Source organism: Schistocerca gregaria, chromosome 9 (assembly GCF_023897955.1).
Source record: "Schistocerca gregaria isolate iqSchGreg1 chromosome 9, iqSchGreg1.2, whole genome shotgun sequence".
Taxonomy (NCBI): domain Eukaryota; kingdom Metazoa; phylum Arthropoda; class Insecta; order Orthoptera; family Acrididae; genus Schistocerca; species Schistocerca gregaria.
Genome location: NC_064928.1, coordinates 145,758,545 through 145,830,633, shown reverse-complemented (window position 1 = coordinate 145,830,633; position 72,089 = coordinate 145,758,545). Strand labels below are relative to the sequence as shown.

Genomic DNA, 72,089 nt, shown 5'->3' with positions numbered 1-72,089 from the left:
CTTCTGAATCTGCTAAGTGTATTCATCTCTTGGCCTCCCTCTACGATTTTTACCCTCCACACTGCCCTACAATGCTAAATTGGTGATCCCTTGATGCCTCAGAACATGTCCTACCAACCGATCCCTTCTTCTACTCAAGTTGTGCCACAAACCCCTCTTCTCCCTAATTCTATTTAATACCTCCTCATTAGTTATGTGATCTACCCATCTAATCTTCAGCATTCTTCTGTAGCACCACATTTCGAAAGCTTCTATTCTCTTCTTGTCTAAACTATTTATCGTCCATGTTTCATTTCCATACATGGCTACACTCGAGACAAATACTTTCAGAAACGACTTCCTGACACTTACATCTATACTCGATGTTAACAAATTTCTGTTCTTCAGAAACGCTTTCCATGCTATTGCCAGTCTACATTTTATATCCTCTCTACTTCGACCATCACCACTTATTTTTCTCCCCAAATAGCAAAACTCTTTTACTACTTTAAGTGTCTCATTTCCTAATCTAACTCTCTCAGCATCACCCGACTTAATTCGACTAGATTCCAATATCCTCGTTTTGCTTTTGTTGGTGTTTATCTTATATCCTCCCTTCAAGACGCTGTCCATTCCGTTCAACTGCTCCTTTGGTTTCTCTGACAGAATAACAATGTCATCGGTGAACCTTAAAGTTTTTATTTCTTCTCCATGGATTTTAATACCTACTCCAAATTTTTCTTTTGTTTCCTTTACTGCTTGCTCAGTATAAAGATTGAATAACATCGGGGAGGGGCTGCAACCCTGTCTCACGCCCTTCCCAACCACTGCTTCCCTTTCATGTCCCTCGACTCTTATAACTGCCATCCAATTTCTGTACAAATTGTAAATAGCCTTTCGCTCCCTGTAATTTATCCCTGTCATCTTCATAATTTGAAAGAGAGTGTTCCAGGCAACGTTGTCAAAAGCTTTCTCCAAGTCTACAAAAGCTAGAAATGTAGGTTCGCCTTTTCTTAATCTAGCTTGTAAGATAAGTCGTAGGGTCAGTTCCCATATTTCTACAGAATCCAAACTGATCTTCCCCGAGGTCGGCTTCTACCATTTTTTCCATTCGTCTGTAAGGAATTCGCGCTAGTATTTTGCAGCTGTGACTTATTAAACGGATATTACCGGTAATTTTCACATCTGTCAATTCCAGCTTTCTTTGGGATTGGAATTATTATATTCTTCTTGAAGTCTGAGGGAATTTCGCCTGTCTCGTACATCTTGCTCACCAGATGGTAGTTTTCTCAGGACTAGCTCTTCCAAGGCTGTCAGTAGTTCCAATGGAATGTTGTCTACTCCCAGGGCCTTGTTTCGAGTTAGGTCTTTTAGTGCTCTGTCAAACTCTTCATGCAGTCATATCTCGCATTTCATCTTCATCTACCTCCTCTTCCACTTCCATAATACTGTCCTCAAGAACATTGCCCTTGTATAGACCCTCTATATACTCCGTCCACCTTTCTGCTTTCTGCAATATTCGATGTTATTTATATTTCATCTGATTTGGGAACGAAGGCTGACATAATTATTTGGAGATTCCGAGTGTATGGTTAGGCAGGATCCTAAGAGGACAGCTTAAATTACTGTCAGTTAAACGAGCAGCAATAACATTCATATTCCTCCATGTCACAAATATCTCGCTGTTTATTTACGAATATGTAGCAATTTCCGAATGTGTGATTAGGCAGGAACCTAAGAGTACAGTTTTAAATGCTTTGACTAAATCGAAGTGCAATAAAATTCGTAGTCTGCCTTTATGTAAATATTTGGCTCTTTATTTCTCAATATGACCGGCTGCCAACATTTTGACACGAAAAAATATGAATATTATTCCTCCTCGATTCACTCGCAGCAATTTAAGCTGTACTCCAGACCACTTACTCGGAAATCGCTAAATATTTATTTCATTATTCGTTCGCAGATCAGACTGAATGCAAGGAAGTAACAGAACGTGTTAACAACACTAACATAAAAAAAAGTTGCACATAAGTAGATGCGAACCAACGACTTCTGACTCCAGAAACATGACATTATTCATTATGCTAACACACAGACAAAATGGTGATCATATGCATCGTATTTGGTTCTAATTTCTCGTACAGCAGATGGGAGATACAAGGACAGGAACATATCACAATGCAAGAATAATTAGGTGCATCTTAGGCATTTTTGCTGTATGTAGTCCTAAATAATTACATTACAGTTTGTCTTATCTGAAATACTGACAATGATTAAATAGTTTATGTACATTTTAGGGGATTACATCAATCTAGCATTAATAGACGTGGCTTAACAATATGCTTTTAAGCAGTTCTGATCAACTTTGGTTTTCTTCGAATAGTATGCTCCTCATGAAAGTGCTCATATAAGTAGAATGTGGCATTTGTCCTTCAGAACAAGTGTCTTTATTCATTTAAGTGTTCTCATGAAAACTACCGTCTGCTTCAAATGCATGTATATGCAACTTGATGTCCTTCTCATAACACGATTCTGCAATGTATGATTCACCTAGTACACAAATATTTAGTCAACTTAAGAACTTTATTAGACCACCTTGTAAAGGCTACAATGTCATTTGGTATCGGGAAATCTTGGTAGTACAATGTACAAACTTGCTGCCGCCACCATCTTATCTCACCAAACGTCTGGCTTCAGTAAAAGATGCACTTTGCCAGTCTAGTAATGTACGTCTGTGATGCTTAACTCTTGTCTTGGTTATAATATTCTGTCTTGTATCATTGACACGTTATAAAGCGACATTTAGTGATAGTGGTGTGTGTTTGTGATGAATTTTCAGTGTTCCGTTTAATTGAAACGACATACTGCAAATTATAAAACAAGTGTATTTCATCCTTAATTTGTTAATTGTTGACGATAACAACTCACTCCTAAGAGGGCACTCTTATGCGAAGTCATTAACCATCGACAAAGCATTATGTGACATTTTATTATAGCAATAATTATAATAATATATTCCAAGAATGATGTGTTTTGTAAATATTCTGTATACGCACATGAAAACTTTTGATAGGCCCGTATCGAATGCTACCAAAAGTCGATCATCAAGTCGTCAATATTGTATGTGACGTCAAAATGACGTCACGTTTGCGGGAATTTTAGGAAACGATCATAAGCCTGAAAGAAATTCAGTGATATTCCAGAAAATTCGGAAGAATGCATGGTGTCATGTTTACAAAAGGTTTAAACTTATAGTGAACACAGTAAAGCATTTACGTTACCGGAGGTCAACAGTAACGCTAGGCACCCTGTGAACCGCAGATCTTTTGGATAGCTGTCCCAGAAGAGAAGTTTCACTTTGAAGAATTAACTGCTAACTCGGTCCACCGCTTAGTCACAGTAGAAGATAGTCACAAAAAGGCATATCTTAAGAGGTGTAGCAAGCTTGATACTTGCCCCTAAGAACCACAATGGCAGTGTGTTTACACCGGTTAAGATTGGGGTGGTTGGTTGGTTGGCTTTGGGGAGGGAGACCAGACAGCGAGGTCATCGGTCTCATAGGATTAGGGAAGGACGGGGAAGGACGTCGGCCGTGCCCTTTGAATGGAACCATTCCGGCATTTGCCTGGAGCGATTTAGGGAAATCACGGAAAACATAAATCAGGATGGCTGGACTCGGGATTGAACCGTCGTCCTCCCGAATGCGAGTCCAATGTCTAACCACTGCGCCACCTCGCTCGGTCACTGGAAAGATGCTACAACAGTGGTCCCCAATTACGCAAAGCCTCTGGGCAGGGCCAAGTGACAGAAAGCATTGTTGTTACTGATCATAAGATGAAGGGCAGTGACGTTTGCCTTTCAGCTGAACGCTGTTGCTACCAAAATTGGAGTTTGTTAATGTGAAGTCCAGATACATACCTACCTACCAAGTCGGAGAGGGGAAGGAATCAGAATGTGATTGTCAGAGGTGCAGAGCCATTAGTCAGATTGTCTGAAGCACGTCATGTGCTGCACCATGTTTTTGTTTTCACACAGAGTTCACAGTAAGATGATTGGGATGCCAACTGTCTCATTCATTGCCAGCCTCAGCAAGCTCTAAGAAAATCTGTTTTTCTCACTTGGAGTGCTGCTCTCAAAGTCTGTACTTAAAATGCTGCCAGTGTTCACTGCTTCTATCAGCATTCACTGCACAGGCTCAGACAGCGACTTCCGTTGTGCAACCAAAAGGACAGAACAAAGAAACAGAGGTCCATAGATTGATACCAGACAAGGAAAGATGTGGCCAGGGCAGCCTGTTTACACGATTTCACAAGAAAGGGTCACGGGAATGGTTGGGCGACAACGTAATTGAGCGGTGGCAGCAGTCTAGCAGTAGAGGGCGTGCAGAGTCTTCGCAAGCTCCAGCAGCAGCAGCAGGAAGCGAGGAGCTGGAAGTGGGTAACAGGCTGGCACAGCACAGCTGAAGGCAATGTGACACCATGTGGTCACGTCCTCCTCATCTCACCTTAGTGTAGAGCATTGTATAGCTTTCAGTGGTGGGGCTGTCTTGACTCAAGTCACCTCACCTCGTCTCTATATAGCTCATCAGTAACCAGGATAAGTGATACTGTCACGTAACAAAGGAGTTGCCATAAGGGGAGCAGCCACAACTACCAATACGTACTCTTAGTGATGCCCATACACTCATTCTTTTGATGGATCGAACTCTGTATTAAATGAGTCCATAAACAACGTGGACATAGCTTTTAAACCAGGAAGTGCAGCAGCCCATCCCATATTGTTAAAGTTCGTAAAAACCTGTATTCAAGGTCGTGCATGAAGTAAAATGCTCATGCGTGAATTATCTTCCACATGGGAAACAGTACGAAATACTTTGTTGGAAAATTACGCACGTAAGCCTACTTTGGACTTCAACACCTGTAAAATGTTTTAATAGGCAATCAAAGGGAAAAATCGATTAAAGACTGAGCCAGTAAAGTAGCGTCACTTCAACACCAGTTTAGTGAGGTTATCCTTAGTGCAATGCCAGAATCATAACTGGTGGGGTCATTGTCATTAGTAAGAAAATGAAGGAGAGCAGTTTCTATTCAAAGCATCTATGAGAAGCAAACACAGACAATTGTGCGTACAAGGGGCGAAAACGACACTCTCACTGGGGCTGTTGAAGTAGCTTTGACATAAGGGTTGGTAGTTATGTCCACCATAGAAAAAGGATTTACTGATAAAAGTCATCATAAACGTCATCAGGGCAAAACGGGAAAGGTTACTCTTAAATGTTGCTCAAGTGGATGAGGAGGGCATATGTCTAATGATTGCAGAAGTAAGTTAATTTGAGACTGTAAACTTGAGAAAAGAATTTGTGAAGCAGAATCAGTGTAAGTGTGTCCAGAGTCAGAGGCTCAAAAATCCGCCAAATACAAAAGTTGCATTTTACTTGGACATAGAGGTCCTTGTAGGAAAGCAAGGCGAGTTGTACATTTCATGTGTGATAGGCCAGGGCGTATGACTAGAGTGTACTGAGATATATTTTGTTGCACACTGAACACAGGCAGATTTAAAGAGGCACATCAACGTACTCATTTATATTAATATACTGCAAAGCAACAATATTTATTTACACGAAAGTGTCTATTCTTAATTTATGTATGTACGTGATTTCTTGAATATGCATTTTATTAATTTCTATGTCTTTTTTCATTTTAGTAGTTTTAACTGCGATGTGGCAGAGCTTTGTGTGCAATCTGATGGAAAGACCTAGAATAAAAGAATTGTAAGTCAATCTCCACGGTAATTTTACTGCAAGAAGTCCAATATTTTGTTTTGGGAACTTGTAACTCACACGATAATGCAAAAATACTTATCAAACGCACGACCTCAAACACCAATGCCATTGTTCACACACCAGACAGTGTGTGAGGAAATAATATTTTTTAAATCTTAATGCTTTGAAATAGTGTTAATTATCTGATCAGTATTCTCATATTCACACATAGAAGCATATTACTTATTGAATGCAGTATATTCAGTGAAAATTCTAAGCAGAGAAACTAAAGAAAAGCATGATTACAGTCGCCTAATGTTGAGTTGGAAAAGATATCTAAAGTCGACCGTGAAAGTAAAAATGAGTTTGTAAAATTGAATTTAATTGCCTACAGAGTACATAAAGCCCGTTAAAATTGCTTCTAGACAATGCAGCACAGATTTAGCTTGTTCAGTATGATGTACCTGTGAAGCCAGGTCAGGTACAGACCTTAAGGAAGTATAAAGATTAAAGGTATCACAAGCCCAGTCATACATATGTATGGGACAAGTTTCAGAAATTGGGATAGAATTTGATTATGCCAAGGGAACCCTGTTGATCGAAGTAGGCCCATTAAATTGTGTATGGAGATAGAAGCACAACATGCAAGAACACAGGGGCAGGGACTTAAAAAACCACAAACAGATTTTGAAACTGCAAGAAGTGAATACAGTAGAGTTCACAGTTCTGGGTAACTCAGAGAAGCCAGTTAACCAAAATACACCGAAGAAATAGCGAAGTAAAAAAAAATGGAAACGGACGTTATGGAAGCTAAGGCAGGCCACAGGGTTAGAATAAAGTTAGGTTCTCATCAGGAGAGGATAAAAGATTGCAGATACTAGCCTGAGAGAAGGCACTGTTGAGAAACAGGAGTTGCAGATAAACTGCTGAGAGTGCGAAAAAGCTCTTGTGTCATTAGTGTGTTACATACATATGAGGAAATGGTTTCTATTGAGATGCCTCATGTTAAGTTCGAAGAAGTTTCGCCATTTAATCCAATTCGAAAGCAGATTGAGCACAAGATAGACAAGGTGTCGATTGAATAAAAAATCGAGTCAGATCGTTTAAAATGGCATAGAAAAAATTGTCCATAATAGAGATGTGTTCTGGGTATAGTGATATCTCTTATTTGCCAGGGAATAAAGTGGATTCCCAAAGCAGAGGGAAGAGTAAATTGCTCTCGCAATTAAGGAAGCATTACAACAGGAGATAAATCAGATGTTGTAGGATGATATAGCATTACCTTCAACAAGCACCTGGAATTTCCAGTTAATTGCATTTCCCACAAAGATAGATGCCTCCAGTAAAAATAAATGGAGAGTGCTGGCTAATTACAGAAAACTAAATGACAATACCATCAACACAGTCCTCCCACTCCCATGTACTGATGAAATTTTCGACAAATCAGCAAGGCAAATATTTTTTCAGCACTTGGTTTGGTTAAGAGATACTATTAGATATTATTAAATGAAAAAGACTGAGAACTTACAGCTTTTAGTACACAGTATGATCATGATATGTATGAAAGAATGAAATGGGACTCCATTCTGTACCCTCCACATTTCAAAAATTGATGAATTTGGTTCTAATGGGTTTATACGGTGAAAAAATGTTTGTTTATTTATTTAGACAGTGAAGTAATTTTTGGTTCATCCTTGTTTGGGCGAGGTTTTTGAAAGACTAAGGCAACACAATTTTAAGTTACACATGGATAAATATGAATTTTTAAGGAAAGAGATCTCACATCTGGGACATGTGTTAACTGAGGATGGGTTAATGCCAGATCTAGACAAGTTAAAAGCAATGGCGGCCGTACCTGGAGGCAAAGGTGGGGGGAGGGGTGGGAAGGCTAGGGGGTTGTAGGATGGAGATGTTGCCCCACCCCCTCCCCATCCCACCACCACAGCTTTCGGGGAAAGAAAAAATATATTGTAGTCAAGTGATTTAAAAGTTGGTATTACGCAGTTTTATAAGAGGGTCATTACTGAAACATTTTTATGGGTGTGCTAAGTTGCCATTCAACTTCAGAATTATGAAAAATACTCCATACTCCCAGGTCTTGCTTCTCCCCCTCCCCCCCCCCTCCCATAAAAACCATCATATGGATACTCGTTACCCCAGCTCAATACAACAAAATCATTACAAAGTGTCCTCGGGCTAGTTGGGGGCTATAGGTGCTTCCTAAGTGACTTCAGTAAAGTGAAAAAATCACTACATGCATTGTTGAAGAAAAGATTTGAGTATGAATGGGGCACCAAGCAAGAAGATGTGTTTCAAGTGCTAAAAGAGAAGCTACTCAATCCCACTGCATTGCAGCATCCAGATTTTTCAAAAAAGTTTTTAATCATGACTGATGTGAGCCAGGATGCTATTGGCACAGTTCTTAGCCAAGGGGAAGCAGGTAAATAATGTTCAGTTGCATATTATTCCAGAACACTGAGCAAGGCACGGCAAAATGATAGCACCATTGAGAGAGAGTTATTGGCAGTAGTTTGGGTGGTCAAACTTTTCAGACCATATATGTTTGATCATAAGTTTACGATTTGTATAGCCGGCCGGAGAGGCCGTGCGGTTCTGGGCGCTACAGTCTGGAGCTGAGCGACCGCTACGGTCACAGGTTCAAATACTGCCTCAGGCATGGATGTGTGTGATGTCCTTAGGTTAGTTAGGTTTAATTAGTTCTAAGTTTTAGGCGACTGATGACCTCAGAAGTTAAGTCGCATAGTGCTCAGAGCCATTTGAACCATTTGTACAGATAATAAAACAGTGCAGTGGGATGGAAATATTAGCAATCTGTCCCCATTTTCAATGATTTTCAGATTGAAACTGTATACAAAAAAGGGCAAGAACAACTGTGTAGCAGATGCATTATTGAGGGTAAGGAAATTACAGTCAGCTTATACTGAGACTGGAGGAAATGGAGATAAGGAAGGGGTGGTAGTCAAGGAAGATGAACAGCAAGAGATAACTCCTGAACAAAAGGCGGAAATTTTATGGGAATTCCATGACAGACCCATACGTAGTCATCAAAAGATCGTGAGAACTTATGATCAAATCAGGAAATACCAAAGATGGTCAGGTATGAAGGAGGATATCGAGGAATACCATGTTTTACGGACTATTTGGCGAAGACTGCCAGTCTCGCTAGCAGGATGAAAGCAGAGCTCACCATCTGCAGCATCGTCGACAGGACTGACTGCGGACCTTTGGTACAGAGCGAAGTGGAGGGTCTGAATCAGAGGCCGAGACGGTTCTGCGACCGTGTGGGCTGCAGATTCCTCGACTTGCATCATAGGGTGGTGGGGTTTTGGGTTCCGCTGGATACATCAGGAGTCCACTACACGCAGCAAGCGGCTAAACAGGTAGCAGGGGCTGTGTGGCGTGGACTGGGCAGTTTTTAAGGTTAGATGGCCTCGGGCAAGTACAGAAAGGGCAACAGCCTTAAAGGGTGCGGGGCAAAGTCAGGACATGCGGGGACCAAGCAGCAATCGGTATTGTAATTGTAAACTGTCGAAGCTGCATTGGTAAAGTACCGGAAGTTCAAGCGCTGATAGAAAGCACCAAAGCTGAAATCGTTATAGGTACAGAAAGCTGGCTGAAGCCAGAGATAAATTCAGCCGAAATTTTTACAAAGGCAGAGACGGTGCTTAGAAAGGATAGATTACATGCAACCGGTGGTGGCGTGTTTGTCGCTGTTAGTAGTAGATTATCCTGTAGTGAAGCAGAAGTGGATAGTTCCTGTGAAATATTGTGGGTGGAGGTTACACTCAACAACCGAGCTAGGTTAATAATTGGCTCCTTTTACCGACCTCCCGACTCAGCAGCATTAGTGGCAGAACAGCTGCGAGAAAATTTGGAATACATTTCACATAAATTTTCTCAGCACATTATAGTCTTAGGTGGAGATTTCAATTTACCAGATATAGACTGGGACACTCAGATGTTTAGGACGGGTGGTAGGGACAGGGCATCGAGTGACATTATACTGAGAGCACTATCCGAAAATTACCTCGAGCAATTAAACAGAGAACCGACTCGTGGAGATAACATCTTGGACCTACTGATAACAAACAGACCCAAACTTTTCGACTCTGTAAGTGCAAAACAGGGAATCAGTGATCATAAGGCCGTTGCAGCATCCCTGAATATGGAAGTTAATAGGAATATAAAAAAGGGAGGAAGGTTTATCTGTTTAGCAAGAGTAATACAAGGCAGATTTCAGACTACCTAACAGATCAAAACAAAAATTTCTGTTCCGACACTGACAATGTTGAGTGTTTATCGAAAACGTTTAAGGCAATTGTAAAATGCGTTTTAGACAGGTACGTGCCAAGTAAAACTGTGAGGGACGGGAAAAAGCCACCGTGGTTCAATAGCAAAGTAAGGAAACTACTGCGGAAGCAAAGAGAGCTTCACTCCAAATTTAAACGCAGCCAAAACCTCTCAGACAAACAGAAGCTAAATGATGTCAAAGTTAGCGTAAGGAGGGCTATGCATGAAGCGTTCAGTGAATTCGAAAGTAAAATTCTATGTACCGACTTGACAGAAAATCCTAGGAAGTTCTGGTCTTACGTTAAATCAGTAAGTGGCTGAGGATGACACACGTAAAGCTGAAATACTAAACACCTTTTTCCAAAGCTGTTTCACAGAGGAAGACCGCACTGCAGTTCCTTCTCTAAATCCTCGCACAAATGAAAAAATGGCTGACATCGAAATAAGTGTCCAAGGAATAGAAAAGCGACTGAAATCGCTCAACAGAGGAAAGTCCACTGGACCTGACGGAATACGAATTCGATTCTACACAGAGTATGCGAAAGAACTTGCCCCCCCCCCCCCCACCTCCCCTCTAACAGCCGTGTACCGCAAGTCTAGAGGAACGTAAGGTTCCAAATGATTGGAAAAGAGCACAGGTAGTCCCAGTCTTCAAGAAGGGTCGTCGAGCAGATGAGCAAAACTATAGACCTATATCTCTGATGTTGATCTATTGTAGTATTTTAGAACATCTTTTTTGCTCGAGTATCATGTCATTTTTGGAAACCCAGAATCTACTCTGTAGGAATCAACATGGATTCCAGAAACAGCGATTGTGCGAGACCCAACTCACTTTATTTTTTCATGAGACCCAGCAAATATTAGATACAGGCTCCCAGGTAGTTGCTATTTTCCTAGACTTCCGGAAGGCGTTCGATACAGTTCCACACTGTCGCCTGATAAAGTAAGGGCCTACGGAATATCAGACCAGCTGTGTGGCTGGATTGAAGAGTTTTTAGCAAACAGAACACAGCATGTTGTTATCAATGGAGAGACGTCTACAGACGTTAAAGTAACCTCTGGCGTGCCACAGGGGAGTGTTATGGGACCATTGCTTTTCACAATATATATAAATGACCTAGTAGCTAGTGTCTGAAGTTCTATGCGGCTTTTCGTGGATGATGCTGTAGTATACAGAGAAGTTGCAGCATTAGAAAATTGTAGCGAAATGCAGGAAGATCTGCAGCAGATAGACAGTTGGTGTAGGGAGTGGCAACTGACCCTTAACATAAACAAATGTAATGTATTGCGAATACATAGAAAGAAGGATCCTTTATTGTATGATTATATGATAGTGGAACAAACACTGGTAGCAGTTACTTCTGTTAAATATCTGGGAGTATGCGTGTGGAACGATTTGAAATGGAATGATCATATAAAATTAATTGTTGGTAAGGCGGGTACCAGGTTGAGATTCATTGGGAGAGTCCTTAGAAAATGTAGTCCATCAACAAAGGAGGTGGCTTACAAAACACTCGTTCGACCTATACTTGAGTATTGCTCATCAGTGTGGGATCCATACCAGATCGGGTTGACGGAGGAGATAGAGAAGATCCAAAGAAGAGCGACACGTTTCGTCACAGGGTTATTTGGTAATCGTGATAGCGTTACGGAGATGTTTAGCAAAATCAAGTGGCAGACTCTGCAAGAGAGGCGCACTGCATCGCGGTGTAGCTTGCTCGCCAGGTTTCGAGAGGGTGCGTTTCTGGATAAGGTATCGAATATACTGCTTCCCCCTACTTATACCTCCTGTGGAGATCATGAATGTAAAATTAGAGAGATTCGAGCTCGCACGGAGGCTTTCAGACAGTCGTTCTTCCCGCGAACCATACGCGACTGGAACAGAAAAGGGAGGTAATGACAGTGGCACGTAAAGTGCCCTCCGCCACACACCGTTGGGTGGCTTGCGGAGTATGAATGTAGATGTAGACTATGAGACGCACTTTTTTTCTTCGAAAAATTGCCTACAGAATTCATGTACATCTTATACTTAAAATTAATATAAAAATGTCCAGTGTTTGCTTTAAAATTCCAACCAGTCTTAAAAATGGCGAAATATTTGATTCTGCCAGAAATCGAACTCTACCTGGCATCATTGGATTCAACTGACAGCAGCAGTGTACCGATGTGACGAACATGAGTTGTGAGGATTCAAAGGCTTGCTAAAACAATCTCCCTTCTGCCCCACCATCAGTCAAACCCAGAACGCGATGCATCACTGTAGTCTACACGGCCAGTGAACTATAATTGAAAGTGATTTGTGTTATCAGTAACAGTACAATATTTTTGTTAGTAGCTAGTATCATAGTGGAAAAATTAAATGTTATTCATATGATGCGGGCTATCAATTGAAAGTAATAGCATATGCAGAACAACATGGAAACAGAGCAGCTGAGTGGCATTTTGGCCTTCCATCAATAGAAAAAAACCATTTGCAATTGGCAGCCTGGTAAGGAAGAACTGAAAAAAGGAGGAAAACTAAATGTGCAGATAAGAGGACTGAATGCAAAATGGCCAAAACTGGAAGATGTATTATTGCAGTGGAGTTAAGGTCACCATCGAAATGGTACTGGAATTAATACAAAAATGATACAATACATGCTTGGAAGCTAGTCCTACAGTGAACTTAGCATGCAAACCAAAACCAAAATATGTCAGAAAAATGCCACAAGAGTGTGAAAAGAAAATATTTTCTTTCCTTGGCTTTGTTATTCAACATCAAAAGAAAACCAGTGTTGAACTAAGCCAAATAGTGAATATGGATGAAACTCTTCTGACAGTTGATAAGCCGAGTAACACAACTGATGCCATGAAAGGTGCTAAAACTGTAACTATTAAAACAAGTGGACATAACAAATGCACTGCACTGTTGTCCTTTCATGTTGTGGTGACAGTACTAAACTTAATCCCATGATCACTTTCAAGTGCAAAATAATGCTAAAAACTTCTGAAATACTGCCAGGTGTTGTTCACATACATATAAAGGTTTGAACGGATGAGGCTGGTATGAAATTGTGGATTAACACACTGTGAAAGAGATGGAACGGTGATTTATTGAAGAAGAGTTCTCTTCTTGTATTAGATCAGTTTAGCAGTCATTTGAAAAATTCTGTGAAAGAGGAGTTGAGAAAGGGAAATACATAGCTCGCTATTATTCCAGGAGCACTTACTTCACAATTGCAATCTCTTGATGTGTCGATAAATAAACCACTTAAAATGTATATCAGAGAGGAATGGAATAAATAGATGAAACCCAACACGAGTTCACATCAAAGGGAGCTTTAAAGCAACCTACAATCAAAAAAGTGTGTCAGTGGATAAAACAGTCTTGTTGTAGAGTGAGAGAAGACATAATTGTTAAATCTTTCAAGAAGTGTGATGCTCTCAATGGCAGTGAAGACCATCTTATATATGAAGTGGACAATGATGGTGATGAAGAAGAAGAAGAAGAAGAAGAAGAAGAAGAAAGTTCAGATGATGATTTTCGTGGATTTCAAAGGTCAGTTCGGTTTCATAAACTCTAACAATAAAAATGTTGTTTAAAAAAAGCTGCTCAAAAATTAAGGTGTCTTATAGTCTGTAAAATGTGTTATATCAGAAAATGCATTGGCTGTAAAAAAAAAAAAAAAAAAAGATAATATAAAATAAGACAAAAATACAATTGGATGTAACACCGACACCGGGTGCAGTGTTTGATAGGTGTGATGTTGAATCATCATGACCCATGACAGGAGAAATAATAAATATATACTAACATTCCAGGGTGCTTTAATGAAGTTCATTGTAGCAGAATTGATACAAAAGCAGGTCAAAGATACAGTGGCTCATGTCCTGATGGAAAGATTAATTCTAAAATCTGGGATACTCTCAAGTATTCCTCGGTGACAATGGTAGCACGTTTTTGAGTGACACACTAAAAAGAGGGTGCAGATTGTTAATAACTGACAGGGTGCAGACCGCCTGTTACCATCCCCAATCGAATGGAGCATTGGAAAGATCACACCAAACCATAATAGAATTCCTGTGATGATATATCAATAGTGTTCGATCTAACTGGGACGGCTGACTTCCATTCACAGTATTTGTGCACAATACCACACCCCATGGTGTCACAAGTCATACACCACACGAGTTATTTTTTGGTGTTGCATGTAATATATAAGGTACATTGCAAAGAATCCCGCAGGGGTTACTTATAATTACAATGATAATGTACGCAAATTAGAGGAGAAAATTAGGCAGATTCACCAATGTGCCACAGGATTATAATAAACAGTGTAAAGAGAGGAACAAAGAGTACTGTGATAGAGACCAGAATCTGAAAGATTTTAAAAGAGGTAATCAATTTCTATTGTACAAGGAAAGTATTAGGAGAGGCAGAAGTTGTCAAGTAGGAATGCAGTGGTGTGGCCCATACACTATACTAAAGACAAAGGGCCCAAATGTGGTCATTCATTTAAAGAGAAACAAATTTTTAGAAGTGAATGCCAAGAGGTAAAAAAGAGTTCTACTGACACAGAACTTTTTCTTGAATTTCAGATGAGGGAACTGATGGGAATGTTGAACCTGGTATGCTGTATTGCAACAATGTACACACTTGCATAATTTCAAGATTTTGGTACAGAGAAGTTGCCTTCAGCACTGGGTTTACATTATGATAATACTGGTAAGGTAAAAATCTATAGCATGATGTGGAAAACTGTTAGCTATATATATCTGGGAGAACTTCACAGAAAAACTGATGACACAAAGATTTGTAAACAGAGAAGTTAACAAAGCTTAGGAATAAGTGATCAAGAGTGTACAGCTGTAATGGCATGTCGTAGAGATACAGCTAACTGTACAATTAACAAGACATGACACATGTAAGAAACGAGGTATTTAAATTTTGAGGGTGAACCTAACATAACTAATGCACTGCAAACACTTAAATACTTGCATTTAATTCGAGACAATATTCAAGGCAAGAAGTTTCCAATGGAACAGAGCGGATACCACTTGGTATCAATCATTGATGTTGAAGTATTTCCATCTGACCATATAAGCTGTGTATTGAATGTCTATTAGAAAATGAGCGGTTTAATTTGTACAGAGTATTACTCCTACCTTCTGAAGTTGGTCAAAATCAAAGTTTAGTTATGTGCATACAACCAGAGAAAGAATATTTGTTAACTGATGAATACTAGCAGTACTATGGAAAACTGAGTAACGAACAACTGTTGTATAAAGAAATAAATTCTGTTCTCAAAATTTCTAAGCAACCGTTTGTTTTACTGTCCACATACGATCACAAAACCTGAGAAGCTGGGAGGTTGCAATCCGTAACGGGAATTCCCAAGCATAGTATTAAGAAGTTTACGAAACTAAAGGATACATTTGGCCTCCACTAAGTCAGGACCAATGGTTATTCATTGCTCCAAACAGGGAAGACTTGACAATTTTGTGTAACGACAACAAGCCAACAGGCATACTGGTCAAAGATACAGGGAAACTAACATTTTACAGAAAATGTAGAGGTTATGAAGCAAAGGTGTTCATACAGCCTTAATGAATAATAAGAATTAATGTGACCACTAGACACAGTGCCAGCTTTAAACATGGAGATTGAGTGCTGTATTATAAAGCAGGAAAAGAGGAACATTTCTGAGTTATGTTTAGACCTGCCATTGGAACATGTAATACAACATTTAGATTATTTTAAAGTAGCAGGTCATAAAAGAGCAGAAATAGAAGAGGAAATAGCTTTCCAAGAGCAGCACAGATTTTCATAAATACCTTGGTATCATTAATTGTTCTCATCCTACTTAAGAGTTGTAATACTTACCATTATGTTTATATGTTGTTTATGCAACTACTGCAGTTTTTCAGAGATGACATGTGGAAGGTATGGGTGGTGATTGTTGTGGCAGAATGTGTATCAGGACGAGTGTAGTAAACACATGTGAAGGGTCCGAGATGCCATGCATTCGTAGTACACAGCCTCTTTGGTCAAGGAGAGGAAATAGTGAAGAGTGAGATGAAAGCTTCATTATGTTTGAACACGATGAAGAACAAGCCTCGTTACCTATTCCAGCTCCACACAGAGATCAGTGATAATACAAGGCACTGCAAAAGTCCCTTAGTGTGTTGGAAATCGTGTGAATCACATAAGGAAAATGTGAACAAGGATCTTCTGTGTCCATTTTCAGATTAATTATTGTAATGATGATATGTAATGTTCTGTATTGACGTGTTTATGAACATGCAATGTGAAGAAAAATACACCAATAAAGACTGATTTGTTTATGTAACATGGAAAAAAGGAGCGGCAAAAATATTTTATCTTTGTTGTATATATTATGTACCTGTAAAGTGAAAAACAAATCAATGTTTATACTGATGTTTCTATGCATCTGTAAAGTACAGTAAAAATGAACCAAAGAATTACATTGATGGTTCTATGCATATCTGTCTGTGAGCATATAAGTACAGTTAAAAATGAAACAATGTTTTATATCAATGTTTACCAGTGTGCAAAAATGAAGTGAAAACTTAACTTTACAAAATGCGAAGTGTGAAAAAAACAAAATTGATTAACCAATGAATATTATGTCACTTTTAGAACTATGATGCTTTTACCACAACAGAACCCAGATTACTCATCTGTTGCCATGATTTTCAACAAGTTTTTCCCATTGGGGAGGTATCATATATTGACGATGTAATTACTTGTGTATTGTTAAGCTTGAGGCTGTTGAAAACTAACAAGGGCCCTTCATACCAGGGGATCAGAGACATAGAGGAGGTGGTGAGTTGCAGACTGGCACAATGAGAAAGACTGCTAATATATTAAGCTTTCAGACACGGTGGTCCTTTTGAAATAGAAAACATACACATTCATACATGCATAATGCACAGGTACATTCAGGCTCTGGGTGCTGGAGGCTGTGGCCTCGTGTGTGTGTGTGTGTGTGTTTTCTATTTTGATGAAACACCTTGTCTGAAAACTTAATATTTTTGCAGTGTTTTTCGTTGTGCTGGTTTGCAACTCATAACATCCTCTACATGGCGAGTAGGAACCTATCCTTTTCAGATTGCTTTTCTTCTATCCTGGACTTTTTGTAATTTGTTTAGCTGAGTGGTAACATTCTTGTCTCCCATGCAATGGGCACGGGTTCAATTCCTGGCCAAGTTGGAGATTTTCTCTGCTAATGGACTGGGTGTTGTGTTGTCCTCCTCATCAGCATGAAAGTTGCTCAGTGTCTGTTGAAATAATACTTGTACTTGGTGGTCGAACTTCCCCGAATGGAGCCTCCCGGGCAACAATGCCATATGGCTATTTCATTTCATTTAATCTGAAATACTACTCTGGATAGTTACCTCTGTGGTTGATCTGTGACTTAAGCACTCAGGTAGTGTCCTTTGTCTACTTGAGGCAGTCAATCTGTACAGAGTTACTGCAAACATTTCTAAAATCTCTTCACAAATTCTGTATATTTTACATGTAAACAACATACTGCATGGCATTCATGAAGGTCACAAAGGTAAGTTCAAAGGAACAGTAAATATCTATACTTCTCCAGTTTCCAACCAGATAATTTACAAGGTGCTTTTGACATTTCCAGAAAAACAATGGCTCATCCTATTGTCTATCATGTAGAAATCATTCTATCAAAATGTCACAGACACCTTGAGAATGGATACGGTTGGAAATCTTAGTAGCTCCTACAGTAACACCACATCATGACAACCTGCACAGAGAATGTAAACAACTGCCATTATACACTGTCTGTAAAACATTGTGAAGGATTTAATTGTATAAATGTGAAGCTGTGCAACAAGTAGCTCGAAATAAATTACAGTGTAAGCCATATGAGACTTTTTCTGAAAATTACATTGCATACATGTGTGATGCTGATCATACTCGAACACACTTTAACTGAAGATTTTGTTGTATCTTTTATTCAACAGCCTAATTAACAAAAATATAAAAACTCATTTTCCTTGTACAGGAAAAAATGCTTTATTTAATACTCACTTTATTCAGTTTAAAATTACATTAAACAATAATAAAATAGCAGAGAGTTAAACATTACATTTATTCAAATGTATGTCAGTAAATATATTTAAAACATTTCTCTTTCTGTCACACACACACACACACACACACACACACACACACACACACACACACACACACACACACAATATAATTCCACTGTAGACATGCTCGTCCCACATAATAAATCTTTTGAACTGTAAATACTTTTCACAATTACAATTATTTGGATGCTCCCACAATTATCTACAAGGAACTGGGATATGGCAGTGGACACAAACGCGTCATGTGACGCTCAATTATAAATAATTAGTCATTTTACTCCTGCCAAAATAAACTGGGATAATTTTGACTTGCAATCAAAGGTACACAGTCACTTTGAGCACTAATAAAGAATAAATTCAAACACTCATCATAGACTATTCTTCCACAGCACATTGTTTCATGCTGACATGGGGAGAAATACAGATATGCAGATTAACAAGACAATGTACAGTATCTTGTATGAAGCAGTTATATACAACACTACTATACTTGTTAAAGTCAATGTAGAGAAACACATACACATCAGAAATTAAAAAAAGGTAAAAGAAAAAAAGATGGTCAGTGGATACATCAATTTCACACTTGTACCTACAATTTCAATAAATGCACACCCAGTAGTCTGGAAATTTGTAACTACACGGTTTTGAACACCATCAATGCGTGATACAGCACGCTTCCACATAATTAACAAATTATAAAACAAAGGCAAAAAGCATTACTTTAAACATATGCTCAAATAGATGCATTCAGCCGGCATAAAGATTTCCTAATATTTTACACCTTAGTCCAACAAACTAAATACTTCATCACGCACCCGGTATATATGCAATCCTTAGAGATTCAGTGCAGAGTATTTGCAACTTACGTGTGTTGTTATTAATCATTCTAGTAAACAGAGATTACAGTGTTTAGCATATCGTGATCACAAACTGCATTTGATGTTCCTCTATAGTCTGTCCAACTGTAACACCTATCTCTGTTTCACAAGCCAATACTGGTTTATTACTGCAGGGAAGGAATTTGTCCCTGGTCATCCCTCCAAAGCTTTCAGGTATATTTACAGAGCTATCAGAAACCAATATTGTGATGTGTTCACAATGCATTTTCATTCTGAAATGGAATGTGGGCTGTTTTGAATCTTCCTAACACGTTCAAACTGTGTACCATGACAGCACTCAAACCCAGAACCATTGTCTTCTAAGACAAATGCTCTACTGGCTACGCAATCCCCCCTCGGTAATGAGTCATGCCTCTATAGTCTAGTCAGTAAATCTGCATAGAAAACGCAATGGTTCCAGGTTCAAATCCCTTCCGCACTCCATAGCACTTCTGTGTGTCATAAAAACAATAAAGTCCCAAAAACCAGGTTTTACAAACAAAGTAAATATCAGAAATCATTCAGTTTATGATGTATAACATATACATTATTGACACAATATAAAAGTACACTTGCACAATTTGAAAATGTTGATATCATACCACTTCAACAGTAACTGCATAAAATAAATATAAGTAAATAAAAGATTAAATGCCACTATAAAACTTTTGAAACTGAGAAGAGTATTTTATTAATGTTACATTAGTTCTTATGGAAAAGTCTTATCAAGAGAGCTAAATCCAAACAAGATTATCAACTCAATAAAACTGTATCTTTAAGGACCTAATAATACAGTGCCATGTGGTGTAAGGAAGGTTGACCATGGCTTAATGTCCAGCTATCAGTGATATTAATAGAGGCAAAGCATGATCTTTGACAGGGCAAATATGGGGAATGATATTGGCCAAAACTTTTCCAAATGTACCATCCAAGCATTTGCCATAAGCGATTTAGGAAAACAACAGAACACCTAAATATGAATGGCCATAACAGAGTTGGAAACGAACTACTTCCAAACACAAGTCTACTGCCTTCACCCAACCAGCTTGTTCAGTGTTTCATGCAAAAGTGTTTGATAGGTTCAGTGGCGTGGAAGCACCTTTACCAGTGTTGTATTATAATGCAAATATTAAACATCAAGCAAGCAAAAGTGAACTAAATGAAAACAAATGAGGAGCCTTAACAAATGACATTATGCTGCCGAGCCAAAACAAAGACAAACTGAGATTTTAGTGTCTTCTGGATCAAGGCCAAATATAAGTTTTCACAAGTAGATTTAAGTTACAAATCAGAAATTTAGGTTCCTCTGAGCTTGGCTAACCACATGTAATGAACTGGACCTAAGGTATAATGTGGAGATATATGTTTCAGCAAGCTCCAAAATAGGCTGAGATAATGTCTGCCACACAGAGTACAACCTATGATACAATCCTTCACTTATTTGTTCTGAAACCTGGGTAGCTAAGAAGACTTAATAGTGGTGCAGCAAATCTTTGAACCTGTCAAAGATGGAGGACAAAGAACACAGTGAACAAAGATGTATGTCATGTGAAGGGGGAGGGATAACATATTGCAAACATCATAGGAAGCAAGCAGATCTGGTTGCAGGTCACGTGACAAGGAGTAATTCCCACACCGAGATGGGGAGAAAAATCATGGGAAACTTGTGTCACTGGTATATTAGGTGGGGAAGGAAAATGACTTAACTGAGGCGAGCATTTCAACAGCCTGATTTCAACACCCTGGGAGAAGATAGGTCTATATCGGAGGAGACAGAGGCAGCTTGTCAAGGCTGTATGGGACAATAACAGCTGGATGATAGATGCAAAGATAGGCAGACGGAGGGGTCACAGATAACAGTCTGTGGGGAAAAAACCTATTTTTGCCAATTATAGCTGCAGAACATGAATCTTTTTTCTTCCAAGCCAGATTTCTTCACATTTATAAGTTTATTACATGATACAGGTCTCAAGGACTAGGTCTCTAGGTATGTTAAACTTACTGCTGTGCACAAATTAAGTCAAACAATCTTACATGGTGAGATGAACCAGAAATAGATCCTGTGAGAGTTTTCAGATATATGGTAATTTATATTTGTGACAATAGTTATTGTCTCTTCTGTATTGGCACCCCTAGGAACAGAGCTGTGTAGGTCCCAACAACTGTTATATGCTATGAAGCCAATATGAATATGGCTGTTACTAAGAACCGGAAGCAGCAACTCCTTCTTTAATATAAAATGTCCTAATACTGGATACAGATAGCTAGTCGTTAACCAAAAAGGTGATGGCACATGGTATCCATGAAGATCTTTGCTTCTATGACTAGTGTGTTTAACAATGCTCAATATGTGGTTGAAATGTTAAATACAATACCCCACAGTTTCACTCTGAAATGACTCGAGTCAAACTGTACATTATTAAATTAAGAAAAGTACTACTGCTATATCCATAACTCACAGGTGTCACTCAGAAAATCTATACTACAAAATATGAATGAATACAGTCAACAGTGCTGTTACAATATGCTGCCTGCCACGTACCTAACACGTATTACATAATATAGGTGCAGATGAAGTCACAACAATGATGCACGAAGTAATGTGCCCTTTTATAATTAATATATGCCACTGAATGCAAACAATGTTCAAACTGACTCAAATAAATATACTTTTCAAATGTAAAAGATATTTTATCACAAACATAGTTCAAGCAGACAGTAAGCCTTCTTGATTTTGCTCAAATAAATCAATATGCAATTATAAAACAATGTTCTTCCATAATCTTAAACCATCATATGTATCAACAAATATGAACGCCTTACAGGTGTCTTAATTTACAAAAGAATTTTATATTCTTGTACTTGACACATTAGTGTAACAAGAATAATAGATGACAAAAATATTATTTTATATAGACATTCATATGTTTAAATATGTTTTACTACATCATTATGTCTGCTACCTTTGTTCTAAATACAGTATGACTTTTCATAAGTGTATTTCACAAGTTTATATTAAAATCTTGAGTTTACTGTCCTGCAGCTGCCAGGATTTTTAAATAGATGCTGCTATCCTTAGCACCATTTGGCAGTTTCTTTGAAGAGATTCTCTCTCGACCTTCAGAATCCATTAGGCTGAAAAATATTTTTTTTTAAAATTAGAACTGTACATATTGAGGCTAATTCAGTTGCGATCAACTGCATACAACCTGCAGAAGCAGAAACAATAAAAGCAAAGAAATTTCAAAACTAAAGTGATCATTCCAAACTAAAAAAACCACCATATATTAGGGCCACATCTCAGAAAGGGCTGATACTGTTTTCTTCAACCCACTACAGATTTAGTTAATAAAACTTATTTAGAATTACAAATGATTATTAATCTGTGTATGCCAAGTTGTTCCTGGCTAGTACAAGAAATATAGCACAAATTGAAAAAGAATCCAAACAATTCAATAGTCAATACAAACACACTTTATTGCTTTGAAACTATCTTTATCATTAAGAAGCAACATTCACAATCATGTAGTAATTGTTTATATGATAATTTGGTAAAGAAATATTGCAAAATGTTTCATTGTGACACGTCCAAAACGAGTACTGTGTCTCATACGCGGACACCAGCCATTTGTAGCTGTGCAACGATCTATCAATTTTGTGCACATTTCACCAAACTGAATCATAAAGTTCAACTTGCCATGAAGAGCTCTCCTCCATTTCTTCCTAACTATTCAGGCAGAGTGGGGGTGGGAGGAGTATGGGGGGGGGGCAAGAAAGCATTTCCAATAATGTTGGTTGAATGAACATGAAAGACAGTTTGGCTTCTCCAAGGATACAGGCTGCTCTAAGAGACTGCACTGCACTAATTATACAGGGTGTCTTAAAAGAAAGTTGATATTTGAAGAGCTCTCTGCACATGTGCAACAAATTGGAGGAGAGTGGGGGTATGTTCATAGCTTGCTTGGTCTTCACAAATTCAGCTGATATTGAGCTGACCTGATATTGAGGAAGACCTGAGAGGATGTATTGTGGAGTAAATGAGAATTATTATACAACATGGATGCAGGGCTTATAAATCTACTTGTCCAAGAACCACTAAAAAGTTATATATCTACAAAATATTTGATTTATAGCTCGATTTTCAATATTCAGATATAAAATAATTTAATTTATGAATATAATAGAGGGAAACATTCCACGTGGGAAAAATATATCTAAAAACAAAGATGATGTGACTTACCAAACAAAAGTGCTGGCAGGTCGATGGACACACAAACAAACACACAAAATTCAAGCTTTCGCAACCGACGGTTGCTTCATCAGGAAAGAGGGAAGGAGAAGGAACCCATGCCACTTTCCTTGACCTTGACCTCCATCTGTCCAATGGCCAGCTTCACACGTCCGTCCACATCAAACCCACCAACAAGCAACAGTACATCCATTATGACAGCTGCCACCCATTCCACATCAAACGGTCCCTTCCCTACAGCCTAGGTCTTCGTGCCAAACGAATCTTCTCCAGTCCGGAATCCCTGAACCATTACACCAACAACCTGAAAACAGCTTTCGCATCCCGCAACTACCCTCCCGACCTGGTACAGAGCCACTTCCTCATCCCCTCAAACCCAGAACCTCCCACAGAAGAACCACAAAAGTGCCCCACTTGTGACAGGATACTTTCCGGGACTGGATCAGACTCTGAATGTGGTTCTCCAGCAGGGATATGACTTCCTCAAATTCTGCCCTGAAATGAGATCCATCCTTCATGAAATCCTCCCCACTCCACCAAGAGTGTCTTTCCGCCATGCACCTAACTTTCGTAACCTCTTAGTTCATCCCTATGAAATCCCGAAACCACCTTCACTACCCTCTGGCTCCTACCCTTGTAACCGCACCCGGTGTAAAACCTGTCCCATGCACCCTCCCACCACCACCTACTCCAGTCCTGTAACCCGGAAGGTGTACACGATCAAAGGCAGAGCCACGTGTGAAAGCACCCACGTGATTTACCAACTGACCTGCCTACACTGTGAATCTTTCTATGTGGGAATGACCAGCAAACTGTCCATTCGCATGAATGGACACAGGCAGACAGTGTTTGTTGGTAATAAGGATCACCCTGTGGCTAAACATGCCTTGCTGCACAGCCAGCACATCTTGGCACAGTGTTACACCGTCCGAGTTATCTGGTTACTTCCCACTAACACCAACCTGTCAGAACTCCGGAGATGAGAACTTGCCCTTCAGTATATCCTCTCTTCTCGATATCCGCCAGGCCTCAACCTCCTCTAATTTCAAGTTGCCGCTGCTCATACCTCACCTGTCTTTCAACAACTTCTTTGCGTCTGTACTTCCGCCTCGACTGACATCTCTGCCCAAACTCTTTGCCTTTACAAATGTCTGCTTGTGTCTGTGTATGTGCGGATGGGTGTGTGTGTGTGTGTGTGTGTGTGTGTGTGTGTGTGAGAGAGAGAGAGAGAGAGAGAGAGAGAGAGAGAGAGAGAGAGAGAGAGAGAGAGCGCGTGCGAGTGTATACCTGTCCTTTTTTTCCCCTTAAGGTAAGTCTTTCTGCTCCCGGGATTGGAATGACTCCTTACCCTCTCCCTTAAAACCCACATCCTTTCGTCTTTCCCTCTCCTTCCCTCTTTTCTGATGAAGCAACCGTCGGTTGCGAAAGCTTGAATTTTGTGTGTATGTTTGTGTTTGTTTGTGTGTCTATCGACCTGCGAGCGCTTTTGTTTGGTAAGTCACATCATCTTTGTTTTTAAATATTTTAATTTAATTTTTTTAAGGTTAATAAAAATGGGAGGAGGATGAAAGCCTGCACCCATAACCTCTAAAATTGACAACTTAGCCATAACAGTCTTTAGTTCCCTCAGTGATGGAAAATTAGGGGACAAAATTTTGCAGTCACAAATTTTCGCACAGAACTAGGTAGTGTCATGAACAACATACTACAAATCCTGACCAGTGGGCTGTGAGTGTTGGGGTGGGGCAGTGGGTCAACAAGGGGAGGTTTAGTTGGAGGAGAGAGTGGGAAATTGTAAGGTCACTTTTTTATGTTTTTCTGGTACACCTTGAAAACCACAGCTCCTAGAAAAAGTGTTTCCCAGTACAAAATTAAACTTCATTAAATTTCCTTCAAAAAATGTCCTATTCATTCTCTTTTCTCTCGAATTAATAGTTTGTCACAGACGATGGAAAAAGATCACACATTATTACCTTTATCTGAAATGGGTTAAATACAAATATTAAACATGTGTGCGATATCTAAGTGCAGTAGAGCCCTATTAATGGATAAACTGTGTTCCAGAGGGTGGAGAGGGGGAGATATGAGGGATAGAAGTGAAAGGCAAGGCAGATTGCTAGAGTGTATTCATACACTTTCCTCCTCCATAGGACTGCAAATAAAAGTTCAGGGGATTTCTCACTCTTAAACACCAAACTAAAACATAGGATGCAACTATAGGTATTTCACAAAGCTATATGGACCCTCCACAGCACACCTAATGAATCACTGGTGACAAAGTGTGCAGATATGCTGGAGGACTCTTGCACAAAATGCATTAATACCGCATAGAACGCATATATGAATTACTAATAACACTAATGCAAGTAATGCATATGGACAGAATCTCTGTAAATCTCCATACATTGTTATAAAATTCTAGAGAGGAAATTGATTCTTAGTCATCTTGTATGGTAGCTGGAGGATTCCAGTACGAGCACTACTTGTTTTTCAGTTTATGGGCAGACTATACCTCCCGAGCATTTCCAGTCCCGTTCCCTTATGCGGATAGACAAAATGACTTCACTGAGCACGTGTTTATATGATCGAGTTGTTATTAATAACTCATATCTGCTTTCCATATAGCATTCAAGCACTTGGTGGGAGCAGGAGAGAGGAAAAAAAAAAAAAAAAAGAGCTTCCGAGCACATCTGCACACTGTGTCAGCTATGATTTAAAAGGCATGCCTGGAGGAGCTGTATAACTTTGTGAAATATGCTGTAGTTTCTTCTTATGACATAGCTGGGTAGATATAGTGAGGAATTGCCGTCTCAACCTTCAGTTTGCAGACCTGTGAAGGAGGAAAGTTCATGAACGCAACCCGAAATTCTACCTTCCCATGTGCTTCTACCCCATACATCTCCTCCTACACTGTTACACGCCAATAACATAGTTTATCTCTCAACATGGGTCTGCCCCACTGAGAAGTGGTACACACATTTAATATTTGTAATGAATCCTCTTTGTTTAAAAGTGAACAATAATTTCACTTTGTTGGGACAATACATTTAATTATTTGTAATTTTTTCCTCCCCTGAAACATGGAAACTATTGACCCTACAGAAAAACCTGAATGAGACCTTTTGTGTAGAAAATTTAACGTTGTACTGGAAAAGTTTTTGTTAGCAGCTGTGGCTTTTTATATTATTCGAAAGAAACATAAAAAAGTGACTTTTAAAGCCTTATCCCCACACCAATGCTTGTGATTTTTAGTATATTGTCCAGGACACTTCCTCCTAGCACTGAGCAAAAATTTGCTACTACATGATTTTACCACAATATAAAAATAAAATAACACACACACACACAAAACCACTGTCTCTGGCTGCCAAGGACAGTCTGGCCCCAGCAGCCAGAAACAGTGGACACAAGTGTGTGAGTGACATTTTTGTGTGCGTATTGTCTAATTAAGATGAAGGCCTTTTTGGCCGAAAGCTCAACTTGTTTGACCATTCATTTGTTGTGCCTAACCGCAACTCAACATCACCGCTCTATGTTCAGTAGCAATTTACCCTTTAAAAAAAAAAATTAGTAATCATTCCATCTTGGATTTTCCACTCCTTGAAAATTACCAGACTGAAACACACTACAGTCAAAATCATTGGGACTTTAAGACACCTCCTACAAAGTGGTCAAGTGTGAAAGTACTTCAAATTTTGGAAAATACAGGATTTTTCTGTTGCCTACATAAACTACATTGGTTTGCAATGTCATTTGAAAAACATGACATTACGTCCACCGTTGCTTGGTTTACCATTTTTCCTATGTACAGCCCAAAATTTAAACTTTTAAAACACAAAATTAAGCTACATGCAATGAGTTCATATCATGTTCCTCTATTTCTTCAGAATACTTCATGAAATCGGAATTGTCTTCACTCTAGCATAATGACTGAACACTTTCTTCATTTGCCTTGCAATCAGTTTTATTATAATTCTTCCTGTTAATTTCATTCCTGAGGTCTGAGGCAAGCCCAGATAGCACACGAACCAGACGCAATTACCCCAATTTTGAAATACACTCCTGGAAATTGAAATAAGAACACCGTGAATTCATTGTTCCAGGAAGGGGAAACTTTATTGACACATTCCTGGGGTCAGATACATCACATGATCACACTGACAGAACCACAGGCACATAGACCCAGGCAACAGAGCATGCACAATGTCGGCACTAGTACAGTGTATATCCACCTTTCGCAGCAATGCAGGCTGCTATTCCCCCATGGAGACGATCGTAGAGATGCTGGATGTAGTCCTGTGGAACGGCTTGCCATGCCATTTCCACCTGGCGCCTCAGTTGGACCAGCGTTTGTGCTGGACGTGCAGACCGCGTGAGACGACGTTTCATCCAGTCCCAAACATGCTCAATGGGGGACAGATCTGGAGATCTTGCTGGCCAGGGTAGTTGACTTACACCTTCTAGAGCACGTTGGGTGGCACGGGATACATGCGGACGTGCATTGTCCTGTTGGAACAGCAAGTTCCCTTGCCGGTCTAGGAATGGTAGAACGATGGGTTCGATGACGGTTTGAATGTACCGTGCACTATTCAGTGTCCCCTCGACGATCACCAGAGGTGTACGGCCAGTGTAGGAGATCGCTCCCCACACCATGATGCCGGGTGTTGGCCCTGTGTGCCTCGGTCGTATGCAGTCCTGATTGTGGCGCTCACCTGCACGGCGCCAAACACGTATACGACCATCATTGGCACCAAGGCAGAAGCGACTCTCATCGCTGAAGACGACACGTCTCCATTCGTCCCTCCATTCACGCCTGTCGCGACACCACTGGAGGCGGGCTGCACGATGTTGGGGGGTGAGCGGAAGACAGCCTAACGGTGTGCGGGACCGTAGCCCAGCTTCATGGAGACGGTTGCGAATGGTCCTCGCCGATACCCCAGTAGCAACAGTGTCCCTAATTTGCTGGGAAGTGGCGGTGCGGTCCCCTACAGCACTGCGTAGGATCCTACGGTCTCGGTGTGCATCCGTGCGTCGCTGCGGTCCGGTCCCAGGTCGACGGGCACGTGCACCTTCCGCCGACCACTGGCGACAACATCGATGTACTATGGAGACCTCACGCCCCACGTGTTGAGCAATTCGGCGGTACGTCCACCCGGCCTCCCGCATGCCCACTATACACCCTCACTCAAAGTCTGTCAACTGCACATACGGTTCACGTCCACACTGTCGCGGCATGCTACCAGTGTTAGGAGCTCCGTATGCCACGGCAAACTGGCTGACACTGACGGCGGCGGTGCACAAATGCTGCGCAGCTAGCGCCATTCGACGGCCAACACCGCGGTTCTTGGTGTCTCCGCTGTGCCGTGCATGTGATCATTGCTTGTACAGCCCTCTCGCAGTGTCCGGAGCAAGTTTGGTGGGTCTGACACACCGGTGTCAATGTGTTCTTTTTTCCATTTCCAGGAGTGTATTTAGTGGTAACAGCCACCCCTCAAAATTTATAATCTACAGGAAAACACATGAAGGCAGTAACATTTCCTTGTTTCATTAAGCTACAGGAACTGTAATATTCATAACATTTACAGTGAACTTGTAGATATTTAATAAAATAAATACGCCACCACACTAATAAGGAAAGTATAGCGCAATGCAACTGAAAAACAAAAGAAAACAAAGAACAACAAAAATACTGCTTCAAGCAACAACAATTACAGACATGAGACTGTCTGTAATCCTCTTTGAGGATGTCCACATGGCCATTGCTATCTTTCACCATGATGCAGTTGTAACAACAGTGACTACCAAAGTACAAAGAGCAACCAACCAAGAATAATATATTTTTAGCAAATTAGATAAAAGGGCAGTAGAGCTGTATCTCAAATCATTTAGCCCTGGAGAGGAGTGCATAGTTTAGGAACTATGGCTCAGGTTTAGGACAGTTGACTATACACTTGATAGATATGTACCTAGCAAAGAAAAATTCATGGTGAGAGGAGACCTCCACAGTACACAGTAACTCTAAAGGAACTTGTAAAGAAACAAAAATTACTGTTTAACAGGTGTAAAACAAAGCACAGAGCTATGGCTAGAGGTACGGAGATGTTGAATCAAACAAACATTTGGTTATCAAGAGAGCAATGGGTAGCCTTCAGTGACTACTGTAGCAGATTATTATTGAATGATGTCTCACAAAAAGCAGAGCTATTCTGGTTATATTACAGGTTGTTAGTAGTACCACAGTTAATGTCCATTCAGCCAAGAGCGAGACAGGAACTGGAAATGAAGATAGCAAAGAAAAAGCAGAAATGATTAAACTTGTTTTCAAATGTTGCTTACAAAGGAAAGCCCAAGAGTATTGCCCCAGTTTAATTCTCACTGAAAAGATGAGTGATGTAGATATTAGTGTCAGTGGTTTTGAGAAATAGCTGAAGACACTAAAGTTAAACAAAGCTACAGGGTCCGATAGAATCCCTATCACAGAGCTTGCTGAATTTCTGGCTGAATTAGCCCCTCTTCTAACTATGATCTATCATAGATTCCTTGAAGAAAAAACTGTGCCCAGTAGTTGGAAGAAAGCACAGATCATACCCATCTACTAGAAGGGCATCAGAGTGATCCGGAAAACTACCATTTAATATCCTTGACATCCATTTGTTGTAGAATCATAGAACCTATTTTGAGCTCAAACATAATGAAGTATCATGAGCTGGATGTTCTCCTCCATGCCAACCAGCATGGGTTCTGAAAACATCAATCATGTGAAACCCACCGAGCACTTTCCTCACATAACATCCTGAAAGCAATGGATCAAGGCAGTCAGGTAGATGCAGTATGTCTTCATTTCCAAAAATGGAGTGAGAGTCACTAACAGATTTTGAAGTAACCTCGGCTGTGCCCCAGGGAAGTAATTGGGGCCCTTGCTGTTTGTTTTGTATATTAATGACCTTGCAGACAATATTAATATTAACCTCAGACTTTTTGCAGATGACAAAGTTATCTGTATTGGAGTACTGTTGAAAGAAGCTGCATAAAAGTTGTCAGGTGTTGAGAAGATTTCAAAGTGGTACAAAGATTGCCAACTTACTTTAAATGTTCAAATATGTAAAACTCTGCAACTCATAAACTGAAAAATCTTCGTATCATATGACTACAGTGTCTACGTTGTAACTGGCCAATTCATACAAAAACCTGAGTGTAACACTTGGAACAATCATATAGGTTCAAGTGTACGCAAATCAGGTGGCAGACATCAGTTGATTTGTAGGATACTAGGAAAATACAATAATTCTACAAAGGAGATTGCTTATATATCACTCATGCAACCTGTCCTAGTATATTGTTAAAGTATGTGGGACCTGTACCAAAAAGGACTAAAGGGAATATTAAACATAAAGAGAGAAGGGCAGCATGAATTGCCATAGATTTTGTTTACCCCGCACAAGAGTGTCACAGAGATGCTAAAGACACTGAACTGGCTGATTCTTGAAGATAGACATGAACTATCCTGATAAATCCTGTTTACTAAGTTTCAAGAATAAGCTTTAAATGACTTATCTTGAAATATAATACAATCTCACAAATATTGTCCCCGTATGTTTCGTGAGAACACAATTAGATTAATTACAGTGTGTATAGAGGCATCAAACATAGAAATAGGTATAAAAATCAATGGAAATGTCATTGACAGTGTACACTATCCAGAATGAAATTTTCACTCTGCAGCGGAATGTGCGCTGATATGAAACTTCCTATCAGATTAAAACTGTGTGCCGGACTGAGACTTGAACTCGGGACCTTTGCCTTTCGCGGGCAAGTGCTCTACCATCTGAGCCACTCAAGCATTACTCATGACTGATCCTCACAGCTTTAATTCTGCCAGTATCTCATCTCCTTTAAAAACTGCACAGAAGCTCTCCTGCAGACTTTGCAGAACTAGCACTGGGTAGCTCTGATGCCAGAGAACTTGTCTGCGAAAGGCAAGTGTCCCGAGTTCGAATCTTGGCCTGGTGCACGGTTTTAATTTGCCAGGAAGTTTAATACACACTATGTTGGCTTGCTAGTACTGGCCAAAAACACAACACAGCTACAGACACCAATCCAAGAAATTAACAGGGTCAGCAACAATTTTGTCCTCAAAATGAATTTCAGTAAAACCAAATACACGATCATTAGTAAAACTAATATCTCATCAGGTATTACTCTCAACTCTATACCCATTGAATGAGTATCAAAATACAAATACACCCTAGCACAAAAAAAGACTAATCATGAATGAATTGTCTGAATGGGAAGGAAACTGGAAGACGTGACGTACATGTACTGACAAACACATTATTACAATTTCAGAAGAAATGGATAATTTACAGAAGCGTTTCACAAATTGAGCAAGTCAGTAACACGTTGGTTTGCCTCTGGCCCTTATGCAAGCAGTTACTTGGCTTGGCATTGACTGATATAGTTGTTTGTTGGATGTCCTCCTGAGGGCTAGTGTGCCAAATTCTGTGCAAGTGGCACATCAGATCGTCATAATCCCAAACTGGTGAATGGCCCTACACATAATGTTCCAAATATTCTCAACTGGGAAGGGATCCAGTGATCTTGCTGTCTAAAGTAGCATTCGGTAAGCATGCAGACAAGCAATGGAAACTCGCACCCTTTGCTGGCAAGCTTACCTTCATAAATGTAAGACCACGATGGCGTGCCATGAAAGGTAACAAAATGGCAAGTAGAATACTGTTGGTGTACCGCTGTTCTGTTTGGATGCCACTGATAGCAAGCAAAGGAATTATGCTATGAAAAGAAATGGCACCCCAGACCATCACTCCTGGTTGTTGGGCGGTACGGCTGGCGACAGTCAGGTTGGCATCCTACAACTGTCCGGGGCATCTCCAGACATATCTTTGCCGGCCATCGGGACTGAATTCAAAGTGGGACTCATCACTGAAGACAATTCTACACCAGTCAATGAGATTCCATGCTCAACAAGTTTGACACCACTGAAAATGGGCTTGTCGGTGTACAGAGGTCAACGGTAGTCGGCACAAGAGCCATTGTGAGTTCAGCCGCCATTCTGTGAGCCTTCTGTTAATAGTCCTTATGGTCACTGAAATGCTAGTTGCATGGCAGATCGACAATGATGATGAATCTGGGGCTCTGAGTGCCTCTCTGACGATTGTTCAGTCCTCATGTTCCGTCGTCTCTTCACCCATTCCTGCCAACATCGTCAAATACTGGCATTGCTCCTATTCAAATGTGGAGCGATTCGCTGATTCCAACTGGCTTTTTTGAGCGCTACTACACATCCTCTCTCAATTGCTGACATCCGTGTTTATTGTTCATGACTGCTGACATCCGTGTTTATTGTTCATGCACATGTCTGTGATGCACAGTTAGTGTCCTACTGTGTACACGGAGTGAAACTTGCAGTGAAACTGCACTTCAGCATCACACATTCATTCACTGGCTATCAGTGTTTACAATTTTGCATTTTCCGCTGATACCTGCATAAATATCAATTTGTGATCAATTTAGATAATTTGTTTTTTATCTTAGTGTATTTTAATAAAACATCCTTTGTTACGTTTGTTTTAACTGTAGCTCATGAGTAAATGTTGTAGGACACTAGTGCTGGGTGACAATGTTGGTCTCTATGCATATGACTGAGAGCTGCTTTGTAGGATCAGATCTGATGGATGGATTGTGCAAGCGCAATATGTGCGCTTGGAGGAACGTGTTTCTATGGTCTACTTCATTAACTGCAGCTTTTGTTTCAACAACTGAGTGCAGTGTATAATAATACTATGTAATGTGCTAATGCAGTTACTATTTTTCATAAAGCCTCTTTCCTTACTACATTTTGTTGCACAACATAAGAGCAGAGTAATCTGGTTTTCAAGATTTATTTATGCTTAATTCTCTAGGAAAGATTTTCCACAATTACTTAAAAAGGGCATTTCTTTTAAGTTATGTGGTGCTTGGATTGATGATAAGTTCAATCAGACCCAAAAAATCAATAGCTGAACTGAACAAGCTAGAGCTGTATTTTTTTAAGATGAGATTCTTTTTTTACCAACCATAATATATCTTGCAGCTGAGACTCCAAATGATAAAATGTTTTGTAGTCCCAGTACTTTTTTATGAAAAGAAGGCATGGCAACAGTGAAGAAAGTGGAGACATTCAGAATGTGACTATGTTAACAAATGTGAAAATATCCTGGATACAAAGCTGTTTTACTGCAAATTAATAAGAATAAGGAATTGAGGAAAACAATCAAAACCATAAAGCTACAACATATTTGGCCATATCATGAGAGGAGAAAGGTACAATACTCTCATAATGGAAGGAAAAGGCGTAAAGAAAAGATCGATTGGAAGACAATGAACACTGTGGCTGCAGAATGTTAGATGTGATTCAGGTGTATTCCCAACAATTGTTTAGATAAACATATTCAAGAACATTATTAGCTAGGATAACCAACCTTTGAAGAGGGAGAGCACCTTACAAAGAAGAACAGAGGCATTGAAACATTCATTCTTCCTGTCCTCCATACGTGAGTGGAAAAATAAGCAGCCTTAGTACGTGGTAAAATGGGAGGTACCCTCTGTTGTGCACTTCACAGTAGTTTACAGAGTATGCCTGTAGATGAAGATGACTTGTCTGCAGCCTTGCTACATGCTGGTATCCAAAATACGGGTGTCAAAACCTTACAGAGCATCAATGTAGTAGTGCTTACAACCAGCTTGGGCATTGCATCATTACCTACAGCACATGGCAAAACGTAGTACACATATACAAAATATATGTGGCACTATCATTTTGAAGCTAACACTAAATGGAAACAACGAAGTGCGGCGCATATGCAGAAAATCTGTCGCACTTTCTGCACGAGATCTGACATAATGGATACATAATCACAGAGTACCATATTCAAAATTACTTTGCTGTGGTCGGCTGTGGTATAATAGGCCAGAAAATGTTTAACATTTCACGTTACCTGTATAATTTGTCATGTTCAGAAACTACACTGTTCCTGCTAACTAAGCCCTAATCCGATTCCACTGGGCCTCCATAAGCTGCGAGTCAGACTTGATCTTCAAACCTGTTTTTGGTAGAATAGATGATCTTCAAATTCCTCAGTTTACAGCTGAGTGAATACAACCACTTTGCCCACAATATTTTGCCAGCTTTTCCTGCATTTTCCCCTCACGTGTGTTGGGTGTAAACCTTACAGGTCTGCTACAGGTGACACAGGTCTCCAAAAACGAGAAGTGTACAGCAGACAAAAGACAGAACAGTTGGACTCAAGGTAAAAGCAATATCAATGTCACACCCATATCTATACAGTGGCATGCGACTACAAAGGTGAGAGCACTGAGAGTGATGGAGCATACTGTGTGTTGCCAACGTAGTCTCCATCTCTGTTCCACCTCCCACCCTCCGGCCATGACCTTCTCTGTTAAGTGACAAACCAGGGATAATGTCACTTTGGGGCCACTGTTTCTGCTTTTGACTCTACCAGGAAAAATTGATTTTCTCAGAAAATGATTGCGATCACTTTTTAACGCAATACTCATCTTGTTTGCTGTATTACTAATATTTTTTTATTATTGTGGTTGTGGTTGTTGTTGTTATCTTCTATCCAAAAACATCCATTTGAACCTGCTTATTGTGTTCATCCCTTGGTCGCCCTCTACAATATTTACCCCCTTACACCCCCCCCCCCCCCCCACACACACACCTCCTGCATTACTAAATTGATGAATCTTCACATCTTAGGATGTGTCCTATCAACTGATACCTTCTTCTCCAACTTGATTCATTACCTTCTCATGAGTTACTCGGTCTAACCATTAAATCTTGAGCATTCTAAATTAGCACCACATTTCAAAAGCTTTTGTTCTCTTCTTATTTGAACTGCTTATCATCCATGTTTCCCTTCCGCATGTGGCAACTCTCCTAATACCTTCAGAAAAGATTTCCTAACATCAAAATTTATATTAGATGTTAACAAATTGCTCTTTTCAAAATTGCTTCCATTACTATTGCCAGTTTGCATTTTATATCCTTCCTACTTCGACCATCATGAGTTTTTCTGCTGCTGAAAAAAGTAGTACTCGTCTACTACTTTACTAAGGTAATTCTGTCAGCATAATGTGATTTTAATTCAACTACATTCAAACACCCTTGTTTTACTTTTGTTGATGTTCATCTTATAATCTTCTTTCAGGACACCATCCATTCTCTTCAATAGCTGTTCCAAGTCCTTTGTTGTATCTGACTGAATTACAATGTCATCGGCAAACCACAAAGTTTTTATCTCTTCTTGCTGAACTTTAATTCCCTTTCCAAATTTTCCCTTTCTTTTATTTTTATTTTTTTAGTGCTTGCTCAGTGTACAGACTGGTTAACACAGGGGATAGGCTATAACATTGTCTCATTGCTTTGTCAATCACTGCTTCCCTTTCACACCCTTTGCCATTTATAATTGTGATCTGGTTTCTGCGCCCATATTTTATTTCTGCTTCCTTCATAAATTCAATACGTATTCCAAAAAACACTGTCAAAAGCTTTCTTTAAGCCTACAAATGCTTTAAACATAAGTTTGCCATTCTTCAGTCTTTTCTAAGATAAATCACAGGGGCAATATTGCATTGTATGTTCCCACACTTCTCCAGAATTCCAGAATCCAAACTGACTTTCCTCATGGTGGCTTAGTGCTTCCTTTAACCCACCATAATGAACACTACCCCCCTCCCCCCCATGAACCATGGACCTTGCCGTTGGTGGGGAGGCTTGCGTGCCTCAGCGATACAGATAGCCGTACCGTGGGTGCAACCACAACGGAGGGGTATCTGTTGAGAGGCCGGACAAATGTGTGGTTCCTGAAGAGGGGCAGCAGCCTTTTCAGTAGTTGCAGGGGCAACAGTCTGGATGACTGACTGATCTGGCCTTGTAACACTAACCAAAACGGCCTAAATGTGCTGGTACTGCGAACAGCTGAAAGCAAGGGGAAACTAAAGCCATAATTTTTCCAGAGGGCATGCAGCTTTACTGTATGGTTAAATGATGATGGCGTCCTCTTGGGTAAAACATGCCAGAGATAAAATAGCCCCCACCTGGATCTCCGGGTGGGGACTACTCAAGAGGATGTCGTTATCAGAAGAAAGAAAACTGGCGTTCTACGAATCGGAGTGTGGAATGTCAGACCCCGTAATCGGGCAGGTAGGTTAGAAAATTTAAAAAGGGAAATGGATAGGTTAAAGTTATATATAGTGGGAATTAGTGAAGTTCAGTGCCAGGAGGAACAAGACTTCTGGTCAGGTGAATACAGGGTTATAAACACAAAATCAAATAGGGGTCATGCAGGAGTAGGTTTAATAATGAATAGGAAAATAGGAATGCGGGTAAGCCACTACAAACAGCATAGTGAACGCATTATTGTGGCCAAGAGAGATACGAAGCCCACGCCCACCACAGTAGTACAAGTTTATATGCCTACTAGCTCTGCAATGATGAAGAAACTGAATAAATGTATGAAGAAATAAAAGAAATTAATCAGATTGTGAAGGGACATGAAAATTTAATAGTCATGGGTGACTGAAATTCATCAGTAGGAAAAGGTAGATAAGGAAATGTAGTAGGTGAATATGGATTGGGGGTAAGAAATGCAAGAGGAGGCCGCCTGGCAGAATTTTGCACAGAGCACAACTTAATCATAGCTAACACTTGGTTCAAGAATCATAAAAGAAGACTGTATACATGGAAGAAGCCTGGAGATACTGACAGGTTTCAGATAGATTATATAATGGTAAGACAGAGATTTAGGAACCACGTTTTAAATTGTAAGACATTTTCAGGGGCAGATGTGGACTCTGACCACAATCTATTGGTTATGAACTGTAGATTAAAACTGAAGAAGCTGCAAAAAGGTGGGAATTTAAGGAGATGGGACCTGAATAAACTGAAAGAACCAGAGGTTGTACATAGTTTCAGGGAGAGCATAAGGGAACAATTGGCAGGAATGGGGGAAAGAAATACTGTAGAAGACGAATGGGTAGGTTTGAGGAATGAAGTAGTGAAGGCAGCAGAGGATCAAGTAGCCTAGTAAAAATCCTTGGGTAACAGAAAAATATTGAATTTAATTGATGAAAGGAGAAATTATAAAAATGCAGTAAATGAAGCAGGCAAACTGGAATACAAATGTCTCAAAAATTATCAACAGGAAGTGCAATATGGCTAAGCAGGGATGGCTAGAGGGCAAATGTAAGGATGTAGAGGCTTATCTCACTGGGGGTAAGATAGATACTGCCTACAGGAAAATTAAAGTGACCTTTGGAGAAAAGAGAACCACTTGCATGAATATCAAGAGCTCAGATGGAAACCCAGTTCTAAGCAAAGAAGGGAAAGCAGAAAGGTGGAAGGAGATATAGAGGGTCTATACAAGGGCGATGTACTTGAGGACAATATTATGGAAATGGAAAAGGATGTAGATGACGATGAAATGTGAGAGGTGATACTGAGTGAAGAGTTTGACAGAAACAAAGCTCCGGGAGTACACAACATTCCATTAGAACTACTGACAGCCTTGGGAGAGCCAGTCCTGACAAAACTCTACCATCTGGTGAGCAAGATGTAGGAGACAGCCGAAATACCCTCAGACTTCAAGAAGAATATAATAATTCCAATCCCAAAGAAAGCAGACGTTGACAGATGTGAAAATTACTGAACTATCAGTTTAATAAGTCACAGCTGCAAAATACTAACGTGAATTCTTTACAGACGAATGGAAGATCTTGGGGAAGATCAGTTTGGATTCCGTAGAAATGTCGGAACACGTGAGGCAATACTGACCCTACGACTTATCTTAGAAGCTAGATTAAGAAACGGCAAACCTACATTTCTAGCTTTTGTAGACTTAGAGAAAGCTTTTGACAATGTTGACTGGAATACTCTCTTTCAAATTCTGAAGTTGGCAGGGGTAAAATACAGGGAGCGAAAAGCTATTTACAATTTGTACAGAAACCAGATGGCAGTTATAAGAGTCGAGGGACATGAAAGAGAAGCAGTTGGGAATGGAGTGAGACAGGGTTGTAGTCTCTCCCCGATGTTATTCAATCTCTATATAGAGCAAGCAGTGAAGGAAACAAAAGAAAAATTTGGAATAGGTATTAAAATCCATGGAGAAGAAATAAAAACTTTTGAGTTTCGCCGATGACATTGTAATTCTGTCAGAGACAGCAAAGGACTTGCAAGAGCAGTTGAACGGAATGGATAGTGTCTTGAAAGGAGGATATAAGATGAACATCAACAAAAGCAAAACAAGGATAATGGAATGAAGTCGAATTAAGTCGGGTGATGCTGAGGGAATTAGATTAGGAAATGAGACACTTAAAGTAGTAAAGGAGTTTTGCTATATGGGGAGCAAAATAACTGATGATGGTCGAAATAGAGAGGATATCAAATGCAGATTGGCAATGGCAAGGAAACATCAAGTATAGGTTTAAGTGTCAGAAAGTCGTTTCTGAAAGTATTTCTTGGAGTGTAGCCATGTACAGAAGTGAAACATGGATGATAAATAGTTTGGACAAGAAGAGAACAGAAGCTTTCGAAATGTGGTGATATAGAAGAATGATGAAGATTAGATGGGTAGATCACATAACTAATGAGGAGGTATTGAATAGGATTGGAGAGAAGAGAAGTTTGTGGCACAACTTGACTAGACAAAGGGATCGGTTGGTAGGACATGTTCTGAAGCATCAAGGGATCACCAATTCTGTATTGGAGGACAGCATGGAGGGTAAAAATCGTAGAGGGAGACCAAGAGATGAATACACTAAGCAGATTCAGAAGGATGTAGGTTGCAGTAAGTGCTGGGAGATGAAGAAGCTTGCACAGGATAGAGTAGCATGGAGAGCTGCATCAAACCAGTCTCAGGACTGAAGACCACAATAACAACAATGAACACTACAGTAGCTAAATATCTCCTCCATATCTAAAGTAACGCAGTAAATGACTCTAAATGCTTCATGTGCACCACACTCAAGACCTAGTATAATGACGCGTGTTACATGGCACACTGCTATTTGCCACTGTGTATTACCCCAACACCTGCCTTCTTACTTGCTCACCAATATAGCAGCAGTAGTCAAGTAAAGTATCACCTGTGCGCACAAAATGGTAAGTATTATTATGCAGGTACCTATATCTGAGACAATTTAATAAAGGAGGCAAGTGAGATTAGAGTGTTGGATAATTTAACTAACAGCAACAGAGTGTTAATCTTAGTAAATTTTGGGAGGTGGCACTAAATTTGGTACACCTTGTACAAAATCACATCTATTAGCTACAGACAACACCCCAAGAGCGCACATCAATTGTTAAGACATTGACAACACCAAAATACAGTCTCCGTTACAAAAAAGTGGTAAAAACTACATCCTAAGCAGTTTATCGAGATCCAAACAGCAAGCAACTGAGATTTTCGATTGGTACACTAAAGTATGATTAGTAGGGAAGCTGTCAGACTCTTGCAGGGAAAAAATGATAACACTCAGATACGGACCTGGAGTTCTGCTGATTATCACTCTCCATTTGTCTCCGCAGTAGGAAGTGGACACAATAGGTAGCCTAAAAACGTACATTTGTCTGCCACCCAGATCACTGCAGTTATATGGGAACCTACAATGGACTCTTTAACCCGTTACGCAACCTGACATGGCAGGCAGACATGGCAAGCTACTTGCATTATTTTTACACCCCCTTATTAACACCCTCTTCGGCTACCTGATTAAGCTTTAAAATAGTAGTGGCTTGAAAACTGTTATGACTACGAATGAAAAGGGTTCAACACCAATAATGTGGCAAAGAAGTCACTGAGATATTCAACACAATGCTTACAAAGCTCTATGGGTTGGTACTTAACACAATTTGACTTTCCTGTACAAGGCAACACCACCTTTCGTAAAATTTTGTTGTATAATATGTGTGATATTAACCTTTAACTATAAAGGCACATCCAATCAATTTCCTAGAGTTCAAAATGATGTTTCGATAATGCTGGATCGTGTCTACAAGTACACCGTTTAACCATTCACTTCTCAGCACTGAAAGTGTAGGTTCATCCCTTGTATTTAATATCCTGTTGACAATGATGTCCAAGATGGGGTACACATATGGAAACCATACAAAACCTTTTTATTTTAAGAGACTCCTAATGTTTTGGCAGTATATAGTGAAGCAAATACTAATTTGTCATCCAAGCTGTGCTGTTTTGCTTTGCTACACATTCCTTCAAATGAGAGCGCTAGTATTATTGTAGCTCTGTCCTTTGATAGCAAAGATCTAGTGAAAACAATGTTTTGCTCAGATCGACCACTGGTTTAGCAGTAATGTGCTTCCTGCATTAAGCTAAGCTACTAACTTAAAGCCAAATCCAACAGAAGTAGACTGTCATGTATGATATGATGTAGTGAGGTGTGATCTCACCCATATTTGATTTCCCTATTTTCCTGAGGAACTTCCCAAGTTTTGCATTTACTGTACAACGGAATCCTTCAAACAGAGCTTGTGGAACTACCTGAAATGTAACATTGGCCAGTTACATGCCTGATGTCATCAGCAGTGAGGGTGATGTTGAGTTGGAGCTGTACACAGTATTTTGAAAAAGAGCCAAATTCACAGATTACATTACTCACCCCTTCACTAGACTTAAGATTATAAGTAACATGGTATTCACGTCTAGAACAGGTGTGAAGCTGCCCAGATGTTTCTCTGGTGTGGCTACAATGCAATATGACTTTTGTCGACACTTGTGACTTCTCATGCATGTATAGGAGGGCTTGAAGTCATCTTGAATGAGAAAGAGCAACTACGCATGTGGCTGCCAGATGACTATCACAACAGTTGCTAGACAAGCAGTTGTGAGTTTGGAATACTTGCCATTCCTACAAATACAGGAAAAAATACATCTTTCTGAAATGATGCACAATACACAGACCCACACCTATACCCCCCCTCCCCCCCCCCCCCCCCCCCCCACACACACACACACGGATATATACAATATCTCACACTTTCCTCAACTGTGACATGATACGGACATATAGCTTTGTGGTTATAATGATATGGTAGCTTGAACAATACTTCCCTTAGTTGCTTATTACTTAGAGGCATATGATGGCTTCTGAGTGTTGGCAGTATGTGAACATCTCCAAATACTTTTGAAATTTTGGACAAAGTGGTGTAAAGATTGGCAACTTGTTTTAAATTTTCAAAAATGTACATTTCTTGAAAACAGTAGCTCCTAGCAAAAATGATTACTACTGCAAAATTAAACTGCATTGCATTAAATTTCATACAAAAAGGTCCTATTCACTTTCTCCTGCAAGACTAATAATTTCTGCATTGCAGGGGATGGGAAAAATTGAAATTATTAAAAATATTGTTCCGACACAATAAAATTATTTTTTATTTGTAAATGAAGTGGGTGAAGAGATGTATAAGGGATAAATTGTGTTCTGGGAGTGTAACAGCGTGAAGCGGGGAAGTGAGGAGTAGAACTGTGAGGGAAGGTAGGTCACCGGATTGTGTTCATGTACTTCCCTCCTTCAAAGGTCTGCAAACAGAAGACTGAACAGGTGGTTAAGTGACTCCCCACGCTTATCTACCCCACTATGTCATAAGAAGCATTTACAGAATATCATGCAAAGTTACACTGACCCTCCACAGTGCACCTTATGAAGCACTGGGGATGCATTGCAAAGGTGTGCCTGGGGTATTTATATTCCACAAAATACATTAACACAACAGGGAAAGCACATATGTACTAATAATGCTACCACAAGTAATGAATATGGACAGAATCTATGTATATCTCTGCACACTGTTGTGCACTGCTAGAGAGGAAACTGTTACTTTGTCATCCTGTACGGCAACTATAATGTCCTTCTGGAAAAGGCAATTTCCTACACTGCGAGTAGGGCTTGATTTTCAGTTTACAGACAGGCTTCACCTCCCCAGCAGTCTGGCCAGTTCTCCTATGTGGATAGACAAAATAACTTCACTGTGCTTGCATTTATGCAGTGGAGTTATTTTCATTTTATTAAATGAGTCCTTTTTGAAGGTGTTAAGTGGGCTATTATGTAAAATACACACACAAATTAATTTGTTAAGTGTGATACTGTCAGTGGCCTACGTAGCGCTGGTGGGAAAGGGACTGAAATGGTAAATAAGATACATTGCTGCTATCAATCGATGAGAGCATATTGTAAAGCCACATAATTCTGGAGGGACTGGATTGGTAAATACAACACCTTGCTGCTGTCTATTGATGATTGTGTATTGTAAAGCCATTTAATTATGTTGTAGTCACTTGGTGAATTATTGAATGACCAGAAAGTTAGTGCACTTCTCTTGCCATTCATTGTGTTACTAATAGGTTGCATAATTTTTTTCTGTTCAGGAGTTGCTGGCAGTCATAGAGTGTGCTGCACTGGGTGGAGCCACTTAACACATCCACAGTATATCTTTCAAGATGGGTGTGAATCTGTCTGACGAAATGGGACTGATTACGTTCAAGTCTAGAACAGTAATCTTTTGTTGTACACTTCCTGACTTACACTGAAACATCTGAAGTTCTGCAACATCTAGGTGACCTACTCCTGTTGCAGAAGACGACAATTTAAGACTCTGGGCCTCTTCAGATGTGAGAGCAGAGGCTGTGGTTATGCATTTGATGCGCCTCATGCTGTAGACGTACTCCAGACAGTGACAATGGAGACAATGAAATCAACATTGTCGAACACATATTGACAGCATGTTACAATTGGGGCAGGCTCTGCAGTGCTGTAGGCAGCTGACAGCTGTAGCTGTGCTTTCTTACATAGCAGTTCACTTAACAACTGCAAATAAGTACTTATTCAAATTGAAAATAACTCCGGCACTACCTACGCTCGGTGAAGTTATTCTGTCTACTCTTATAAGAGAACCAGACAGGAAATGCTGAGAAGGTATAGTTAGCCTGCAAAACGAAAAGCAAGCTGCATGCGTGACGGGGGATTTTGCCTTTCCTGGAATGCTTCAGTTACTATACAGGTTGCTAGAATCAATTTTCCCTCTGACAGTGTAAATTCTGTCCAAATGTGTTTCTTGTGTTAGTGTTATTAGTAACTCATTTCTGCATTCCATGTATCATTAACGCATTGTATGGAAAATAAACATTCCCTGGACATATCTGAACACTGCATCACCAGAGATTTCTAAGGTGTGCTATGGACAGTTGGTGTATCTTTGTGTGTGACACACTATACTTGCTTTTTGTGAAGTTGAGGGTAGGTGGAGTGGGGAATCAGCTGCTCAATCTTCAATTTGCAGACCTATGAAACAGGAAAGCATAAACACAGTCCTATCACCTACCTTACTTCGTGCTTCTACCACACACATCATCTCCCCCTTTCATCCTGTTACACCCCTAGAAGACAATTTATCCCTTAATATGGCTCTACTGCGCTTACTTGTGGTACACACATTTAATATTTGTTTAAAGATAAACAATTTAAAGAAAAAAACAATGAAAATAAATAGCTCAAAATATGTACTCATACAGCATACAGAAATATGCTTTTATGCCTACAGGACAGGTAACCAGCACTGGCTCTGATTTGCCTGAAATGATTTAGAAAAACCGCAGAAAAACTAAATCAGTATGGCGAGACAGAGAAAGAAAGAGAGAGAGCGCAATCTCCATCCTCCCAAATATAAGGTGTCTTAACAACTGTACTGTCTCATACTTTGAGACCAGATTATACACTTCCTGATGAGATTTGATAATAGAGACTTCATCTGGAATCACCGCAGAAGAGACATCGATGATGATATTGATGAGGCTTCGCTTTCGAGCACTGCTGCCACTAATGCCAAACATCCAGCTCCAGTTGCTGCCATAATATGAGATACAAACCATCCGCTACATCTACTCTGCCAGCAGCCTAACCGTTGTTCAGAAAATGAGTTAAACTGCAGCACTCCCGTCGTCTAGTGAGCACGATCATATCCGGCAGCATACTTGTGAAGAGCATAAACATATAACGACACCAGGAAAATCTACGGAATCACAATCCTGAGAGCTTTTTGCTATTGGTAATGGACAAATTACTGTTTTCTTCCATTTGTTAAATGGAAACAGGTCAAGTATTTTGAAACAGATATTTGTTAAGAATTTATAATCATGCTACAAAATACTTCTATCCGTTACAATAAATTTTTTTGACAATACGATTACAATCTTGCTGCTGTCAGTCCCAACTCATTTATGCAGTATGCAAATGCAGCACTCAAGTGCATCTGAAATAATTGATAATTTAATGGAAACGTATGAGCTTTTGGAGCCTGTGGCTGTTTCTTTTGACAGAAGTTTTGAATGGAAAGGAAGAGAGATGAAGGAAAAGTACTGGTGATGTTCAGGAAATGGAAAGAGTTGCTGAGAAGTCACTCAGAACCCCAGGTCAGAGAGATTTACTGGATGGGATAACAAGGTTTTCTCATTTTCTAAATCCCATCAGTCCTTTTCCTTCATCCCTCTTCCTTTCTCTCCAACCTCTGCCAGGGAGAGAAGCAACAGACTCCAAAAGTTCGCACATTTACACATCTTTTGTATGTTTTTTGCTTGCTGCCATTTGCTGAGTAGATTACTTAGGTAAAACATGGTGTGTGTTTCACAAATGAGATTGATGTGTGTGTATAGTGAACTGCATTTTGCGTTATTCATTAAAATTGTGGGGGGAGGGGGTAAGAGAGAGAGAGAGAGAGAGAGAGAGAGAGAGAGAGAGAGAGAAGACAGGGTAGGGGATTCCACAACATGGTTTACTAATCTTGTATAGTATTAAAGAAGTTGCTCAGCTTATTGGATGGTTGGTTTAAACGAGGGGGAAAGGGACCAAACTACGAGGTCATTCGTCCCTTGTTCCTAATAAAACAATGCCACAAGTGTGAGAATAAAGCAGTCAAGATGTACAACACAAAACAGAAAGAAAGGAAAGACCACAAGAATGAATAAAAGGCAACGGACACTAAATTGAACAAAAGAGGACAAGAAAGGAACAGAGAGAGATGCAAGAAACAGTTAGAAGAGAGTAAAACGAGGAAGCTAATTACAGTGGCTGGCTGACCATGGAAAAGCCAGCCACTCTGCAACACATTAAACCCTCCACCCTAAATGCACTATGGTGGAGGACACAGAGGGACAAAGGACATGTGCTAAAACTCAGATCGAATGACAAAACCCACCCTCATGGATGAAACGTAAAACCAAATCAGCCAATGAGGCGTTGTCCGCTAAAATCAATAACATGTCCAGCAACCGAAGATGAAGTTGCAGGGCAGCCAAAGAAGGACAGAGCAGAAGAATATGGGCCACTGTCAACTGGGTGCTGCACCGACACTGAGGTGGGTCTACACGGCGTAGGAGGTGGCCGTGGGTCGCCCAGGCATGCACAGCCAGCAGAGAACCACGGAGTCCTGTGCGAAGCCCTCATCATGGACTTCCATACATTCGTGGTTGCAGTTTGTTGTGCGTACTGAGATTTTGACGTTCTGTTGGACCGTTCCAGGGCAGGATGGACTCATGGATGGACGCTACCAAAGGAAGACAAGGATAGCACTGGTCAATAGTTTTCAGGGTGCTCAAGGAGTCAGTATATAAAAGAAAAAGACTCCCAGGGCATGAACGGAGATACTGACGTGCACGAGAAATGGCCACTGCAGCCATCGGGTAAGGAATGCTGTTCAATATGGCCACTGTGAACATAGGCAAAGCCAACGCGACCGCCAGACGTCGAGCCACCAGTGTAAGCCATTTCAGAGCCCCAGAACATGTCAAGAATCGAGAGGAAGTGTCAGCGAGGAGCCGCGGGTTTAACGAAGTCCTTAGGGCCGTATGAAAGGTTCAGGCAAAGATGGGGCCGAGGCGTACACCATGGAGGTGTATGTGAACAGACCGCAAGTAGAGGTGGTAAAGGGAAAGACTCCAGTTCGGAGAGAATGAACCACACGTGAACCACAATCATTAGCCCCAACCTGGGCCGTCGATGTGGGAGATGGGCTGCCACAGGCGGAAAAGCAGACGGTAATTCGGATGCTCAGGAGCACTACGAAAGTGTGCTACATAACTGGCGAGCAGTTGTGCACGTCTGAGTTGCAATGGAGGGATGCCAGCCTCCACCAGTACGCTGATCACCAGACTTGTCCTAAATGCTCCTGTCGCTAGTTGATGCTGAGCTTATTGTGCCAATCTGTCAGAGAGATCATTACCACTAAAGTAACTTCCCTTCATTCCGTAAAATACAGATGAGTGGTTTTTTATTCAATCCTGAAATTTGGAACGTAGAAAAAATGTAATGGAAAAACAAAGCTTTGATGGTGGCTTGTGAGTTGTGCCTGGAGGAGTCAGTTCAAGAGAGGCAAAGGTCCCTGGTTTGTGACCCAGTCCACCATACAGTTTTTACATGGAAGGAAGTTTCAAATAATTGCTTGGATGGTGAATAGCTCCAAATTGAACACCACTCCCTACATTTAATGTCAATGATGGCTTTTCCATTTATCGTCAGCAAACAGTTCTATGGACAAGTGATGGTTGAGCGGTAAAGTGTATTTGCACATTTCATACTTTATGTGTTTAGCTAGGTTCACCCCACTCCCCACTTTGTCTTTCTCTCTTATGCAATACTTTGTCAACTGGCTTAATGATCATCTCTAAATAAAAAATATTGACTGTTAGATTATACCTCCATATGTTGGGCAGAACATGGATTTACACAGAATTTGTGAGACCACCAGACGTCTTCAAAAAGTCGTTCCAAACAGATTACACATCCTAACAATTGTCCAATTATGGAATAAAAATGAAAAATAAACTATGATTTTTTAACAATTTTTGGTGTAGAACGTAACCAGCAGGGAATACTTTTAAGAAGTTCCAGGCCATTCTCATCTTTACATGGCTACATGTGTATTAGTACAGTATCAAAATCACCAGTAGAATGTCGTCAGCTACAGTAATTTCTTCTAGTGAGTAGTGTTTTGTCTTGTTATGCTCCCTTAAATATTTCTAGGAGGAAACAGATAGTATTTAAAAGTACATGCTGCCCACATATTTCACAGTCAACAAGATGATGCTCTTGCCAAAATAAATAAATAATAAACAAATGAAAAACAAACTGAAACTGTAATTATCATGAAAAAAGTATGAAGTGTCCTTGTGTCACAGGGATTTGTGGAATATGTGCATGCTGTTTACATATAAACAATTTATTGTGTGTCCTCACAAAAATGTAAATGGAATAAAATGAGGCAAACCACCTTCACTTCATGTATTAGGCAAATTGCCTGTTATGGTACCGATCTCTTCAATAATCTTCCTATATTTCTTCTTCCAGTGCCTTATTACTGAGAGCTCTTGCTAGAAGCCTTTCTCCACCTACGCAGTTTACATCTTTCCTCCATTTTGTCATTTTGCTTTTATTTTTTTCATTTAGGCTACACGTTTCTAACTGTGCACTTATATCCTAATTTATTTTACTTTCTTCTCTTGTAAGTCCTTCCAATCTTCTTAGAAATCTCTATTTTCCTGGTGCCTTGCCCGTCACCCATGCTTCACTTGTACAAATAAGGGTTGGACCAGCTACAGTGTTGTAAAACCTCAGGGTTCTTTTGTTTTGCAAATTTAGTAGTATTGTTCCACATATACAAGTATATTTATTTACTTTTTGCTCCATGTCATGGTTCTATTCTTATGTGATGTCCAATCTTAGACATTTAAAATGTTTAACCCACTTCAAGATTTTATTATTCAAGAGTACTTTTGATCTTACAGATTGTATGCTCTGAAACCCATCATTTATATTTTATCTACAGAAAATTTTTGTTTACATTCTGAGGCTATCTGCTACAACTCACTTATCCCATCTGAAGGTCGTACCTTTATTCCCTGTAATCAGTGTTAGGTCACCTACATACAGGATTGCAAATACAACATTCTTATTTTACCCCTTTCTTTGTATCCATTGGTTTGTGATTATAGTTCCCATATCCATGGAATACAATTTGTGTGTTTGTGTATAGACCCATAATAATATTTATGTGTTGAAAAGGATAATCTTGTTCAGCCATTATATTCCATAGCATTTCCCTGTTCACATTAACGAATGCCTTTTCATAATCTATTAAAGCAAGATGGCTTTCCCTATTGATTTCTCATCTTTTCTTTTCTTGTAAATTCTTTAGTGCAAAATATTGGCAATACTCGATCATTTATTTGTGAAACCTGATCGTTTTTCAGATATTAGTTTTTCCATGATATTTTTTTAATCTTTCATAATTTATAGGCTGATATCTCTACCCATTCATTACATAAGCAGATGACATTCTGCTCACGATTCTGATACTGTGCTACAACAAAGTGTAGCCATATGAAGATGATCACAACGGCTCGAAACTGGTGAGGACAGTTTCTTTAAAGTATTTGTGACTAACTGCTTCTCCACCACCAATCCTTAACTGAATGACAACTGCAGTGTTCTACAAGATCCGCCATGGATAGAATAACAATAATATTTTTATGTTAGACTTCTACTTTTTCTCAAACTGATTCTCATTTCAAGTACTATAAACATACTATACAATTTTCTAACTTTCACTATTTTTCTTTGAGACAGTAATGAGTGATAAGAGTGATAACATTACAGACATACCCAGAGTGTCAACATTACTGAGTAGCCAAAAGTATAGTGGGAGAGAGAACTGGAAAAAAAAAGAGAACTGGGAGATTCAGACTGTGTTTCTAGGCGATGAATAAGCCAACCTCTGCCACACACTCCTCCATGGAGGGCACTACTGGCAGAATGATGCTGCGAGTTGAAGTAAGGGTGTGCTCAGGGAAAACGAGAAACAAATATTAAGATTGAAGGTCCCATCAACAATGAGGTCATTACAGATGGGAGTACAAACTCACACAAGGAAAGAATAAGAGAAGGAAATAGACTGTCTGCATTTCATTCTCTTACTTACTTAACTGGCAATCGGAGACCTTGCAAATTTTGCACTGAACTTACAAACTGCCTCCACCAAATACTGTTCTGTGCAGCTTCCATCCAGTTTCCTGTGAATTCCACTTGTTGCATATCTTTTCAGTTGATCCTCCCATCTTTTTCTCGGTCTTCCCTGTAAATGCTTTCCCTGACCTCCCCTACTTGAGGAATCCCTACATGTCCAGCCCACTGCAGTCACTTAACCTTTGCTTTTTGTACAATACTGAGATGATTCATCTGTTCCCTCCACACTTTTCTTCCTACACTGGCCCAAAAATATATCTTCAATCTTTCTTTCACACACAATCAGTTTTCTTTCACACACCATCAGTTTTCTTCTACTGCTCTCGATAGAACTCGATGTTTCAATGCCATAAAGCAACACTGGCACAATTATTACATTATTTGCTTTCATTTTAACTTTTGTTGGCATTAGACCTTCATTTCATGATTGGTTTTACTGGACAGTATTCCTCGAGTAGAGGTATGATCCCAATTATTTAAAGTTCTCAACTACCTTCAGCTTCATCACCCCAACTTGTAAATCCTGAAGCACACTGTGGCTCATTCCCCTACTTAGTTCTATCACTTCCGCCTTTTCTGGGTTCATTCACATGCCCACCTTCCCTTCTCTCCCTACTTGCATCAAATTATGGAAACCACAGAAAGTGGAAGACCAATCACCTGAACTTAAGTTCAATGTCTTAAACCAATGGGCCATCCCATATGGTAGGTGTCCTTGATTTGTCTTGGTTACTGCAGGCATAATCCGTGTCACTTCCGACAGGGGCGGGGGGATTTACATTTATAGTCTCAGATGTTATTGATGTCAAAATGAAGGACTAAGTGAAGAACATGTATTTTTTTTTGTTTTCTCCACAACAATTCCTGACCCAAGATACAGCCCTCCAAAGATAACACTGTACATACCATTTGGAAGATGCGAAATTTGGTAAACATTTTAAAATGCTGTATCTTGTGAACAGTTCCAGAGATTTTGTCAGAGGGTTTTTTTTTTATTTGAAAGATAATTGCTTTTTAATTACAATGGTATCCTCCATTTGGACATATCTTTCAACGTTCTTTTACTGTCACCTTTTGAATTTTTTTTTTATAATTTACAGTTTTTTTACCCAGAAATGCCAATACAGGAAAGTTAATTTTTTTCTGTTGATTAGTACCATGCAGTTCTATATTCCCTGTGAAGGAGAGCTTCCACTTTTAAGTTCAACAGGTTTCATTTTAAAAAATCATTATTTTAACTTTCATGGGTAATGTACACTACATGATCAAAAGTATCTGGACATCTCCAAAAACATATGTTTCCATATGAGATGCATTGTGCTGCCACCTACTGCCAGGTGCTCCATATCACCGACCTCTGTAGTAATTAGTGGCTACACTTGCACTTCTTGTTGGTTTGCGTGGCACTATCACGGCACAGGTCTACATTGATGGTTTAAGCACCTTCTTGCTTCCCACTGTTGAAGAGTAATTCTGGGATGGCGACTGTATCTTTCAACACTGTTGAGTACCTGTTCATAATGAACGGCCTGTGCCAGAGTGGTTACACAGCAATAACATTTCTGTAATGCATTGGCCTGCACAGAGTCCTGACCTGAATCCTATAGAACACCTCTCGCATGTTTTGGAACACCGACATTGTGCCAGGGCTCACTGACCAACATCAATACCTCTCCTCAGTGCAGCACTCTGTGTAGAATGGTCTGCCATTCCCCAAGAAATCTTCCACCACTTAACGGAACGTATGTCTGCGAGAGAGGAAGCTGTCATCGAGGCTAAGGGTGGGCCAATACCATATTGAATTCCAGCATTACCGATGGATCGCACCACAAACTTGTAAGTCATTTCCAGCCAGGTGTCCGGATACTTTTGTTCACATGGTGTATGTATTCACTGGAGTTGTTTCTTACTAAATTCTTTGTTACAATGTTTATATCTATTGTCTTTGTTGCAGTTATTTCTTATCACTTTCTTTTTTGCAGCAGTTATTTCTTTTCATTTTCATTGTTGCTGATATTTCTTACACTTCGTTGTAGTTTCTTGTCAGTTTCTTTGTTGTGGTTGTTCATTGCAGCTTTCTGTATTGTAGTTGTTCAGTGCTAATTCGTTAGCTGCAGAGGCTTCTAAGAAATCTGAGACCATCCAGATGTTTCCAGTGACAGCTTTTTTGTGTTCTAAATGTTTTCACAGAATAACAACAATGATAGTACCTGAACAAGGCGAAGCCTCCCATGGTGCAGATGATGCAGATTTTGCATCAATAGAGGAAGAATTAAACACCCTGAATCAGTCAACTACAGAGGTACATGTTAGTCTTGTTAAGAAACCGAGGTCAGTGAAGTTGTCATAAGCTCTTATGCATCATGAATGTGCAGAGAAATTACTAAAGCTATGGATGAATACACTACGGCAAAACTGACCACACTCTTCAAAGTAGAAATTCCATCTTCAGAAGAAAATGAGCCAAAGCGCTCCTGCACCTTGTGCCAGGAATTTTTCACAAATATCGATCCACTTATTGAATATTATGAATCCTACAGTGATCTGGTACAAGTTTAACTATTATTCCAGAGACATTTTCAAAGAAAACAATTTTGAAGCACTTTCCATCAGTATCAAAGTATATGGTACACAAATCGAGACATGTGAGGCTTGTAAAAGGAGACTTAGGAAGACCAGATCCCTATTACGGTCATCCTATAGAAGCAGCTCAAGTTCAAATTGTGCAATCATTTTATCTGGAAGATAAATGGGACTGTTCTCCCCAGAGCTCCAACAGAAAAAGACATTAGGCCTATAACTGTAACAGTTGAATGTCAAAAAGTTGTGAAAGTGAAGAGGTACATGACTCGCAGTGTTAAAAGAAACTTCTGCAGTTTATAAGAGCAACTATACAACTTCACATATTGGTAGGTCAATATTTTATGCACTGTGACCTAAGTGGGTAGTTCCACACCCACCTAGAAATGTCTGTTTCATGTGTACTGTGCGAATTTTGAACTTTGTATGGTAACTTTGAAGAATTTACTGGAGCTCATGATATGACACCTTGGTTGGGCGTGTGAAGTCTTTTGTAGTCTGTGACATAAAGTGAGAGACTTGTTAGTTTCAAGAATGTGGAGACTTCCTTTGAAAAGGAGGACTGTCTTTACAAACACTTGGCCTGGAAGATGTAGGAGATAACTCTGCAGAAATTACATATGCGACATGTGAGGAAAATAAACTAATTAAGAAAACTGTTGCCTTCGACAGTTTCATTGACGAACTTGGTAAATGGTCAGTGAAAGCAGGAACACACCAGCATCTGACAAAATTGCAACACACTGCAGAAGTGAGAGGGAGTGTACAGGCTGAAGAAGTATGTTTAGTGCTTCACTGTGATGTTGCTGATAACTGGTCTGTAATTCTCCCACAAGAAGTGGAGTAATGACCAGTTTTTATTACAGAAGTGACATATTTTCAAAACAAGAGCACAAGTGTTGCAGTTATAAGTGATGACACAGGACATGACTCAGCATGTGCTTTGTTAGCAATACGTGAAATTCTTCAACTGCAAACAGAGGCTGTGAAGGTCATCATCATTTCTAATGCTGCTCCTAGACATTTTAAAAAAATGTTACCAGCTGTTTGAGTTGAGTAAGTCACTTGTGCCAACTGACTGGGTATACAGTGCCACTGGTCACAGGAAAGGGCCTTGTGATTGTGTAGGAGATATGCTGAAGCACCATGCTACAAAACAATCTTTCCAAACCAAATACAGCTTCGATTTAGAATGCTGAGGATTTTACGAGAGTTGTGAAATCTTACACATCCACAGTCCTCATTCTTTTGTCCAAAGAGGAAAACAAAGAATTCTGTGAGCAGAAAAAAGAAGAATGGTTCAAACAAACTACTCCTGTGAAAGGAATTCATAAGACACATTTTTGGACTCAAAGTGATGGGCGAACTCAGCACTTTAAAGAGAAAGAAAGAAGAAATTTTATTCATTCAGCCAACACCTTGCAAACAGCAGGATTATATTCAGATTCCAAACTTGAGAAGGTGGATGTTTGTGGTGTGTGTGTATGGCTGTGACTGGTGGATTGCAGAGATATAGACACCAGTTACGAGTTAAACAAAATTGTAGTGAACTTTATGCTACCACATGGACCAGCTGCTGAATATAGGTTTCCAACTGAAGAACAGCAACAACACCATCAGTGCTCACTTCCTGTTCACAATGTTTTGAAGATTTAAGTGCTACAGTTCCTATTGGTTCAACAAGAAGGCATCACTCTATATCAAGGGAAGATACTGAAGCAGTGGAACACATTTTTAGTTCATTGACTGGTTAATTTCAGTACATAACAGAGTGTACAGAAGTTGTATAAACTGAAACCTTTAAGTTTTTGGACCTTTCACACACATTTTGGAACCATTTGAATTGCTTGAAAAATGTGTTTCTTGCTCATCTTCCAACAGTAAAATTATGTTAAATATGGCTCGGTTTTGAAACTTCCTGGCAGATTAAAACTGTGTGCCGAACCAAGACCCGAACTCAGGACCTTTACCATTCGTGGGCAAGTGCTCTACCAACTGAGCTACCCAAGCACGACTCACGCCCCGTCCTCACAGCTTCACTTCTGCCAGTACCTCGTCTCCTACCTTCCAAACTTTACAGAATCTCTCCTGCAAACCTTGCAGAACTAGAACTCCTTAAAGAAAGGATAGGTTTTGTTTTTTAAGGCCTCTTATGTGAAAATGTAGTAATAAACCCGTTTTTATGCATGGGAAAAATTTTGATAGTTTATAAAAACCAGTTCAACGTAAAAGTGGAAGCTCTCCTTTTCAGGGAATGTAGTACTATAAGGTACTAATCACCACAAAAAAATCAAAAGGTTTTGGATTCGCATTTTTGAAAAAAAATGTTCTGAGAACTATAGTAAAAGAACTTGACAGGTAAGTCCAAATGGAGGATTTCTTTGTAATCATAAAGCAATTATCTTTCACATAAAAAAAACCCTAGCCTGCCTGAATTGATATTGTGTATGATAATCAATGGTTAGAAACAGGATTGTTTTTAGATACCCGATTTAAAATAGCAGGCACATGTCAATTCCGGCTTGACTGCAGAGTGCAAGATCATTACAGAACTCTTGATAGTTACTCTGAATAGAACCCTGTTCCTACAAACAGCAGCAGAGCTTAGAGTATCTATGTCAACAAAAGAAAGTGTGTCAATGAATTACCATTTTTTTGTCTTATTAACAAGTTTTTATTGCAGGCTCCATGTAGTTAAATTACTGTAGTGACATGAGTTTTGTCCTTGAAAGCCATCAAATCTTTTCTGTGGAATGGTGACTGACACACACAAAGAGAAGTTGAAACATAAAGCCTTCACAGCAACATGTTTTATGACCTTTTGTGATCTTTTTTTATGATGTGAGCTCTAACAAATGATCACAGTTTGCAGACAACACTATCTGGCCCTCCATAACAGGAGGACAAAAAAAAAAACCTGATTTTTGTTTAGTAAGGCAACTGACCGGTTTAATGAGAATATAGTTAAATTTGTGGACAGATGGTCCATCAGAACTTATAGGAGGAGAAACCCCCACTTCTTCCTTCTCAAAGCAGGAATGTGCTCACACAGCTTGGGTTTTGGATAGCTTGGCATCTCTGACAAACCAATACACTTGTGGGTGGTGAAAAGGGCACTAAACTTCTATCTGCAGGAAACTTACTTGGTAAGAATATATTATAAACTTGTGTCTAAAAATAGTTTAAGGAGTACACATAAAAACTCAGTGAGTAGCTGATATGCTGAATCAGTGAAAGGCATAAATAAGATGTTGCTAGCTTTGGGCAAATTCTTCTTCAGAAAAAAAAAAAACACACACACACACACACACACACACACACACACACACACAGAGAGAGAGAGAGAGAGAGAGAGAGAGAGAGAGAGAGAGAGAGAGAGAGCACACTCCTGCACAGCTACATTGACTCAGCTGACTAAATCAAGCTAAGGTGAGGAGCTGTGCTGGGTGGAGTAGGTGAAGAAAGGGGGAAGGGGAGGGGGGGGGGGGGAGAGTAGGAGGTAGGCAGATAATGACTGGGGGTGCCAGCCACAACAGTGTAAGTACACTGTCACAAAAATTTATTTCAACTAAGAAAAGTATTTTGGAGCACAACAACAAATACTAACAAAATTTATTTTACAAACTTCTTGACCTCTTTCCATTACTACCAGTGAAATAAAGCCGTAATGTAACCATTAACAATAGCAGAAAGCTCTCAGGTCATTACCAGGTATTTTAAATAGTGGCTGCTAAGGGATATAAAGAATTGGCAGTGAGAGTGCTGTAGGTGAAGTCATTTACTGTGTGACAGTCCAACTGCTGGCAGCATGGGTGTGATGCATATCATATTAGCGCAGTTAGCACAGCTGGATATTTAAAAAAAAATATACACATCAGGGCAATTCCTAACCACCAGCTTTCACACATTCCAGTAAGAGAAATTCTTCTATGCAATTGGGTGACTAGGAGGGTGCTCCTTTGCAGCTGATTCCTGGAGATAGACTGAGGATGAGGGGCGTGTGTGGATATTATTCATAAACTTCTATGAAAGTCTCACAAGTCCTCTGCGTCCAATAGAAACTGAAGAACACAACACAGCAGCACATTCATTCAACAGCCAGCTATGATGCAACTATGAGCATTACAACAATGTACATAATTTTAAAACTTTGGAGTGGAACCGGTCAACCAGAAATGTGAATTTAACAAAGAAATACATGCTAGTAGTACCTCACTTTTGAATACCACTGGTTTCATGCCAGTAGATTATCAACTGTGGACCCTCATGCTGTATTTTGTCTTTTGTAATGTGCAATTTGGGTACAGGACATGTTCACAAAGTTCCAGATGACTGAGAAGCTAGATATCTTCTTGATAGTACCCTAAAGCATATTATGTAGGCCATTATATCATCCAACACTGTTCATTGCTCTCAATGTAGTTGTTTGTGGAAGGAGGTGTAAAACAGGTAAAATAGTGATCACTGTAGGCAATTACCAAACAAACTATATTACCAGTATCTGCATCGAGGCAGTGTGAAATGAATAATTACACTATTTTAAAGGATCTACATTGACCATTACATTACAGCTGCAGCCTTAAATATATGTTACCAGTCTGTCTATTCATGATTGCCTACTTATGAAGTTATGACAACAAAATTTATAAACACTGTAGGAAAAGTTAAACAACTACTGTCAGTGTCAATCAAGGGAATTTATTAAGTCTGTAATAAGCAGGACAAAAAATAAGCGTCTCAGTCTGCTATTTCTCATGGTGTGTTTCACTACTGTTTCTCCGCAACACTACATACATAGCATCTGTATGTAAACGAATTCCAGTGACATATGTAGGCCTATGGCACTTTTAAAGGCTGCACAAAGAAACCAACTGGAGACTCATTACAAAAGTATAACCATCTCTCCGAATGCATTAAGAGTCTTTCCACTTAATTGTCTCCAATTCTAAATCAGGATTCTCTGAACTTTATTTAAAGATATATTTTGTGGAAATTGTTTTCATGTCCAGTTTAGCTGTCTCTTGGTTTAAACATATTTCATGAGTGCAAATATTGTTGTTTCAGAACTGTCAGCTAAAGTTACATATGGACCAAAACCCCTGAAATCTTGGTTGTGATGACAGGCTGATCTGTAGTGCAGCCTGAGGCCTAGGTTACGATAAAAGGTGACAATCTAGTTGTGTGTCAGAGAATTTGATGAATGTGAAAGCACAAAATCTGATTGTGATAACATTTGACTGGTAGCAAATCTGCGCAATACTGAAAAATGCAAGGGGGGCAGGGTGAGGGCTATCACTTAACTGTCTACACGATATGTAGTGTTTTCTCCGTGTACCTACCCTTAAGCCATGTTCTGCAATTCAGTGTACATCAGAATATTTTCTTGGGTGAATATTACGTGGCCAGGTATGTATAATTGTCTCTCACACATCAAAGTTCAGTAAACGTTGCTAAGGCTTCGGTATACTAGTTTCTTTCGATAATTAAAACCTCTGGACTCTTAAAAGCTGGGTTACCTAATTGTCAGGCTGAATCAATGCACACAAAACTTTCTTGTTAGGCCTACCTGGAATACATCAGTATTTCATTACTACAACCACCTCCCACCCCACACACACAATTTAGATGGGTGTTGCATTGACAGAGGAAAGAAACAATGGTTTCAGTGTAGCTATAAGCAGTTTCTCTTTGCAAAATTTAAAATTAAAAGCGTTAATAGAATAAATGTAAACTGTCATTGAACATTGGTGATGTCATCTTATTTGGGGGCAGTATTTTTTAGGGATTATAAGAATAATTACTACAGTAAAATTTATTTTACAAAACGTGTGGACACAAACTCAGAAATGGAACAAATGTATTATTACAGTGTAATGATCACAGTTACGAGAACAGTGAAAGGGGAATGAGGGCTGTGCTGAACGTACCTGCATCACTACTCCGAGCGTCATTGCTGGATTCTGAGTGGCTTCCCAGTTCCGAGGATGCGGTACTTGACTGACTACAGTGTTCTGGGGGCTTTTTTGCTTTGTACTCTGTTATAAATACTGTAACATCGTTCACAGTGACCTCACTTGTCACGCCAGTAGTCCTGTCAATATTTTTGATCCGTGGCACGCTTTTTCTGGAGGCTTTCTCTGGGGTCCCGGATTTCTTCTCCGTTTTTTCTTTGGGAGGTGGGTCCTTCGTGCCTCCTTCTTTTGTCCCTCCCTCCTTTTTCGCGACTTTTGGCGCCGTCGACGTGTATTGTTGTGCAACTTGCTGGGCTACAAGCTGCGGGTTTATCCTCGGTTTTCTGGTAGTGGTGCCCTTACGAACGTCGCACATTAGACACTTAAATGCCTCCGCGGTATTTCTGTAAGTGCACACGGAACAATCCCAGAAGTTCTCCTCCAACACTTTTGCTTGACGTTTGTTTCTTTGAGCTGATTTTTGGCTCGAAGACTTCAATTCCATGTTAGTAGTACCCAACTGTTTTAGGAAGTGATCTATCCGTTTTCAATTAATTTTTTGAGCGAATAGATGCTCACACTGTAGGGAAGTATCCGAAACACCGCTACACTTTTTTACTAGTGCATATTTCTGCCCATCTTACAGGTACACAGTATGTCCTCTAAGTTCTCCAGCTAACCAACCATTTAACAACAAAGCCCACCGCTTATGAAATTACTCAAATCTGTGAGGAGACGCTCGACAGCGTTGCCAAACGTAACAATACAGTTGGCAGAAGAGCAAGGATAAACATTGACACTTGCGAGTTCCAGAGATGTGATTCCAAATGAAGCCTTCACCGGGGGAGTATCTCGCGCCAGGAAAACTCTGGCTGCATTGACGTTTCGGACTGGAAATTGAGCTAACTTGACCATAGTCTCCAGTCATCCGACAACAACGCCTGCGCGTGTTCTGCTACTCTGAAAGTAGCAGTTAAGACGTGTACTATGCTTGCCTACTCACTTATATTTGCTTATTCTCATTTCGCTTCCTTTCTTTGCTATTTTTTGGTGCATCATTGTCATGGTGATGACTGTGTAAACAGGGTGCTATTCGCGCACATCACGTTAATTGTTAAAAAAATGAAGAGTCATCATGATGCAAATACGCAGTAAAGGCAGAATACCTAAACTTTTAAAAGGGTGCGAACAGGAGTTTCTAGATTTACATCCATTATGATTTTAATGCACCTTTTTGTAATCTGGAAACTCGATTACTTGCTGCGAAATAGAACAGTGTATGTTCCAATATTTAAGCTGGGAAAGAAAGTAGTCATAATAAGTACTCGTGTTTTTTCGCATGACACTGATATTTTAAATAACATTGAAGCTGATGCTATGTACATTTTCCGTCACAAAATAAGCGATGGAGTTAATAAGTATACTCAGTCAGGCAGCTAGTTATACAGTTAGATACCAAACTGACATGTTAGGTACACACTCAGCAATCTATTAAAAGTGGTTTTGTCCTTCACAACTTTCTTGGTTAAAACTACTTTTTATGTTAGGGTCTGTAGAAACAATACACTACAGTAAGATTTATTTATTTATTTATTTCGTATTCCATTAATCCGTATTGTGATAAATCACAAGGATGTGGAATGAGTCATGATTACATACAACAGATATAATACACATATATAAAATGACAAAAATGTACCATAAGATTATGAATAAGTTTGTAGGTTAAAATCAAATCAAAGGTATAGCTCAAGTAATATAAAACAATACCTAAAAAGGAAATATAGTACATTTTCCAAATTAAACAAATAATACACATATATAAAATGACAAAAATGTACCATAAGATTATGAATAAGTTTGTAGGTTAAAATCAAATCAAAGGTATAGCTCAAGTAATATAAAACAATACCTAAAAAGGAAATATAGTACATTTTTCAAATTAAACAGTTAATGTGATCTATAGCAAACAAATTTTTATCAGTATAAAAAATCATTGCTTTATCTGTAGATACTCATCAAGAGAATAGAAGGAATTTACAATTAGGTATTCTCTCAATTTACATTTAAAAGTAGGTAAGACATTAATGTGATCTTTAATACCTGATGGAAGGGAGTTGAAAATTTTTGTGGCTGAATAATGAACACCTTTCTGAACAAGACTTAAATGTTTCAGATCCCTGTGTAGATCATTTTTAGACCTAGTATTATGATCATGACATTCACTATTAGTTTTAAAAAGAGATAGGTTGTTAGAAACAAAAATCATCAAAGAAAATATGAATTGAGAGGTAAGTGTTAATATTTGTAACTTATGAAACAGACTTCTGCAAGAATATCTTGGATGAACACCACTCATGATTCTAACAGCTCTCTTCTGTGCAGTAAATATTTTTTTGGTTAAAGGCTTGTTGCCCCAAAATATTATGCCATACGACATGATAGAATGAAAATAACCAAAGTAGGCAGCTTTAGTAGCGTCCTCATCACCAATGGGGGTGATTACACGCAGAGCATAAGATGCCACACTGAGCCTTCTATGTAGGTCTAAGATATGCTCAGACCAGTTCAGCTTGCCATCAATTAGAATGCCCAAGAACTTAGATGATTCACAGTGTAGTATATTTTGGTTGCCACAGTTTAAGTGGCATACTTCATTTTCTTGTTGAGATGTGTGAAATTGCATATACTGAGTTTTCTGAATGTTTAGAGTTAGTCCGTTGCACTTAAACCAGTGTAGGATGTCAACGAGTACAGCATTACATTTATTTTCTAGGTCACTGTTAGTTCGACTTTCAAGCAGAATAGTGGTGTCATCGGCAAAAAGAGTAAATTTACACTCGGTGTCTGTGCAAAGTGGGAGATCATTGATGAAGATAAGGAAAAGCAAAGGTCCTAGGATGGACCCCTGAGGCACACCACACTTTAATGTGCCCCAATCAGAAGAAATGGGACTATCATTGGCACCATTAATTATCACCTTCTGTTTTCTGTTTTGCAGATATGATTCTATCCATCTACCAATGCTACCTCGCAAGCCATAAAAATTAGCCTTATGTAAGAGAATGTTGTGGTCCACACAGTCAAAGGCCTTAGACAAGTCACAAAAAATTCCAATAGGTGACATTTTATTATTTATTGACTCTAAAATTTCATTTGTGAGAGAAAAAATAGCCTGCTCAGTTGATCTACCTTTTTGGAAACCAAACTGGTTTCTGTTGAGTATGTTGTGGCTGTTAAGATGATCTACAATTCTTGTATACATTAGTTTCTCTAATACTTTTGAGAAACTACTTAGTAGTGATATTGGACGGTAGTTAGATAAATTAGTTTTGTCACCCTTCTTGAAAAGTGGTTTCACAACGGCAAGCTTTAATCTCTCTGGGACAACACCTTGCTGGATAGACTCATTAAAAATGTGACACAGGACTTGACATATGTGGTCACTACAATGCTTCAGTATTTTTGGTGAAATGTTGTCAATACCAGTGGAATTTTTATTTTTTAAGGCCTTGATGGTATCTTTAACTTCAGTAATAGTAACTGGGGCAATACAAATTGGGTCATACGTGTTAGGGTTAGCTCTGTGTAATAAATGCGTAGCAGCATTTAAGGAACCGTTACAACCTACTTGTTCTGCTGCAGTTATGAAGTGATTGTTGAATATGTTGGAAACTGTTACAGGAGTATTCCTGTGGCAAAAGAAAACAAACAGAAGTGTTAAATATGCAACTGAATCATATAGGCCCCCCTTCTCAGTGATTTAACACATTAATTGTATTACCATTGTATGTAAAAAAGGCCTTGTTCCAAAAGCAGACAAAAGTTGGGAAGTTATTATCACAAAGACGTGATGTAGACAGACATGACCCTATACGTGGTACTTTTCTATTTTTCACTTTAGACTGAGTAAATCTTAATGGTTTTAGCTTTTCTGGCCTGAAGATGTCGATGACCTATTTTTATCAGAGATACTGAAGTTTTTAAATTTGTTTATTTAGTTTAGACAAACAATTACTCAAAATTAAAGTAATTTATGAGCATAGTGTAATATTAAATTTAAAATATTTGTATAAATGTACTTCAAGTAATCCACAATGTATCAGTAGTGTATGGCATGGTCTGCCTATATTAATTTTGAGAGGAAATCTTCAATGGCGTAACATATTTCTCAGTGTGTAATGCACAACGTGACCACATACATTACAATAAATGCAGTGATACCGTTAGATCTTGAGTCTACTCCTACAATGGGATCACACAAATGTGTTACATAACAGCAATCACACTTTTCTTTCTGTCAGGCCAAAGTTCTTAAGCACAACTGAAATGTAATTAACACCATATCTCTCTCTTTAATCCCAGTCAGCTGGTTTAGTATACTCGCGAATTTGTTTAATGCATATGAATAACTCAGGGATCAAAATTAGGAAAAGTACACGAATTTTATAGCTGTGAATATACAATCATATTCCATACAAACACAGAGTTCCATGTCAGCTGTTCATCTGTCATTGCAGCCAGGTGTGTACAGAAGTTAGTCACATGATACTGGTTTCCGGTTTGAAAGTTAATGCAGCCAAGAATTTTTCTGATGTGAGACACTATTGATTTCAGTGTGCAACCCCAGCTTACATTCTTGTGGATGGTAAATCACTAAGTACCATGTATACCAACTCCAACAAAATACTCAAAGCGCTGAAATACTGTAGGTGATGCATAGGGGATACAAGTAAATTCGCTTAAAGTAAAGGTTGAATCACATTGATGGAACGGAATGGGTATGAAACACAAAAGCCAAAAAAATCCACAGGTCATTTCACATGAAGGCATTTAGACAGGTTGTCAATGAAATGGAATGGGACTGGACAGAATGTGGCATATACATCAAAGTTTCTCCAGAAGAAAATTTTGACCTTGACTTTGGTGATGCACTGTCTTGTGACACTGTAAGTCAACCTGTTATTGCCACAATCGCTCAAGCTATAATAGAGGATTTCGCGCTTTTGTATCTATATTAATCTTTATTAACCAACATTAAATCATTGATTTTGTGTTTGTGACACATTGCAAATGGTGAATGACAATTTGTATATTTTTCAACATATGTTCTTCCACCTATGAGGCCAGATATCTAAGAACAAAAGATGATTCAGGTTTTGCAGTAACTAGACAAAGAAAAACCCTTACATAAATTGATGAAATAGTTTCCATTGACTAGCATTTTTAATAGTAAAAACATCAGCTGTATTGAAAGAGAAAGATACAATTGGATCTGATGTTATTTGGTACTTCGAAAGGGAAAAAATACACAATGGGTAACAGAAAAGATTCTATGTATTACCATCTTATTATTGTTTAATGTGTCTGTATGTGTAGTGGTACAGGGCACCCTCCGCCACATACCGTGTGGTGGCTTGTAGAGTAGCCATGTAGATGTAGGTATATATTTTATTTGGCGTTTAACTGCCATGCTTCCAAATGTTTGAACAATACTTTTCCTATTGTTTCGCTTTTCAGCAGTTTGTCACATTAACTTTGTCAAGAGCATCCATTATGAATTTTGCTTTTGCCATTAACAAACTTGAAATGTTAATTCATTTATTATGATACATTTAAGTTGACCAATTTACTTGATATTTTGATTTTTTTTGAGGTAAGTCAGACATTGCCATTCATGTTGTGCATGTTGTTGTTATACAGTTCCAATTGTAGCTGATGATGTATTCATCCCAAATGCGAGAGATGTATGAGCTAATAATGCACCCTTTTCAGTAGTAACTTCTACTCTGCGGCGAATGCTATCTTTTCATCTGTCCACCATCTCCTAGTGTGGGCATTTTTTTAAAAATGCGTTGCATGATTCTGCCAATGGTGAAGGATTACTCATAAATCTTCGATGAAAATACTTCCAGCTCAAGAAACGTTGTAATTCACCGTATAATTCTGACTGTGGAAAAGAAAAACGATTTATATTCCTTTTTGAGGTAGCACGTGTCCTTGTGCATTAATAAAGTAGACTAGGAAGTTTTACTTCCATCGCTATAAAGACCCACTTTGATGGGTTACTTACTAAGCTATGTTCTCACAACCAAGTGAATGGCTGCTCCAAATGAGCCAGATGCGCTGCCTCACTAGGCGACATTATAAGCAGGTCACCAGTGTACTTATGTCACCAATAAAATGTTGGGAAATTTGGGATGGCATTCCTTATTCCAAATTGCATTTGAAGAAACTCACAAACAAATGGATTGCAAGCAGCAGTTTTGGGTATACTTTCTGGTATACCTGTTGTATCATGGAAAGGTCGAGCACGCAGAAAACTGTCTTACCATGGATGTCCATATCAAAGTCCATGATATGTGGTACAGTGTAGTAATCAGATATGGTTCTGGCTCTAAGCTGATGGCAGTCGCTAGAACAACGTCACTCACTGTTCTTCTTAAGTACAATATATAGTGGAATACCCCATTAATACTTAAAGGGCGACACATGCCAACATTACTATCTTGAGTTTGCTTGGAGACAGCCACTGAGGCCATGAGTGGACTGATGGTTTTGGTATTATGACAGTGGTGCACCATTGAGTGTATTACGCACAATGAAGCAGGCAAGAAATGAGTGACTTCATGGAAATGGTGAAACAGTTGCTCATGTGGTGAATGACTAGGTTGATCGACAAAAAGTTGATGTCTGTGATTATAAATCTGTTTTGTAGAGTCAAGGAGTTCTCAAAGTTCTTGGAGGTGATCGTACAAAAAGAAATCTTCTCTAACAATTGGATGTAACACATCAGACACTAATTTCCAGAAAAGTTATCTTTCTCACATGTTGGTCGACACTGCTGGGTAGCAGCTCAAAATTTCTTTGATTCCAGCAGATATTCCAAGCCAAGAGAAATTTTTCATGGTAGCTGTTGGCTTTGAACTGTGACACAATGGTAATGACTGCTGTGTCATCAAGTCTTGATGCATATTTCGAAGTGTTATTCGCAGTCATATTCTTGTTGGTTTCGAGAGAAATAAATGTTTTATATTAACAGTGTGTGAAACAAAATACTGCCTCTTCTGTTTCAGTAGAATCTTAGTATTTAATCAATTTGTCAGAGAACAGGGATGATTCTGTGACTGGTGGGGTGACATTGTAAAACCTATATTTTCATTTCCCCTAGCAGAAGTTTTGGGGCTTGAATTACGTAGGAGAGCACTGTTTCAGAGGTCTTAGAGAACTAGAAGAACTCATTTCAGACCTGCTGGTGTAGGTTGCACTGTTGCTAGACACTTGTGCACACATAGTCGACTACGTGGATTTTTGTTGGCCAATGTAAACTGTTATTTGCACAGATCATTTCGCGACCTGCTGGAAGCAACAATGTAAGTTTTAAGTGATTCTAATTCATTGTAAAAATTGTGTATGACGTTTTATTCACATTTATTGGTTTTTTCTACATATTACGAAAGTATTTTAAAGAATACTACTTTGCTGGATGATGTGTGATATATGATATATATACTGGTACTATTTTAAAATGCCATCTGCATTTTTTTAAATTACGTGTATTACAGCTACCAATGAAATGTATGTTAGAATTTGTAGCTAAAATGAAAAGAAACTGCGAATATCAATCACTGTTCATCAGTACCAAAGGATGAGTTCTCAAGAGTAGTTAAAAAATTGATAAGGGCATAGAAAACAAGGAGGAAAATCTTATAGAAGCCTGAATCAATTTAGTTATTGGTGATATTTTTTGGAGAAGATGAAGGAAATATGATGAGTTGCCATTCAAAGAAACACTATTGCAAAATGCAAGAAAATAAATGGCCCACTGCGACAAAGTATTGGAGCAACAGATGTAGCTTTGGAACTTGCTACAAGCACAAGTAAATGGATAGCTGCCAGAAAAAGCAATTAAAAAGGAACATTGACACTAGAGTATAAATTCCACACAAGAAAGCAGTCATGAATTCTGTTTGTATGATAATACTGACCATGGAGCATGAGTTTTATTGGAAGTGAAGACAACAGTTCAGACAATGAATCCTACCTAAAATTATGTAATAGCAAAAAAGGAAGAAATGTTGTAAATGGCTCTAGACTGTCTGAAATTCAACACCTATCTGATGATATTACTCTCCTAGAAAAGTTACCACAAAAGTTAGGCAGTGGAGACATATTTGAAGTGCATGGAATAGCATTTCAGAAATGAACTGGAGAGAAGCTTAGAAATTTGCATTGACTATGTTTGTGAATAAAAATTTATCATTTTTGTAAAAGTCTGAATTTTTCCTATTCCATGTTATATAAAGTGAAAGAGCTATGAAGTAAATCTGAGGTTCCTTATTCGCCTGCATACTTAGTGTGGGAGAGAAGCACTGTTACATAGTCACCACAAAATGCAAGGCTATTTTCAGACAACTTCAGAAAGATTTTCTTGCTTAAACATGTATGTTTATCAGAAATATCATTAATATATCTGTAGTGACCAAGATCTTCAGTTACCATCGACTGGGGTGTACGCACCCCAGCCATGAGATGTGCTGAATTTTAGTTTGTTCTCTGTGTGCAGTGCAACGTTACATAGGACAATAATATCTTGGCAGTGATAGACAGTTTTTGTCGAACTCTATTCTACCGCTAACTAATCCGAAGTATCTCTTCTGTGGTTATTAGTTAATAAATTTATTTGTCTATGCTACACTGGAGTTAATATTACGTATAATTGATTACCTCGAAGACACAGTTAAAGTTGTTTTGATGGCTAATACCTAGTTGTGCAGACATTAGTGACCATGATCTGATCTCAGCCTATGCGTTTAGTCTACATATCTGGAAGAAGTAGGATTAGTTTTCAAGAATAAATAAAGAATTTTCACAAACTGCAACATAAACCGACCGCTGAAATACCCGCAGTATCGCTGCTCACTGAGAATGCCTCCTTTTTGGACACATAATCCTGCATTTTGGTTCACACAGTTAGAAGCTAGCTTCTATTGGAGAGAAAGGACTAAGGATTCAACTAAATTTACCTTGGTGGTCAGCCAGCTCGATCATCATAACGCAACTGGTGTTGAAGATTTAATAACTGCCTCTCCTGAACGAGATTCCTACAATAAACTCAAGAGCGAATTAATTCACAGTTTTTCCACATCGCAAGAAGAGCGCATGTGACAGGTCCTAACACAAGAAGATGTGGGTGGTAGGTAACCATCAAATATCTCAGGCACTTACACAGTAAAATCTGCATAGGCACTCTACGTGATACCTTACTACGTACATTGTGAAATAACTGTATTCCAGCCTAGGTGAAAGCTGTATTGGTGTCTCAGATGGAAATGCCATTAGGCGCCGTAGCGGATCTGGCCGATAGGGCGCAAAATACAATAACGCAGTGAAAGCACCATGCAACGATGCTTTGTCATCAACAGTGACTCAAACAGGTCACGAATGCTTCACAGATAAGATCGACATTCTTACTTAACAGATTAGTGAGTTGTTGTCTCGTCACACCTCTAGTAACGATAGGGAACTCTATTGAAAGACATTACGTAATCATTTCTGTATGAGCTCCTTGGCCTTGAGTGACACAGAGCTGTCACTTTCTGTTTGCTGGTTTGGAGATCAGGCGGTCGAGTGCTCATTATCTTAGCTTACCCAAATGTTACTGGCAGTCGGACATAAGTGCATCCAACTGCTGATTCCAGTCTCAGAATCTGTTTATCAGCGGTTTGAACAGAAGTCAAAAATTTCTTGTGAACCCTTGTTCAGACTAGTACATTTATCCATGTACCTTGTAACACCGGAAATGCATATCCTTCTATTTCCATCTATTGTAGTATAAATTTTTCCTTATTTTGTTACCTGAAGATATAACATTTCTATGTCTTTAGATATTGTAATTGTTTTACTATTTGTATTTATATATAGTTATGCATTTATGTCGATGTGTAATTGGTTTGCTTTGTAAATATTGTCTGTATTTTTATGGTGGGTCTGGCCTAGGGAAAACTATGCTATTGAACGGTTACATCGATAGGTCGTGTGGAGCACCAAAGTGTTTAGGATCTTTGGTAGTGTTAACTCTGCCGCATGGAGCGCGGGAAGAGAGAGTTTGGCTGGAGTAGGGCGGTGGAGCAGGTGTGTTGTGTGACGCTCCCACGAGTTGCCACGTTTTCGGGGTTTGGCAGCATGTCATTGCACTCGACTTGCTATGATAGTTTCTGACACAGTGGCCTCCCTCTTTACCGACAAATTAACTTTGGTGACGATTTATTTTCCCAAACTTCCATTAGATGCACACGGTTTAATTTTTCACTGTCATTAAGGTCGATAAGTGAGGGGAAGGTTACAACCTTACTGTACGATTGTCCAGCCACCGACTTTTTTCTGTCTCTATGCAGAAACTGAAGAAACTGCAAAAACGTGGGAAATTAAGGAGATGGGACCTGGATAAACTGCAAGAACCAGAGGTTGTACAGAGTTTCAGGGAGAGCATAAGGGAACAATTGACACGAATAGGGGAAAGAAATACAGTAGAAGAAGAATGGGTAGCTCTGAGGGATGTAGTAGTGGAGGCAGCAGAGGATAAAGTAGGTACAAAGACGAGGGCTGCTAGAAATCCTTGGGTAACAGAAGAAACATTGAATTTAATTGATGAAAGGAGAAAATATAAAAATGCAGTAAATGAAGCAGGCAAAAAGGAATACAAACGTCTCAAAAATGAGATCGACAGGAAGTGCAAAATGGCTAAACAGGGATGGCTAGAGGACAAATGTAAGGATGTAGAAGCTTATCTCACTAGGGGTAAGATAGATACTGCCTACAGGAAAATTAAAGAGACCTTTGGAGAGAAGAGAACCACGTGTATGAATATCAAGAGCTCAGATGGCAGCCCAGTTCTAAGCAAAGAAGGGAAGGCAGAAAGGTGGAAGGAGTATATAGAAGGTTTATACAAGGGCGATGTACTTGACGACAATATTATGGAAATGGAAGAGGATGTAGATGAAGACGAAATGGGAGATACGATACTGCGTGAAGAGTTTGACAGAGCACTGAAAGACCTGAGTCAAAACAAGGCCCCCGGAGTAGACAACATTCCATTAGAACTACTGACAGCCTTGGGACAACCAGTCCTGACAAAACTCTACCAGCTGGAGAGCAAGATGTATGAGACAGGCGAAATACCTTCAGACTTCAAGAAGAATATAATAATTCCAATCCCAAAGAAAGCAGGTGCTGACAGATGTGAAAATTACCGAACTATCAGCTTAATAAGCCACGGCTGCAAAATACTAACGCGAATTCTTTACAGACGAATGGAAAAACTGGTAGATGCAGACCTCGGGGAGGATCAGTTTGGATTCCGTCGAAATGTTGGAACACGTGAGGCAATACTGACCTTACGACTTATCTTAGAAGAAAGATTAAGAAAAGGCAAACCTACGTTTCTAGCATTTGTAGACTTAGAGAAAGCTTTTGACAATGTTGACTGGAATACTCTTTTTCAAATTCTAAAGGTGGCAGGGGTAAAATACAGGGAGCGAAAGGCTATTTATAATTTGTACAGAAACCAGATGGCAGTCATAAGAGTCGAGGGGCATGAAAGGGAAGCAGTGGTTGGGAAAGGAGTGAGACAGGGTTGTAGCCTCTCCCCGATGTTATTCAATCTGTATATTGAGCAAGCAGTAAAGGAAACAAAAGAAAAATTTGGAGTAGGTATTAAAATTCATGGAGACGAAGTAAAAACTTTGAGGTTCGCCGATGACATTGTAATTCTGTCAGAGACGGCAAAGGACTTGGAAGAGCAGGTGAACGGAATGGACAGTGTCTTGAAAGGAGGATATAATATGAACATTAACAAAAGCAAAACGAGGATAATGGAATGTAGTCAAATTAAATCGGGTGATGCTGAGGGAATTAGATTAGGAAATGAGACACTTAAAGTAGTAAAGGAGTTTTGCTATTTAGGAAGTAAAATAACTGATGATGGTCGAAGTAGAGAGGATATAAAATGTAGACTGACAATGGCAAGGAAAGCGTTTCTGAAGAAGAGAAATTTGTTAACATCGAATATAGATTTATGTATCAGGAAGTCGTTTCTGAAAGTATTTGTTTCGAGTGTAGCCATGTATGGAAGTGAAACATGGACGATAACTAGTTTGGACAAGAAGAGAATAGAAGCTTTCGAAATGTGGTGCTACAGAAGAATACTGAAGATAAGGTGGATAGATCACGTAACTAATGAGGAGGTATTGAATAGGATTGGGGAGAAGAGAAGTTTGTGGCACAACTTGACTAGAAGAAGGGATCGGTTGGTAGGACATGTTTTGAGGCATCAAGGGATCACAAATTTAGCATTGGAGGGCAGCGTGGATGGTAAAAATCGTAGAGGGAGACCGAGAGATGAGTACGCTAAGCAGATTCAGAAGGATGTAGGTTGCAGTAGGTACTGGGAGATGAAGCAGCTTGCACAGGATAGAGTAGCATGGAGAGCTGCATCAAACCAGTCTCAGGACTGAAGACAACAACAACAACATACAGAAACAATTCATCCATAGCTGCTTATGGCACTCACCATATCGAGTTGGGCTAGGGACCAAGCCATGATTTCCCCTGGAAATTATAATTGGGAAAGCAAAGACCACACGTTAAATAACCTACAAGAAGTCGAAATTATGCGATCTATCAAGCACATACTCCATCATACCCTAAGTTGACAAATGGAATTAAGGCACCATGACACCTTGGCAAATTTTGACCACCTCAGCAAAAGTTAATTGGCATAATGTTGTGTTCTTCTGTCCCCCTCTCTTTCCCTCTTTTTCTTCCCTTTTTTCTCATTGCCTTTTCCATTTACTCCCCTCCTCATACTGCTCCCTCTTTATAAACCCTTTCCCCCGTGACCCCCTTGTATCTCTCAATAATTTATGCGGTCCTCTGCAGTTACCAGGAACATTTCTAACTTCTTACATACCATGCATTCAAGTCCATTTTAAAAATCGTTAAAAAATATATATTGTAAGGTTGTTAGATCTTACTGAACTGGAAAAAGCATAGGTCTTGAAAACATTTTATAATTTATATTTTAGATATCTAAAGTTTATTTAGCAGATATTGATATTACTTTGAACGCGACCTATTCCCCGTGTCATTATGTAATATCTAGCGGTCTTCATTTAAGCCATTAAACGTGATCAGTTCATGTTGTTTCTCTAGACTAATGTCACGTTATGGGCATTATTATTTATACATTTTAATACAGATTGATTGTCACTGCTGTATTTTCCATACAAGTTTTAGGATATTGCGATCAGACATCCCAGCATTCCTTATTCCAATTTGATTATTCACATGTTTACCAAATCATCATCAATTCTTCGGTTGCACTCACATGTCATCTGCACATGTTCAAGCCCTCCTTGGACTGGCTGCTTACTTTTGCAGTGTCAGTATTTCACAGTACACAGTCACATTCTGTGTTCCAGGAATGCACATAGACTGGAACTGTGGTATGTGCTTATTTTATTCACATCTCCTTTTCCATTTTTGTATAAACTGTTTCCCAGTTAACTGCCAAATATTTTATTTAGCTTGTGCAAGTCATATTTCTTCACTACAAGCTTTTTCGGCTTGTATGCCATTGTCAAGTGTAGTTGTCATGTTAAAATTAATGTAATTACTTATGTCTGTGTATGTTTCATGTACAGTTGTTTTCCCCTGTTTTACTTATGTGTAGATACAGTGGCATTCTTATTACATTTTGGAGCAGATATTTGTCTGGTGACCAGTAGAACAAGCCACACAATTCCGTCAGTACAAAGTACTATTTTGACAGATAAAATGGCAGTTCTCACTCCTACGAACTACGATGCTTTATGTTTACAGTGTAAATCGTATCTGTGAAGATCAGAGATGGTGCTTCTATGTCATAGATATTAGAATTGTCTTGTTAGCTGCAGTTAAAAGTTGTCTATTGGTTTTGTATATCACGTGATTTTTATTCACTTCCTTTTCCAAAATTTTCAATGAAGTTTTCTAAATAATTTTCTTAAAAATCGGTTTGTCCATTGAGGACGTTGTAAATTTCTAGTTCTTCCAAAAATGTTCATAGTAGGGCTTTCAGGTATTGTATGTAAAATTCTTAAACCATTTTAGATGTG

At 39.3% G+C, this 72,089-nt stretch overlaps 1 protein-coding gene across 1 annotated transcript; it reads right to left on the bottom strand.

The window, feature by feature from the left end:
* Positions 1-18,091: 18,091 nt before the first annotated feature.
* Positions 18,092-58,744, bottom strand: LOC126292151 (YY1-associated factor 2). The gene is made up of 2 exons (XM_049985990.1): positions 57,910-58,744; positions 18,092-22,185 (listed from the first exon to the last, which is right to left on the bottom strand). Exons 1-2 carry the CDS (start codon positions 58,436-58,438, stop codon positions 22,181-22,183), a joined length of 534 nt encoding a protein of 177 aa, XP_049841947.1. The 5' UTR covers positions 58,439-58,744; the 3' UTR covers positions 18,092-22,180.
* Positions 58,745-72,089: the final 13,345 nt, after the last annotated feature.

Coding starts and splice junctions, on each gene's coding strand:
- LOC126292151 (XM_049985990.1), bottom strand. CDS start 58,438: ATGGAATTGAAGTCTTCGAGCCAAAAATCAGCTCAAAGAAACAAACGT.